Source organism: Ornithorhynchus anatinus, chromosome 6, assembly GCF_004115215.2.
Source record: "Ornithorhynchus anatinus isolate Pmale09 chromosome 6, mOrnAna1.pri.v4, whole genome shotgun sequence".
Classification (NCBI taxonomy): domain Eukaryota; kingdom Metazoa; phylum Chordata; class Mammalia; order Monotremata; family Ornithorhynchidae; genus Ornithorhynchus; species Ornithorhynchus anatinus.
In genome coordinates, this window is record NC_041733.1 from 29245215 (window position 1) to 29317303 (window position 72089).

The window sequence follows — 72089 nt, forward strand, 5'->3', positions numbered from 1 at the left end:
TTCAGCTAAATTGACACTCTCATAGAGTAAAAGCAGCTTGTATAATTGGCTTTGACCAATAATAAATCACTTATATAATGATGAATATACAGTGTACCAGGTCTTTTGATGTATGTGAAATAATGGCTTTCTCTGTTATGAAAGCCACAGATCTATAACTTCAGCTTTTAAGTACTCAAAATTTGTGCAATTAAAGGGCCAATTTCTTCCAATGGAAACTATTCCAACTTTCTAAAGACATTTTTCTGGAGGTTCAAAGTAAATCTGTAAATAAAAATGGAACAAGTCCATTTCACAAAACCACTGAATGCTTTGAATCTGTTATTGTAAACCCACTTTTCTATAAACAGCACATCCGTGCAGAATTCAATACTGTCCTCATGTCTAATCATTTAAAGCCTGCCCTACCTCCCTGATATTTTCCAATGAGGCTTTAACTATTAAGGGAAATGTAAAACTGAGCAATAAGTAGGATTGATTAACAACATGTCTACCAACTCTGTTACATTGTACTCTCCCAAGAGTTTGATACAGTGCTTGACCTAATCAGTACTTCGACACAGGCTAAAGTAACCAGTCAATCACATGTACTGAGTGCAGTGCACTACACTAAGCACTTGGGAGAGTACAGTATAACAATATAAAAGACATTTCCTGCTCACAACAAGCTTACAGTCTAGAGGGAAGGACAGATATTATTATAAATAAATAAAATTATAGATATGTACATAAGTGCTGTGGGGCTGGAAGATGGGGGATGAAAAAAGGGAGCAAGTCAGGATGATGCAAAAGGGAGTGGAAAAAGAGGAAAGGAGGGCTTAGTAAGGGAAGGCCTCTTGGAGGAGATGTGCCTTCAATAAGACTTTGAAGGTGGGGAGAGTGATTGTCTGTTGGATATGAGGTGAAAGGGCAATCCAGGCCAGAGGCAGGACTGGGCAGAGGTGCGAAGTGTGTGGGTGGGGTTGCAGTAGGAAAGTAGCAAGCTGAGATAGGAGGGGCAAGGTGATCCAGGCCTGATGGTAAGGAGTTCCTGATTGATGCACCTCCATGGCTGAGGTCAATTAATGAATGGGAAGGAAAAAGGGATGTTTATTTGATTCATTTGATTCTCAGTAAAAATCTCTATGGGAAAGGAGAGATGAGTTTTTAAAAATTGTGGCCTGAATTACCTAGCTCTTTGACAATGTGGGGCCTGGTGATGAATGAAATGAATCAGATTCTCTGTTAACAGAATCTCCAGATTAGCATTTAGTTAACAGAAAGCATTTTTATTCAAATGGGAAGATGAAAAACAGTGATAAAATAGCTGTATATATGCATTTTTATTCTATTTTAAAGGAGATTAACTAACATATATTTTTAAGGTATTTGTCCAACCTGATTGTATTGTATCTACCCCGGCACTCAGTACAGTGCCTGGAGCATAATAAGCACTTAAATAACATTTTTTTAAAAAGGAGATGGAGGAGGGGACGACAAAAGAGCTAGAAAAACCAGAAGGGGACGGTGTCAGTGAAGCCAAGGATAGACAGTGCTTCCAGGAGAAAGTGTGGGCCACAGTGTCAAAGGCATCTGAAAGGTTTAGGAGGATTAGAATGAAACCATTTCTAATTTTTTCTTCACACAAATTGATACTAACAAGATTGTGGAGCAATGTTTAGAATGAACACTTTGTTTCTTTTCCTAATTAGTACCCCATACAAATATTAGCTTAAGACAGTGTAGGTATACAATAGTTTTTTTTTATTTTTTCTTCTTAATATCTTTATTTGCAGAAATTAGGAGATAAAATGGAAAGCTCACTGGCCACTATTCAACACAGTGTGAGCTAATTAGACTTTAACTCCAAATTTCTTTCTGTAATTCAAGTGTACCATTTGTTCTATTCTTACTCCTGATCTGAAAAAGAGTGTTTGGGGTTTTCATGTCTCCAAAGATTAAATTTAGAATCTATATAAACCTTTGCCCAGTCTGTTTTTATGTTATCTGAAATGGACAATTGCTTAGTTAACCTAATACCCGGTTTAGTGATGAGACCTCAATTTGATTACTGAGTAGGAATTCTTGTACCCATCACTATCCTATTCCTTTTTCCTTATTTTAGTGTCTGTCTCCCCTATTAGCCAGAAAATTCTCTGCATGCAGGAATCTTGCCTTATAATTCTGTTGAACTCTCTCAAGTGTACACAGTAGGCACTCAATAAATACAACTAATCAACTGACAAGTCGATAGAGGCGTTAAGAAAAGCAATGAGTTTGATCACTGTGTTAGGAACACTCTTTAGAGCAACAGTGAGTTTGAGAAAAACCATGGCTAGTTTTGAAATATTGGAATTCTCACTTCTCCTTGCTGGAAGAAAAAGATAATTTTCACTCAACTGCTTCTAGGAGACTACCATGATTCAAACCAGCTAGCCCCAAGGTGAAATCAAAAATCAAAAGTTCGAGTTTTGAAATGAGCAAGTGGGACAAACCTTATAAATGGAATCTCCCATTAATATGGATAAACAGATTCACTCTTCATTACACATGGATTTCAGCTTGATTTTTCTTTGTCCTGACTGGGGATAGTTTGCTCTTGATCCCTTCGGTTCCACCCCTTGACAAACTGGAAAAGAGTAACCTTGGGGTCCTCAGAGTCAGAAAGATGCGCCTGTATTCCTTTCGGAAATTCCGGTTGAGAAGCCCATAGATCACGGCATTCAGACAACTGTTAAAGTAGGCCATAAAGTAGCTCATAACAAACAGCCACTCTGGAATCTGTGGTGCCACTTTCCAAGGATTGATAGCAACGGCAAGACCTATAAAATTTAATGGTCCCCAGCAGACTGCAAACAGGATGAAAACCACAAACATAGTTAGGAAATTTTGAAAATCGGCCACTCTTAGCTTCTGCTTGGAGTCTTGCCTCACCCGGTGTTTGACTTGAACCACCAGAATCCATATCCTCATGTAGCAGAACGTCACCACTGACAGAGGAAGGATAAAATGGATGACCACTACTGTAATGGTATAGGATGAACTAACTGTTTGGGTGAAGGTACAGGAGTAAACCCGAGGATCATACTGAAGAGAGCCCATAAAAAAGTTTGGCACGATGGCTGCCACTGTTAATAGCCACATCAGGCAAAGGAAACGGCATGTGTTCTTGAGGGTGAACAGGCTGTCATATCGGAGGCTGTGACAGATGTAGCAGTATCTGTTGATGGCGATGGCCGTGATATTAAAGATAGATCCAATAACACTTAGACCTGTGAGAAAGCCACTGATTTGGCAGTGAATGTTTCCCAGAGTCCACCCATTGTGGAAAATTGCACTTAAGATTAAAGGGTAGGGATACACTGCAACAACCAGGTCAGCCACAGATAAACTGATCACAAAGATGTTCCCTAAAAAAGTAAAGAGAAAAAGGATTAATCATTACATTTTCATACGGGGGTTCAGCCAAAGTTCAGAGGTGAGGAAAAGCAGCCATCTTACTATCAAAACCCCTTCTTTCAGCTAATGGAAGTTATATGGACAACATCATTCCTAGGTAGAGAGGTTTTTTCTGGCTATGAATCTGGGGAGAATACCACCTATTATAACCAGGTTATCCTCAAATGGAAAACATAATGTATGCTCTTTAAAGGTGTAAAAGTACTCCTGTGAGAATGACAAAGGAAGCGTTAGCATTTATGATCTGAGGGATGACAAAGATATTATGCCTTTAATTGTAATGCTTTGATTTTTCCTCATCAACTTGTAGAATGGCTTGTCTTATTACTGCACACATACAGATACCAAGTTCCACTTGTTTACTTTTATGAGCTGTGTATCAGTGAATTCTCTGTGAACAGAACCATTTTCATTGTTAATTCTACTAATAAAAATAATGGGCTGCCTGTGGCTTTGTGTGTTCCCTTGCTCTGGGACTCAGTCACTCTTAGGCACAGCTGTTCACTACAACCCATCATGCCACCCATTCACCCCTAGTATTACTCCTATTAACAGAACTTCACAGCAGGGAGAGGGAAGGCTTTGGAGAGTAGAGAAAACCCTAAGAAGCTTCTTAAGTAACTACTAAAGAGCCGAAGATCGGTCCATTGCTTCCTGTTTCCTTTAGATAACCATTTAACTCGGAAGAGTTGTTAATCAATCACATTATTAAGGTTTACAAAGTGCAAGCTGTAATTAATACAGGAATATTAATTAAGGCAGGTGATAGGGGCTTAGAATTTAAAGTGGGAAGGACAGCCACACAGAGAAAAATCAGTAAGAACCACAAGATAACATGCATACTATATTTAGCAACTTGAAAGTAAATAAAAATCAAAAAATGTAACAATTCCTTAATAACTATCTATAACAAGTTAGGCAGCTTGCAGTGGGAGATTTACTGCTGATACTAATATTTTTTAGTCAAAGTCCGCACAGAAATAAAGAAAAGCACATGGGGCTAAAGTTATGCAAAGAGGAATTTATTTTCTGTTTCATTCACTATTATATGTTGGAGAGCTTCCTCCCCTCTCTAAATTGCCCCTATCCCACAAATGGGCAGGTCCAAATTCATTCATTCATTCAATTGTATTTATTGAGCGTTACCTGTGTGCAAAGCACTGTACTAAGTTCTTGGGAGACTACAACAGAAACATTCCTGTCCACAATGAGCACACAGTCTAGAGGGGAGAGGGCAGTAATATAAATAGATAAATACATTACAGAAATATATAGATATATGCATATGTGCTGTGGGGATGGGAGGGAGGATGAATAAAGGAGCAAGTAAGGGCAGTTCAGAAGAAAGTGGGAGGAGAGACACTTCCCTCTACTAGGGACTTAAAGTTTGCTATATTCCTGTGACCATTATTTAACTCTTCTTTTTAAGCTTATTCTCCATCCTGCTGCTTTTCTTATTGGAGAGCCACTAATAGATCTAAGCCTCTGCCAACTCCCACTTTCCTCTTCTGCTCCCTGACTCCCTCCTTAGCTGGACGGGCCTGGCTGGGGCTGCAAATTCACGGTCCAGACTTCCTGACCATTGGGACTCTGGGTCCACAGGAAGCTACCTGTGATAATGTGACCATGATGCCTCTCCTTTCACACCCTACCCACCGTTGCTAGAGACATCTGTCTTGTCAAAGTGGGAGCAGGCAGAAGAGACGAGAACCCACCATGCTAAAGTACCTGTGATGAGAATTCAAAGGAGCCCTACACCAATAGAGTAATAACCATGTCACTTAAGCATTATGTGCCTAGCACCATTCAAAGCACTCAGTTAGAGGTAAAATAATCAGATTGGACATAGTGTCTGTGCCATGTGGGACTCAGAATCTAAGAGGAAGAGAGAACAGGTATTTTATCCCTATTTTTACAGACGAGGAAATTGAGGCAAAGAAGTTAAGTGACTTGCCCAAAACCCAAGAACAGCCAAGTGGCAGAGCCAGGATTAGAACCAGGACCTCCTGACTGTCGGTTCTATTCTTCTTTCCACTATGCCATGCTGCCTCCATCAAAAGGAATTAAGGAAATGTGAAATCTGACCAGAATGTAAAAGGGAACTCTAAAAGTTGTAAAATTTTGATTGCATATGTCTGTTAAGTATTTTAATAAGAGGTGCAACTGGAAACTACATCCCCTTGATTCTATTTATTGCAATTAAGTTGTCTTGTTTTTGTCTGTCTGTCTCCCCTGATTAGACTATAGGCCCATCAATGGGCAGGGATTGTCTCTGTTACCGAATTGTACATTCCAAGTGCTTAGTACAGTGCTCTGTACATCGTAAGTGCTCAATAAATACTATTGAATGAAATGAATGAATGAAACACTGCAAAAGGCTAATTCAAATGGAGGATTAAAACAACTTTAGGATTTAAAACAGACCCCCTGCTGCTCAAATTGCTCATCAGACCTCACTTGTTTAACCTACTTTCCCATCATCTTAATGAGGTGATAGAGGCTTACCATGTGAAGGTTGTTTCTCAAAGTTGGAGCAAGTCAACCACCTTCAACCAGAGCCAGGAGAGAAGAGAGATTTGTTTCCTTCCACCCCCCACCACCTTCAGGACTCTGGGAACTTAACTCCTCTCAGGACCACATCTTCTTTACAGTTGCAAAAGATAGCGAGTCCACTTCTTTGCTTCCTGGGAAATGTAATTTCTCCTCTCCTTCTCTGCAAATCCCCTGCTGGATATTTTGAAAATACAAAGCTCTCACCTCAGACTGACTATAATACAGCCCAGACTACCATTCCAACACTGGGGCAACTGTGACTGCCTAGACCAAGAATGGTCAGTAAGACTATTCCCTGCCCAGAAGCAAAGAACCACTGCTTTTTTGGTCATTATTGAACTTTTTACCGAATTTGCATGGCTATTTCTTTCCCAACTTGTCCTTGCTCCCCTTACTCCATTTTAGATTATGAGTCTATTCTGGGCCAGTTAAGATATCCATATCCTTGTACTTTTACCCAAAAGTGAGCAAAGTAAGCACTTAAATACCAGGTAATGATGTTACAGGGTGGGGAGAGATGCAAAAATAGAAAGCTTAGATTACTGAATACCTATGTGTCACCCCAATTTGAGCCAAAGTCAATTAATCAATGGAATTGAGCACTTAGTGTGTGCAGAGTGCTTGTACTAGGCACTTGGGAGAGAATAATGTAGTAAATTTGGTAGACATGTTCCCTCTCCTCTAGGAGTTCATGGTCTAGAGGAGACCACTGAGTAGAAATGTCCCAGAGGCAGGAGGAACTGTCAGATTGCAGAGATGGAGAGAGTTTGGGGTAGTGAGGTATATTTGGGAATCATTTACATAGAAGTGGATGATGAAGCAGCAGAAGTGAATGAGCTCCCCAAGAGAGTGAGTGTAATCAAATCAATCAATGACTTATTTAGTGATTACTGTATGCAGAGCACTGTGTTAAGCACTTGGGAGAGTACAATGCATCAGAGTTGGTAGACATTTTCCCTGCTCACCAGGAACTTACATAGTGGATGGGAAGACAGGCACTAAAATAAATTATGGATGTGTACCTAAGTAATGTGAGTGGGATGAATATCGAGTGCTTAAAGGGTATAGATACAAGTGCATAAGTAATACAGAAGGGGAATTGAGGGCTTAGTCGGGGAAGGCCTCTTGGAGGAGATAGGATTTTAATAAGGCTTTGAAGGAGGGGAGAATGGTGGAATGTCATTCATAAAGGGGGAAGGTGTCACATTCCAGACCACAGGGAGGACGTAGATAAGCGGGCAGCAGGAGAAAGACGAGATCGAGATACAGTGAGTAGTTTGGCATTGTTGGAGTGAAGTGTGCCGATGGGATTGTAGTAGGAAATAAATGAAGATAGAAAAGGATAAGCTGATTGAGTGTAATAATGTGCATCTCCTTATTCTCTATTACTTCCTCCTATCTGTAATTCATTTAACTGTCAGTCTTCCCACCTAGATGGTATATTCTTTGAGGGCAGGGATCATGTCTAACAATTTCATTGTTTTCTTCTAGCCACTTAGCACAGTGCTCTGCCTATACAAGGTGCTCAGTAAACATTATTGATGGATTCATCTATGTGTTTCCAGCTCTGAATGTGCTAAACTACTGAGGGAGCCAGGGGAGGAAGAGAATGTGAACTCAAACAAAATTATCAGAAAGTCCACTGAGCTGAAAACAGTGAGGACTAACTGACCACTGAGAAGATTTCATCCCATCTCATTCTGTTGGGTTTCTGTCTAAATCTGGGTCTTCTGTGTAAGGTATATCACTCTGCCCTCATAAACCCAGTTTCATTGCTAGAAATAGGGTAGTACATTAGCTGCAGGAATAATTGCTTTGCAGAGAAAAATTATATTCTGTGACCTGTGCAGTTCAATCACCTTGCAGAGAAGAATTATATTCTGTGGGTTGTGCAATTCCACTGAAACTAACACCGATGGAAAAAATGAGAGAAAATATCAAATCACTCCTAATGTTTATCAAAGAATGTGGAAAATGTCATTAGGCCTCCAATTTCTCTGGGGAGAACAACAACAGGTTATCCAATTAAAATCTGAAAGAACTTCAGGCTGAAGTAAATTCTGAGATTGCAAGATCCCTGTTGCTAATTATAAAAGTCTGCCAGAAGGCAAGAGGAAAACAGAAGGTTAAGCGTTGTCCCCACCTTATCTTTAGGCACATAATTATCATTACTATACTGAGGATAATAATAATGATAACTGTGTAATTTTTTAAGCCCTTACTATATGCTCAGCACTAAGACCTGGGATAGATCCAAACAGATCCAAAACAAATTGCTTGCTAAGAACTGAGGTTCATCATGGATTCACAGAATACTGTACCACCTTCTCTCCCCTCAGGCTATCATATTTGCAGGGGAGATTGTTGTATCTGTAATTTTCCCCCTACCTGTAATTTTCCTCCCCTCTTATGCCATTACTAAATTGTAAACTCACTGATGGCAGGAATCATGTCTACCTACCCTACTGTACTCTCCCAAGCATTTAATTCAGTGCACTGCATGCAGTAAGTGCCATGGATTGATCAACTGATTTCCTTTCTTGCAGACAGTGATATTTATTTTTGGAAAAGATACTGACAGAAAAAGGTAAAGAGTGATTTAAAAGAGTTACTCCTCTGTTGGGCTCCAGAGACTGTGTCAGTGGGTAAGGGTAACTGTGACAGGCCTAAGGCCTCGACTCCATCTTCTTCGGCTAAGTCGCCAGTTGCTCTTGGGGAGCACAGCACAGCCCTGACAAGTACCTTTCTTCTCTCTCGGAGCCAGCAGATCCTTTGGCCAATACCCGAAGGGCTGCTGATAAAGAGATAAGATAAGGAAGAGGCACTTGCCCCTGGGTAAATGAGCAGAACAAGGCAGAACACAACCACACTAGACCCCAGAAGAATCCGTACTTGGGAACCACCCTTTGTAGTGGTATGATACTTCTGTCGACTGGTCTAGTACTCTCTGCTCTCCAGAATGGGGGACACCAGCTCTGTTGTGGCACTGCTAGGAAGATGGGGCACCTGGTTGGTCATCATTTGTAGGTAAGTAGACCCCGCTTTGACCTGGATGTCCGAAGAAGCTACGGACCGTATTCCCACCATAGCACATTGGATCCAGGTGAGCCTGGGAGCTTGGGCCTGTTGGTAGTAATCCCCTTCCACGATTAGTGCAGTTGGACCTAGGTGACCCTGATGGCTTGAGCCTGTTTGTAGTATTTTACTATTGTGAATCGCACAACTGGACCTATGTGAGGCCGGTGGCTTGGGCCTGATAGTCATATCTTTTACTCTGAAAGCTAGCATTTAGGTAAACTAGGTGAGCCCAGCCACTGGGCCATGTTATAATGAATTCTGTGAATGTACTAAATGATCTGGTGGAGTCCCCTTTTTGGGCCTTGACCTTTTGCTTCTAGCTTTTTGTGATTTTGCTTTGGCTTGTGGAGGAGGGGGATTAAAGAAATCAGGATTCTCATTTTTAAATGCATCTCGGGTCATTCTGTTTAGCCCCCGGGCTCATCCTGGCGGGTGGGAATGGAATCCCAGAACCCACGTCTTATCGACCAGAGACAGTAATGCAGTTGCATTAAGCATACTGTCTAGACTCATGTCTCAACATTCCTAAATCCATGGTAGCCTTTACTCCATCTCTGGACCCATCAACATTCTTCCTAAAAATCTGTCCATGCTAGCTAGAGCATCTTTGGACATCTAGCCTGAGACAACCAGCCCTTTTCCAGACCCTTGGCATGAGGTGAAAGTTGGGCTTACGGCAAAGACCCATTCATTCATTCAATTGTATTTATTGAGTGCTTACTCTGTGCAGAGCACTGTACTACGAACTTGAAATGTACAATTCGGCAACAGATGGAGCCACGTCTCATTTCTATGAACTACTACATGGAAATGAGAGAGGGTCATAGCACATATAACCATAGAATCAGGACCCTGGGAAAGTTGAAGGAGCAAATTGGGGGTGTCAAAAGTTCTGCATCGAAAGGAGAAGAGATGAAGCAGTTCAAGCGGAGCCCATCTGTGTTCAGGCACTGAGAGTGTTGAAAACTGCAGTATGAGTTAACTGAACACCCTCGTTAACTGAACACCCTCTAAGAGCTAAGATCCAGACAAGCTACTATGAATGATGATTCCAATTCAGAGGTTGTTTTTTGAAGCTCTGGAGGCTCTGCACTGAGGAATAATCTGGAAATCTGGACACGAGGGTTTTCATTTTGGATCAACTTTGAGGCGAGTCATAACCTCTGTCCTCAGCAAGCAGTGCTGGAAAGGCCATTAGTGCTAAGAACAGAACCACATTCCTTTTCAGTCTCTTGTGCTGGCTCTTCCTCTAACTCCCACCGCTTAACTGTGGGAGTTCCTCAAAAGTCAGTTCTGCTTTTCGGGCTGACAACTGCCCGGTCCTTCCTGCCAGTAATATGCAGAACTAGGATTGTGTCAGGCTCTCATGCCCATACAGACTCCACCTCTCCAACTCTGACCTCTCTTTTTCTCTGCAGTCTTGCATTTCTGCCTGCCTTCAGAATATCTCTAACTGGATGTCCTGCCAATAATTTAACACATCCAAAACAGAACTTCCCATCTTCCCACCTATATCTCTCTTCTCCATTACTTTCCATTGCTACTGACAACACTCCCATCTACCCTGAATCACATGCCCACAAAACTAGCATTATCCTCAACCCATCTGTCATTCAACCCTCATATTCAGTCAATCAGCAAATCCCATTGGTTCTATCTTCACACATTCAAATTGCTACCATCCTGGCCCATGCTGTCATACCCTGCCTCGACTACTTCATCAACCTCCTCGCTGACCTTCCTGCCTCCAGCCTGTCCCCTCTCCATTCCATCCTTTACTCCGTTGTCCAGATCATTTTTCTAAAATAAAAAAAAATCCTTCTACATATCTTCCAACTCCTCAGAAACCTCCAGTGGTTGCCCATCCATATCCATATCCTCTTCACCATTGCCTTTAATGTATTCAAACAGCTCTTTCCCTCCTGAATATCCTCTTCTACTACAACCCAGCTTGCACATTTAACTCCTCTAACACCAACCTACTTGTTGTGTTTCAATTTATTCTCTCTAGCCATTGACCCCTTGCATATTCCTCCTTCCTGCCTGGAACTCCTTCCCCTTTCAGATTTGACCACTCTCCCCATTTTCAAAGACTTACTAAAATCATATTTCCTACAGGAAGCCTTCCTGACTACTCTCCTCCCCACCATATTTGCCTTCCATTTTGTGTTGCCTACTCACTGTGCCCCCTAAGAACTTTAATAGTCTGTTTACCTCCACAACTCTTTACACGCTGTTGCTTCCTCTACTTCCTTATTTTAAACACCTCTCTCCCTCAGTAGACTGCCAGCTCAGTGAGGGCAGGATCAGGTCTACCAACTCTACTGTACTCTCCCAGGTGTTTAGCATACTGCTCTACTTACAGTAAGTTCTTAAAAAATACCACTGATTGACTAACTGCCCAAACAGGGATTACAACATCTGAGAGAACAAGAGTCTGAATTCATTCTACCTGAGAGGCAGTGTTCTAGGGACAAGAAAAGAAATTTCTGCTTTTTACCCCTTCTTTCCCCCCAATTAAAGTTTTCTCTTGGGCATTTTCCCTGAGGCGGAAATTAAATTGGGAAAACCTCAAAAATCAAATACCATTAGTATCATTATAATTATTGCCTTCATAATATGCTCAATATTTGAAAGTACTGGATACATCAATTTTATCCCCACTTTGCAGATGAGGAAACTCAGGCACAGAAATGAAGTGACTTGCCTGAGATCATGTAGCTGGCCCGTGGCAGAGCTGGGACTAGAATTGGATCTCCTAACTCCCAGTTTTGAGCTCTTTCCATTAGGCCCTGCTGTCCTCTCTGCAGCAAACGCACCTGCCATCTTCCCTCGAGTTTCCCGCTGCTTCAGAACAGAGTGTTATGGGCTGTTTCACCTTAGACAACAAATTTTAAGGGACTCCTGCCTGCAATTTCCCTCTCCCATGCTGGTCATCAGTCGCTAAGTTTCCCATTTGGCTTTAGAGCGGGTAGGTTTCATCCAGTAAGCCAGGCTGTGTGATTTGTAATTTACCCAAGGCAACAGCAATGGCTCATTATGTGAAACAATCAGGAACGCCTGGTAGCAAATAAGCAGAAAGAAAATTTGCCTCTTTGGCAGATCAAAGCAAATAAATCCCCTAATTTCATTAACTTGTTCTGCAACATCAGCAGCCTTTAGAGTAAAATGGGTAAAGTGCTTGCCTAGGTGGTTTGAAAATCCTCTTTCAAGGGCATTTCGTGGGCTGGGCAGCAGAGCTTCCCACACAGAGTTACATGGGAAGCATGTAACATTTATGCTAGATGTGAAAGTGGAGCTTTCTGGCTGAATAAACAAAAACAGCTGCTGTCCCAAACTGATGATCCTAGGTGAAAAGTTTGGTGCCTTTAACAAAGTGATGCAAGTTTCCCAATAATCATTCAATCTTATGCCCTTCCAGATGCATGGACCTGGTGCCCACCTGATTACTTGCTGGATTAAATTATGAATTGGTTATCCCCCCCACAGAATCTTGTTTAATCTCTTGCAGCAGTGCTTTGCTGCCTTTGAAGTCAGAACCAACCCTCATCTCTAAACCTGCACCTCTAAAATTTTAGAAAAATGAAAAGCAGTGCAAAGGGTAAATATGAAGATAGCTGGGTGGCACCTTGATTACAAACAAATCCAGAATGCAGGCCCAAGGCCAATATTTTGCTTACAAAAGCGCTCTGGTGCCTATTAATAAGTAGTGAAACCTGAGGCATGTGAAAGGAGGAAAATTCGACACATAAAGACTAGCCTCCCAACTCTAATTAAAGATTTTCTAATTTTCCACAAATAAAGCTTATAAATTCCTAAAAAGGAAAACACTGCAGTTTATGGGACCTAATAAAGAGTGAGATGGTAACCGGGAGCAAAATTCAGTGGGTTTCTTTCCTTAGTTGTCTTGGTTCATAGCAATTCTTTTCACATATAACCCCAAAATGGTGTGGAGGGGAGCAGAGATAGAAGGAAGACAGGAGTTGGGAGAGGGTAGAGGAGGTAAAGGAGAAGGGAGGAGGAGAAAAGCAATCCAAATCCCAAGTCACACAAAATGGTTGAAGAACTCATTGATAATGAGAGCAAAAATGATTAAGGGACAGGATGAATTTCACCATTCTGATCCATTACAAATAAGACCTTGCAAACTGTATCTGGCCCTGTCTCAAACTGCATTATTTGAAAACTTTTCCCCTTATCTTTTCTTATTCTTGCTGACCCAACATTTTCCTCTCTGAGATCTGCTGTCCTTTTGCCTTTAAATCTGACACAATATTATTTCCTTAGATAACAAACGCATACTTTTGAAAAATGTGTCATGGTCTAGCCCTAAATTTCTACCTTAAATATTCTAATCACTTCAGCCTAGACTGACTCCAATCCTTTAAAGTCTAACTTCTTTCTTGCTTGGTCAGTTTTTCTTCCATAAGGAATGGTATCTAATATAATCTTTAAAAGAAATGAATTTGTTATTTGCTACACATATGGGTTCCCCCTAGGGGTGATTTATTCCTGCCTTGGATGCACCGCTGGCCTTTTTTTTCTGCTGACTTCATCACTTTGTCCCTAAGCCGTCAAAAATTACTCTCTGATCCCGGTCCCTTTGTAATGCACTACGACCTGCTGTGCCCCACACCCACACCCCCTCACTATTTGCAACATGCCCCTCTGCTGCAGAAAGGTTACTTAAAATAGATCACTACAACATCTAGTTTTAGGCTGACAACCTGCAAGAAGAAAGAAGTTCACTGATGGATGGGGCCAGGCCCTTTTTTCCCCCCTCCAAAAATGGTAAGAGTCCTCGATAATGTGGGACTCCCAGATATCAGAACCGGTGGGAAGGAGGAAGAGGCGGGAGGGAGGAAGGCGCTGGACAACTGGTTGGTGGTGAAAGGGGACAGAAATTATCCTTGAATTTTTTTTGCCTTTGGATGTAACTGTACTCTTGATGACCTGGATGGCAGCTCCCTAAGGTCCCTTACAGGTCCCTTTTGCCGCTAGACTTACTGGACTCTCAACTTTGTCGTTTATGTTGTTTTGAATTTATATAATTTCATCTCTCTTTTGTGCCTGTCGCCAAACCCTTCCCTACCTTATTTTCCGATTGTGGGGCTGTGGAGGGCCAGGGTCTGGGTCTAATGCTGACCTGTGTAATTTTCCCAGTGTTTGAAATAAAGCTCTATATACAGTAATCATTTAATAAATATTATTATTCCTATGTGGCTCAAAGAGGCACATGTCTAAGAAAGTCTAGCAGGCTCTGCATGGGGCAGTATCGCCACCAGGGACCCCCACCTTATCCCTCAAAAGCACCATTTATCTTGGGGTATGGGATGGGTCAGGTTCCCCTATGCTCTCACAGAGGATAAGGATGAGTAGACAGGGATTGAGTCTACCAGCTCTAATACACTGCACTCTCCCAAGCACTTAATACAGTGCTCTAAACACTCTATACCATTAACTGAGACTATCATTGATTCCTAATAATAATAATAACTGTGGTATTTGTTAAGCACTTACTATGTGCCAGGCACTATAATAAGCACTGGAGGGAGAATACAAGCAAATTGAGTTGGACGCAGTCACTGTCCCACATGGGGGTCACAGACTTAATCCCTATTTTACAGATGAGGTAACTGAGGCCCAGAGAATAATAATAATAATAATAATAATAATGTTGGTATTTTTTAAGTGCCTATCTGCCGAGCACTGTTCTAAGTGCTGGGGGAGATACAAGGTCATCAGGTGGGGCTCGCAGTCTTAATCCCCATTTTACAGGTAAATGAGGCCCAGAGAAGTTAAGTGACTTGCCCAAAGTCACACAGCTGACAAGTGACAGAGCCAGGATTAGAACTCATGACCTCTGACTCCCAAGCCCATGTTCCTTCCACTAAAAAAAAAGTTGGTATTTGTTAAGCTCTATGTGCAGAGCACTGTTCTAAGCACTGGGGTAGATACAGGGTAATCGGGTCGTCCCACGTGAGGCTCACAGTGAATCCCCATTTTACAGATGAGGGAACTGAGGCACAGAGAAGTTAAGTGACTTGCCCACAGTCACACAGCTGACAAGTGGCAGAGCCAGGATTCAAACCCATGAACTCTGACTCCCAAGCCCAGGCTCTTTCCACTGAGCCACGCTGCTTCACTCTCCCAGGCTCATGCTCTACCTATTAGGCCATGCTGCTTCTCATCACATGGCTGTGAGTAGAGAGCTCAACTCCTTGCTTCTCTTTCAGGCAGTCTAAACCCGAGGTTTATGAGGTCATAAAGAAGAAAGAGTATCATCAGTCTAGAAATTAAAGTTGTTAAATACAGTTAATATATAGAAAGGAGTGATTCGCCAAGTCCACATAACTAAAATTATACAGCTTTCACATTCCCTACTACATAAAGGTGCATTCACTCCTGGTGAGGTCTGGCTGATCCTGGCTCAACCAAACTATTTCTCCTTAATAGAAAATGGATGTGATGCTCACAAAAGGGAGAAAAGACTTCCCACACTACTCGGTCAGGATTTCTGCTGAGTAAATTTGCTTCTTGTAACATGCACTCAATTTATATATGTGCAAGGCAAAGTTTCTCAGGAAAACTACTCAATGGTCTGCTCTCCTTGACTTAAAATATATTAGCCTTGTGTGGGACAGCATCTGTGTCTGATCTGATTATCTATCTACCCTAGCACTTGGCATAGGGCTCTGGCCCACAGTATGAAATTAATAAATTCCATAATTTTAATTAACAGCAAATGGTTTCTCAGCACTGGGGAAAATTTTCTGCTCATTCAGCCCTAGTGTTCCTTATTATAGGGGTTTCCATAGATACCACAGAGGTACCCCAGACAATGAACTCAGCTGGAAGCCCTGCGACATGATTTTCCTTCCAGTTCGGTCACTGGCAACATACTGTGTCGGTGACCTTAACTTACCATGCAAAGAGAGACATCACTGAAGCTGAAATTTACAAAACATCTCTTTTCTGATGAAATTCCAAGTGTTTCAAATATAAGATCTCCTCAGTCCTTTTCAATTTGTTGGTAAATTATGAAATGGTGGACTAAATTCAATTAAAAAGTCTCATGGGCAATTGTTATCCAAATTGCCCCATCGCCTGAAAATGAGATCACAAATGCTTGGATCATTAAGATTAGACTGTGAGCTCCTCGTGAGACATGTGTCCAATCTGTCAATCTTGTATCTACCCCAGTGCTCTGTACAGTGTTTAGTGTTTAGCAAATGCCACAGTTGTTCTTATTGTGAGAATGGATAAACCATCAGGTTCTTTGTTTGCTGTTACTATGCAAACTATCTGGTGAAGATCTGTCATTCTTTGTCTTGGCTTGCCGTATTCCTCAGATCAGAGATTATCATCCCTATTTTGAAGGTAAGAAAATTGTGGAATAGGGACACTGAGTGGCTGGTCCATGGTCACACAGCTGATGGAGGAGGCAGGATCACAACACTGATCACTTGGCTGCTACTCTGGTATTGTAAGCATTAAATTCTCCCTTCCACAAACCTTCTCCAAATTTGAGAATCACCCATCACAGTATTGCCAACACTCCACTAGAAACCCAGGAATCATAAACTATATTTAAGCTTTGGAAGGCCCAAAAGTTACCATGACTAGCAGTATAGTTTTATAAATTTAAATCTAGGGATTCCACCCACAACTCTGCCATCTATTAACATACAGGTGGTCAGGCAAGAGCATTTGGGAAGCATGTAAGTGTGTGTGGCTTGTGTGTGTGTGTGTGTGTGTGTGTGCGCACGTGTGTCAAGGTCCTTTGCTTATCATTAAAGCGACATTTTAAAAATTATTTCACAGGTGTATTTACCTAATGGTCCCTTGTTTCTGGGTACTATGTTTTATAATCATTCAATAATTTTTATTAAGGTAATACTAGGTTTTCTAGTTTCTCAGCAGGACAGGTTTTAATAAGAACCAATGAACTCAACTGGCTATCTGAGGATTAAAGAGTGAATTTAAATTTAAATTTATAAAACTACACTGCTAGTGTAGATTCTTTAGAACCTCAGTTTCCAATAACAACAGAAATGTCACATCTTTGCTCAGGATTCACCAGCATCACCCTCTAGATTGTAAACTCCTTGAAAGCAGGAATCATGTCTACTTAGTACTTACTATACTCTCCTATGTACTTAGTATAGTTCTCTGTGTACAATAAGATATTCGTATTAATGCACATTAATGTCTGTCTACCCCTCTAGACTGTAAGCTCCTTATGGACAAGGAATGTGTCTGCTTATTCTCTTGTATTCTCCCATGTGCTTAGAACATTGCTCTGCACATAGTAAGTGTACAATAAATACCACTGATTGATTGAATCATTGAACTGGCCAGCAAGAGCCAAAGCAATCAGTCAACTGTATTTCAGTGTTTATTGTGTGCTGAGCACTGTATTAAGCACTCGGGAGAGTACATTACAACAGAGTTGGAAGATATGTTCCATGCCCACAAGGAACTTCCAGTATAGAGGAAATCTGGATTTTTAAGATGAAAATACTGGATAAGGGTATCTAGGTGTTGTAACTGCACAACAAAGGTAGATCAGCAGAAAACTGGACTGTCTAGTATAAAACTGGGGCCCCCTGGATGATTTACACCAAATATTTAATAAAATAATATGAGCTTTGACCCTCATATCCAGCATATTTCGGGGGAAAAGTGGGACAGGGAGGTTAGCCATTTTCCATTTGCTAGCTCTACAAAGGCCCCCGTAGTCATGACTGAACTAGATTTTCCAAACAGAATAAAAACTAATTGAAGATTTAATATTACAAACTAGAAATGATGCCAACAGGGATACACAAAAGACGGATTTAAAACTGTAAATACAAAACGGGACTGCCTGACTCCAAAAGCAAATCACCGTGTGCCTGGGGCCTCAGACTTTTGCCCTGGGAAAAATTTTAAAATGGAAATGACCCCTAATGATAATCACCCCAGATATCATCAAATGGGAGTCGGCAGGCAACCAGGGAGCAGGGTAGCAGCTAGCAGGGCCGAAAGCATCTCAGAACCTGAACCTTCCCTCTGGACAATTTCTTAAGAAAAGTTTGTAAGTTCTGCAGTGTCGGGAGGGAGCTCTCCACCTATGGCAAAGGAGGTATACTCTTCCCAGAATATCCCAGTGGCTCTGGGAAGTATAGACCAAACCACCCCTTTGCACTTTGGGACATATAGGGGTTTGGGTTTTTCCACTATTTTCTTCCCTACAGTGGATCAGGGACTGTAAGTCCAACCTTATATCTTGATCTTATATCTGATTATCTTATATCTACCCCACAGTGCCGGGTACATGATACTGCTGAAACACCACAATTATTACTATCGTGAATATTATAATTATTGAGGTTCTCAACCAGACTTGCCTGATGGATTTTTACAGCACACCACTCCAAGTGTGATCTAGCCATCTCACACTGGCTGAATGGTCACCGTGGCTCTCCTGTTCACAGGCAATTGTATTTACTTGGTTCTTTGGGAGGCATCAAGTCTCTGGTTCAGGTTTGGTGCCAACTAAATTGCAGCCTGGTGCACCTGGGGAGGCATCTGTGCTTGGGCTGTATGTTCAAACATACTAGACTGGCTATACCTCAAGGTTTTCATGTGGTAGGTTGTACTAGTTAACTTGTACAAAAATATACAAATCCTCCTTAAATCTGGACTGTCTTGGCTAAGCTGCTCAGACTACTTTGCAATGTTCTTTCTCACTTCAAAGGTTTGGGCTTCATCTAGGTTTGCACTTGTTCAGCCAAGTTCAGTTTAGGTTCCTCCATATTCAGGTACAATACAGACTCCACTGAATGTTGGAAAGTTAACTTCCTACCTTCACCTCCCCAGTTCTCTCACAGTCCCCAAGTAGAAAGGGAAGGTGCATGACCTTAGTGTTAGAAGGGTCTCGCTGGGTTACTAGTCTTTCAAAGCTTATTGAAATGAGCACCAAAAAGGAAGTAGATGACATACCTGGCAACTTCAATTCCTGGAAGATGAAACATCTACATTTTCCAGAATTATTTGGGAATGAGAGTCTATCCAGCATGGCAGAGACCCCTAATGATTAGGGGTACTCTGACTCTCTGGTTTTTCACTCTCTTCCTCTGCCTGCCTTTATGGGAAACTGATTGTCTTAGGGAAATTACCTCCCTCTGTAATTCATTTTAATGCCTGTTTCCCACTGTAGACTGTAAGGTCCTTGAGGGCAGGGATCATTTCTACCAATTCTGCGGTATTCAAGTTTCCCAAGCGCATAGTAGAGTGATCTGCACACAGTAAACCCTCAAAACATACCTTTAATTGATCGAGGAAGACCTAACCCCTCTATTTGTGGACACACCCTCTTAAAATTTTGTTGGTCCATATGAGGAACATTGTAAAGACGTAAAAGTTTGTGAGTTTATAACTTACCCAACCGGCTACTTACCTAACTGTTCCTAAGCCTACTCATCTTCTTCCAGTACCATTTCATCTCCCTCCGTTCTGTTTGTATCTAGGGATGTGTTGTCATTTAGATATGATTTTATTTTCCCCCCTCCCGTTCCTTAAAATTAAACTTCTTCAATGCTTCAGTTCAGCATTATTTAGGAATGTATAGCACTACCCTTAAATCCTTTCAAACCCTTCTTCTGGTGATCTTGACAGATCTACTAGCCCTGAGTGCTGAAATCAGTCTGAGTCAGCTACCAATCAAAGATGAGAATTTTGCTACCCCAGGAAACTCAGAAACTATATATGCAACAACTATTTTCCTGCTAAGTGCTTTTAAGGTAGCCCCATCCCCTGTAGCCCCATCTCCTCTGAAATGTGTAGTCTTGGTCCCCTCTCTCCTCCCATTCCATGAGGTTCCCAGTTTTCCTCTCTGCACCTCCAAACCTTCCCACCTGCCTCTCTGGGTCATCCCATGCTCCCCTCTATTCTTGTAATTTTATCTAGCTTTTCTTCAGCTCTAATGCAATGGACATTGCTGCGACTGCTAAAGTCCTTTAATTGCCTGGTGGTCCTCCCTTCTGGAGTTGCCAAGCTGGGGGACTGAGGTGAGATGGGGAGAGCAGACATCAGAGTAACAGGAGTGCAGGGGTGGCCCACAAGAGAGAGCCTCAGACCTTTTCCTCACAGATCCCCAGCCCCTCCTTTTCTTCCACTGTTGCCTCATTCTCCCCTAGATCCTTCCATTCTGGATCTTGCCAACCCCTCTCTTTGTAGGAACCAACTCATGATTGTAGAATGAGTAGGGACAATATAAGCAGCAGTAGTAGCAGTGAGGTGAACTGTATTGGATCTATAAGAAAAAAGGTACAAAAAGAGATAATACTAATTATGGTATTTGTTAAGTGCTTCCTATGTGCCAAGCACAGTGTTCTAAGCACTGGGGTAGATACAAGGTAGTCAGGTTGGACACCGTCCATGTTCCACAGGAGGCTCACAGTCTTAATCCCCATTTTACAGATGAGGTAAGTGAGACAGAGAAGTGAAGTGACTTACCCAAGATCACACAACAATCAAGTGGTGGAGCCGGGATTAGAACTCACGCCTTCTGACTCTCAAGCCCGGGCTCTTGCCAATAGGCCATGCTGCTTCTCGAATAGAAGCGCTTCTAGAACAGAGGGGACATTTTAAAATGAGGGGAACCAGGGATACAGGTGCCTGCTGGGGAACTTTGAAAATTTGCAAAAGTGAAGACTCAAAACTCAATTAATTACTTGAAATGGAAGTAATTTCTCCCAGGACATTGTGGGAATTTCTACAATTTAACGGGGCTTCCTTAGTCCCCTATTTTCAACAAAAATAATAGGATCGATCTAACCCGATCAGAAATTGGAAAATTTAGTTCCAGGGAACAATGACCATCACTAGGCAAGAGGATCTATTTATATACGGATGGGGAAGAGTGAAGAGGGAAAAGAAGTATCAGAAAGCATTCAAGGCCTCGAAGGAGCATGGCATAATGGATAGAGCATGGACCTGGGAGTCAAGAGGTCATGGATTCTATTCCTGGCTCTGCCACTTGTCTTCTGTGTGACCTTGGGCAAGTCACTTCACTTATCTGGGCCTCAGTTACCTCATCTGTAAAATGGAGATTGAGACTGTGAGGCCCATGCAGGACAAGGACTGCGTCCAATCTGATCTGCTTGTATCCACCCCAGTGTTTAGTACAGTGCCTGGAACATAGTTAAGCATGTAACAAATACCATGATGATGATGATGTTTATTATTATCTGTGTGGAAGACAGTACAGACAGGCCTTGAGAGCCATAGACTGATTTAAGTCCAACAGCATTCCAAGGATTGGAAATAGGAGACAGCAATTAATTTTGTTAATGATTGGACCATCATTGGTTACATTAGACCACTGATTTGTTGGCAACTGACCTGTAGGCATTTGGCTTTTGGCAATTTGTTCAAAGGACACTAGCGCATTGCTTGGGGCACTGAAGTGGTCATTTAGAAGAAGGCTCTCAAGTGTTCTGAAAGAATGAATGTGCCTGTTTTAAAGTTAACTCACTAGGGGTGAATTTAGGTCAGTAGGGAGAATCTGGTCAGTAACAGGTAAGAAATTTGTAACAATTTATAGGATAGGCATCCTCTTCAATGACAAATCTTAATCTTTTGCCTCAATTTTGCAGTGGTCAATGTTCAACCACAAACTCTGAATGTTAAACTCTTCCAATAATAATAATGACTGTGGTATTTGTTAACTGTTTACTATGTGCCAAGCACTGGGCTGGGGTAGATACAAGATATTTGGGTTGGACACAGTCCCTGTTCCACATAGGGCTCACAGTCTTAATACCCATTTTCCAGATGAGGGAACTGAGGCACAGAGAAGTTAAGTGATTTACCCAAGGTCATAATTTGATTTCACGAGACATAGATTGATGAAATCCTGTTTTATACTAAGTATGGCACGTAAACTATAAGTTTGTTGTAGGCAGGGAACGGGTCTACCAACTCAGTTATACCTACTCTCCCAAGCTGTTAGTTCAGTGCTCTGCACACCATAAGTGCTCAAAAAATACTAATCTACTGATTAAAGGTCAGTTAATATATTCAACCAATCAGTGGCCATCGTTCAATCTTTTTTACATTATCTTTCCAAATAAAGCAGTCCTTAAACATTATCTCTCTGTGTATTATGGGATTTGTTAAGCACTTACTGTGTGTCAAGCACTGTTCTAAATGCGAGGGTAGTTACAAGTTAATCAGGTTGGACACAGTCCCTGTCCCACATACAGAGTCTTAGTAGGAGGTACTAGGATTTAATACCCATTTTACAGTTGGCTAATCCATTATGAATTTATTTACACTCAGGCTAAGGGACAACTTTTATCTCATCAATCAAGATTACCAACTGTTACTGTAAGATCCACAACTCGGAGGAGTATTGGAACGTTCTGAATGAATCAGTGTGAGAGAGCAAGTTCTCTCAGCCTGCTTTTGTATTTGGGAGTTTTGTCAGGAATAATCTCTGTTTTGACTTGGAGTCATCTAACTGAATAGAAGGATAAATTATTTCATTATACAGATTCTGCTGCCTGAAAAACTGACATTTGATATGGAAACTTCAAGTCTCTATGCACTGCATTTTCCCCAGTTATTCCTTCTATAGCCTTTCAACATCTCCAATTGTTTCTTATTCATTTTTACAATAGTTTTTATCTCTTTGGAATCATGTCTACAAATTACAAATTATTTAGTACCCTTATACTAGTTTTTTGATAGGGAGGAGTAAGATAAACATAGCTCGTAGAAAGAGCAAGGGCGTGGATGTCAGAGGACCTGGGTTCTAAGCCTGGATCTGCTACTTACCTACTGTGTGTGACCTTAGGCAAGTCGCTTCACTTCTCTGGGCCTCAGTTTGATCATCTGTAAAATGGGAATTTGATACCTGCTCTTCCTCCTACTTAGACTCGAAGCCATCCCAGGAGGAAAAGAATAAATCTTTACCTTCAGCAGTAACGATAGTCACCTGTGCCTGCTGCCAGTCGCTAGCCACTGTCACAGGGAAGCTGTTGATGTCCTTAATGGATCCTGCCTTCAGCCAGTTAGGATAATAATAATAATGTTGGTATTTGTTAAGCACTTACTATGTGCAGAGCACTGTTCTAAGCGCTGGCGTAGATACAGGGTAATCAGGTTGTCCCACGTGATGCTCACAGTCTTAATCCCCATTTTACAGATGAGGTAACTGAGGCACAGAGAAGTTAAGTGACTTGCCCACAGTCACACAACTGACAAGTAGCAGAGCCGGGATACAAACCTGTGACCTCTGACTCCCAAGCCCAGGCTCTTTCCACTGAGCCATACTGCTTCTCTAATAGAAGACAGTAACTCCAAGAGAGGAGAATTTTTACTTACAAGGAGACATCTTGGCATCTTAAATTCTTGTGCCAGAAAGCAGGAAGGACCACTCCCAGTACTGATTCAAGATTGCTCCTCTGGAGTTCTGTGGCGCAGAATCCCAACTCATCGGGGCTGCAGTTCTCACACCCTTTCTTTTACTGTAAGATCTGTCCCCAATCTCTCCCTCTGCCCAACACGCACACCAGTCCATCGATGTATTTACTGAGCACTTACTGTGTGCAGAGCACTGTACTAAGATCTTGGTAGAGTACAATAGAATAAGTAGATATGATCCCTGCGCTTATTCTAGTAGATTCACACCAATTCTACAGTAATTATAATGATCAATATAATTATGGGACTTGTTAGCACCTACTATGCGCCAAGCACTTTTCTAAGTGCTGGGATTGATACAAATCAATCAGGTTGGACACAGACCCTGCCCCACATAGGGCTCATAGTCTTAATCCCCATTTTATGGATGAGGTAACTGAGACCCAGAGAAGTTAAGTAACTTGCCCGAAGTCACACAGCAGACATATGGAGGAGTCGGGATTAGAAGCCAGGTTCTTCTGACTCCCAGGCCCATGCTCTATCCACTAAGCCACGCTGCTTGGGCAGTTTAAAGTATGAGTGGAATTCTGTTAGTAATGGCATACCAAGGTCTATTTGAATTTACCACACAAGGTTTCTACAGGCAAGAAATATAGACTCAAAGTTTAACAGAAAACACTACAGTTCTATCAAGACAAAACTTTATCAAGCCTTTAAAAAAAATTTACCAGTAACAGCTTTACTATTCAGCAGTCTGGAGCAGTGGGAGGCTCCCATTAACCAAAAACCAGGGCTGTCTTGGGTCATTTCTCAGGAAAGGGATCTGAATATGGGTTACATAAAAAGCTATGGAGTGTGAATTCATTTAACAGAATACTCTGCTATGAGTGCTATGTGGCAGGGTCTAGGGAAACTGCATAATGCAATGTTCTACACACACTAAGTGCTCAATAAATCTATGGGGAAGCAGCATGGCCTAGTGGGTAGAACATGGTCTTTGGAGTCAAAAACACCTGGGTTCTAATACCAGTTCCATCATTTGTCTACTCTATGGTCTTGGGCAAGTCACTTGACTTCTCTGGGCCTCAGTTACCTCATATGTAAAATAGGGATTAAGACTGTCAGCCCAATGTGGGTCACAGACTGTGTCTATCCTGATTAGCTTGTATCTTTTAGACACTTGTATTTTTTAGACTGTGAGCCTGTTGTTGGGCAGGGATTGTCTCTATCTGTTGCTGAATTGCACATTCCAAGTGCTTAGTACCGTGCTCTGCACACAGTAAGTGCTCAATAATTCGATTGAATGAATGAATGAATGAATCTACCCCAGATCTGAGCACAATGCTTGACACATAGTAAGCACTTAACAAATGCCATTAAAAAGTATATTATTGATTGATTATACAGTGTTGGCTAGACACCTGCCTACCCCAAAGGGTGAAGACCGAAAATATTCTTCTCGCTGTAAACAACTATTGCCAGGTAGAGGCTTTTCCCCACGGATAAACGACCCTAAGCTTGTAATTGAATGAGCTTTGGTAAAATGCCTATAGCAAAGCATTTACTTCATAGTCACTCTGACAGAATACTATGGCAAAAAGTGTGTGATTTGTAAAAGCTCCAAGTTAACACTCTACCAAAAGTGACCCAAGTGTCCAGGCTCCTTATTTCTTCAACATTCAGAAAGAGCTTGGTCTAGTAGACATATCTTCTCTATCGAGTGGATACACCTTCTAGCTAGAGAACAAATGTAAATCAGTGGTATTTATTGAGTGCTTAGTGTGTTCAGAACACTGTACTATGAGCTTGGGAGAGTACAACTGAGTTGATAGATACGTTCCCTGTCCACGACAAGCTTACAGTTTCAGATGGTGAGCTTCCGTATTTTACAGTCTGTTGCTCTCCCTATCTGTAATTTATTTGTGTCTAACTGCCCTACAAGACTGTAGGCTCCTTGAAGAGAGGGACTGTGTCTTCTAACTCTATGATTCTCTCCCAATTGCTTAGTCAAGTGCTCTGCACACAGTTAGCACTCAATACTGTTGATCGGAAGGAGTAGAGTACTGGAAGTCAAGAGTCCTGTGCTCTGTTCCCAGCTAAGTGAATGACCACATTGACCAAATGAACTGGGCTTTATTTTCTTTATAAATCACTAAATCCTGTCAGTTCAGCCTTCACAACATCACTAAATCTGCCCTTTCCTCTCCATCCAAACCGCTACCACATTAATCCAAGTACTTATCTATCCCGACTTAATTACTGCATTAGTCTCCTTGCTGACCTTCCTGCCTCCCATCTCTCCCCACTCCAGTCCACGCTTCGTTCTGCTGCCTGCATCGTTCCATGTTTCCCCACTACTCAAGGCTCTCTAGTGGTTGCCCATCCACCTCCGCATCAAACTCCTTATCATCAGCTTTAAAGCACTCAATCACCTCACCCCCTGCTACCTCACCACACACTGCTCTCTTACTTCAACTCAGCCCCCACACTTCATTCCTTTAACACCAACCTACTCACTATTCCTCAATCTCATTATCTTGCCGCCAAGCTCTTGCCCACATTCTGCCGCTAGCCTGGAATGCCCTCCCTCTTTATATCCGACAGACAGTTACTCTCCCAAACTTCAAAGCCTTATTCAAGGCACATGTCCTTCAAGATGCCTTCCCTAAGTCCTCGTTTTCTTTTCTCCCACCCCCTTCTGCACTGCCCTGATTTGCTCCCCTTATTCACTCGGCCCCAGGCTCACAGCCCAAATGTTCATAGCCATAATTTATTTATATTGATGTCTGCCCCCCTCTCTAGCATGTAAGCTCGCTGTAGGCAGGGAATGTGACCCTTATACTGTATACTCTACTCTCCCAAATGCTTAGAACAGTGCTATACACACAGTAAACATTCAATAAATGCAGTTGATTGATTGATTCATCTGTAAATAAGTACCTGTATTTCTTTAGGATACTGAAAGTAAAACAGATTCATTTATGTGAAAGCACTTTAGTAGACTAAAAGTTCCATTTAAATTCAGAATATCATTAATGTTGCGGCTTTTACATATATGTACATAGCAAATCGGTCAATAGCATTAGCTGAACATTAGCTGAACAATAGCATAAGCAAATAGCTGAACATTAATTCTACAACAAATCCACTGATTTTTAGGCTAAAAATTGAATCCTGCTGTTATGAAATAACAGATAGTGAAGAAATGGACTTTGAAATCTTTTCTGCATCTTCGATATCCTGACCCTATCCTCAATACCATCTAAGAGGCGGTATTTCTTTCCCTTCCCTATTCTCCCACTCACAGGGCCTGCCTAGAAGACTGGTAGAATCATTGACGTGTTAGATTTCACTCCAGGGAAGATTTATCTATTTTGCTGTGAAAGTAAGTAAACAAAAGGACAAAGAAGTAAAAAAACATCTCTCCAGTTTTATCAGGTTCACAGCTACACACCAAACATGCACTCAAATCTGTACTGCCTGCAGCCTCAGGATCTGTGCTCTGGCAGCTGTGGGAAAGCAGCAGCTCATGCTCTGTGACAAACACACTGGCCAGGAGGTTAAGCTCCAAGAAAAACAAGCAACTCAGGAGCCTCCCTCCCTCCTGCCAGAGGCTGTCTGCAAGAGGCAAGCGATATTTTATAGGTGATTTTTCTGCTGGGAAAATCCTTTTGATGACAATCTGCCCAAAATGTATTTGCCCTCCCTCCCCCCAGTTCAATTTGGTGCTTGCAGGGAGAATGTTTTTTAAGCAGTAATAAAAAAATGTATTAAGCAATTCCTATGTGCTAAATGCTGGGCTAGATAGAGCAATCAGACACAGCCCCTATCCCACATGGGGCACCAAGGGCCCAGTTCGGGAACTCAGACAAGTCCACCTGACTGACAGGTGGCATTTGGGCTTTGCCAGCCACCCAATTGTACCCTCCCACCTAGAATCCTGAGAAGTTGACAACAGAATGATGGGGACCTAAAAGGTCCCCGAAACACAAGGGCAGCAGCCGTCTGTTGGATTTTTAGGGCAGTTGGAAAGAATGAAAAACAAAGTTGCAGTTTAAGCCCCATCATGAGTAAAAACTCTTGAAAATTTATTGCTTGCCAGTTCCTTTTGGTTTCAGTAAAAAGAGCAAAAGAACAAAAACACAACTCTGTCCTTGAGAAGCTCAAAATCTAATAGATAACATAGAAGTGAAATGAACATAGATATAAATACAAACATATAAATACAAGGGGCAGATTTATGAAATTTCACTAAGGATCTGGCACAGTGCCTTGTGCCTATTGGGCACTCAGTAAGGATTGTTGACCAAGTAGTGATAGGGAAATTACTTTCCTGTTCCAATATTATTTCCTATTTGAAAATTAACTTCACATGCCAGACTGTTTCAGCATTGAAGAGCTGATAAAGAAGGATGAAATTTCCCTCACAGTGCCCTCCAGGAAGCCATAAGTAGGAGGGCTGAATAACTGAATAGCCATTTCAAAGCAATCCCTTGTGTTAGTGAAAGCAGTTGTGCAAGATGAGACATGAGAAAGCCCTGGCTCATGACGTCTGTCCCCAAGGGAAGGATCACTCCAACTTAAAATTCAACTGGGCATCCCCTGCCAAGTTTATTTTCCTTCTTCCCACTTTATCCAGTTTCTGTGCTCAAGAAGAATTGGAAAGCAGATTTCATCATCTGGAAATATTCTGGGTTCTATAACAGGTCCATCAAATACTAGCCGTGACAGAATGGGAAAAACCTACTGATTTTAAAAAAAAATCCTGAATACAGTTATTTCTTAACAATCTAGGTGTTGTTTATTGTTTTTTAAATAGACCAGTCTTACTGGACATAACAGTAGGAAAATTTTATTCTTAAAGACTTTGTTTTATCTCAGAATAAAAAAATAAAAGCTTAGAAAATGCTTCTCAAAACACAGGTCTCAAAATTATGTAATAGTAATCAATCATCCATCGGGGAGAATGACAAATTATCTAAACTTGAATATCTAAAAGTGAGTTTTTGCTAAATCCATCACTGACATATCCATGTAGTGCTATTAACCCAACAAGAACCTCAAATATTGAAAAATCTGGAGGCCACCAACAGTTATGTGCATTGAGGGATCCCTTTGCAATAGAAAGGGTTGATCATCTTTCAAAAACAGATTGGCACCCAGAAACTTTATCTGATTTCAATTTGTGGGTACAAGAAGAGTTCCCACCCCACCAGAGACTGGCAGTGGCAATTTGTGAAATCGTGGGTCCCTTGTTCTGTGCCGTAGAGGGGGTGGTGGTGCCTGGCCCATGAGAGTGTGCCTGGTCCCTTTGCTCTTCCCCTCCACAGCACTTGTGTATATATGTATATAGCTATAATTCTTTTTATTTTTATGCCTGTTTGTTGTATACATAGCTATAATTCTAATTCTTTATACTGATGTCTGTTTACTTGTTGTGTTGTGTATTTAGCTATAATTCTATTTATTTATACTGATGCCTCTTTTACTTGTCTTGATGTCTCCCCACTTCTAGACTGTAAATCCGGTGTGGGTGGGGATTGTCTCTCTTTATGCTGAATTGTACTTTCCAAGCGCTTAAAACAGTGCTCTGCACAGAGTCAGCGCTCATTAAACAGACCAAATGAATGAATGAATGAGAAGGGGTGTGGCAGGGAGGCTACTGTCAACTGCTCGTTGCTGTGCTCCTCACTACTTTCCCCTGCCCTGGCTTCAGCCCCCTAGGACTGCAATGGTCTGCCCATGCCACTTGCCCTAACTCTGTTTGCTGCTAAATGGAAACAAGGAACAGAGGAGTCCCGCCCACTGGAACAAAAGAAGATTTGAAATTAAACAGTCTCTTCCATCCTAATGGAAGCTCTCCTTCTCATACTTCATCTTCTATTCAGGTCAAAGATGGTTTGAATCAATGAATGGACTGTCAATAACCTAACTTGACATTGTGTTACTGTATCAACAATTGACAATATTTAACTTTAGAAAGTCTGAAGCCTGTTTACTAACCAAAAACAAACAAAAAACCCAATCATTCATTTTTCCAGTGTATTCATCCTCCAGATCAGGCATTTCTTATAAAATTGATCTTAATTTACTCCTTTAATCCTTATCGCATCTGCTTTGATAATAGGGTGTCTTGACATAGACTATAAATGGAAGGAAGGACTTTTGCCTTTCACTTAAGTCTTCCTAGACCCAGTGGGATTTTATGATTTTAAGACTTATTTTCCTCTTAAGACTTCCAAATAGGTAGGTCCTATTTTGCCTCCTAAGCATCCTGATAACTAGGGTTCCCAAACTCTGAGCTCTTTTTCCCTGCAAGCTTAGGCAGATGCTAGTTCGTGGCCTTTGTGGATGCAGAAAGACAGGACTCCTCTCTCATGTCCTCCAAAGTAACTGAGCTTGTTCGCAATTGCACTAATGACAACCATCACCTGCAGACCTGAACAATTTAATTGGCGTGGCTATGTCTCTCACCTGTCCTGAGTTGCACTTCCTCTAGGAGCTGTATGCATGGTTAGACACGTGGGTGGTAATGACGATGGTATTTGTTAAGCACTTACTAAGTGCCAAGCACTGTTCTAAGAGCCGAATGCTTCAGGTAGTCTTTTGTTGCCTGTGTAAGCTCCCTTGAGACTGTAAGCTTCTTGTGCACCGTTTATTCCCCTCACCCTGAGCCCCTCAGCACTTATGTACATATTTATTATTTACTTATAAAGTCCATCTAACCCTCTAGACTGTAAGCTCACTGTAGTCAGGGAACATGTCTTCTCTGTTATATCGTACTCTCCCGAGTGCCTAGTACAGTGCTCTGCACCAACTGACTGATTTGTGCACCTCTGGGGTGAGGGGAAAAACTAATAAATGTCTTGGAATTTATTTTTATTACAACTACTGCCAAACTGAACTGAGTCCTCAACAGAGTATATTTACTTTCATGCTGGGGAATTTGCAAACTGTCACACCCCATGCAATACTATAAATAGTAATTACCAAGTGATCGTTAAGCCAAGCAAATCCAGTATTTGCATCTTTCCTACAGCAACTAATTATTAGGTATAAAAACAGGGTAATTCATACTGTAATTCAGAACTTGTGATGAGGGCTAGAAAAAGTTCATTGTTTTATTATTTATCACCTCCAAATGATCGCTACATCATTTTTTATAGGTAAGGTAAGCAGAATGTGAGACACACTGAACAATCTCTACACATGGGTTCCATGCACTATGCATATCTACCACTGTACTGCTAAAGTGGGGTGAAGAGGTATTATATCATTATTATTACTATTATTATTATTAAGAGCCCACTAGAAGTTTTCAAGGACATGGGATGGTAATGAAAGGATTATTCAAATCTGCACAGGTAACAGAACAAGAAGAACAGGGCTTAAATTGAAGAATTAAGTATTAGCCATTGGGAAAAATTTCATGAGCAGACTGCAAAACATCAAGTCCTTTGTAAACTCTGGGATAGGAGAGAAAATTGCAACATGGTCTAGTGGATAGAGTATTGGCTTGGGAGTCAGAAGGACCCGGGTTCTAATCCCAGCTCTGTCACTTGTCTCCTGTGTGACACTGGGTGAGTCACTTCACTTCTCTGTGCCTCAGTTACTTCATCTGAAAAATGGGGATTAAGACTGTGAGCCCTGTGTGGGACAGGGCCTGGGACTGTACAATGTCTGGCACATAGTAAGTGCTTAACAAATACCATCATCATCATTATTATTATTTTTTACATTGCTATGTTTGAGATAGGTGCAGTTTGGTCTGGGTACACAAACTGAACAAGATGAGTTTCCCTGGTTTATTCCAAACCTTTGAGTCTCAGTCAACCTTTATGAACATTAAATATTATTTTAGGAATAAGTTTCAGAAATAAAAACTCTGACCTCAAGGGTTTGCCTCTAGTCATGCCCTCAAGAAGACCCCAAATCACAAAGATAGGGCAAGTTTCTCATCCAATGTAATTTCATGTCAATCTCTTCATGTGTCTGCAGGGGAAAATAGCTCAACTGCTAGTCAGCCCGCACCCAGCCTCTACAGGAGGGAAAATGTCACGCTGACAAGAAAACATTCACAGACTGAGGTTGGGATAGTTCAGCCTGCCCCTACTGTACCCTGGGCCAGGACCTCTTTCCAGGATCTAGGCCTCCTTTGCAAAGAGAGGGAGGTGATGACTACCAGAAGAGGTGATGAGAGAATCCTTATGACAACCCACTCTCAGATCGGGTGTATTTTCCCCCTTATTTTCATAATGGACAAAGATGAACATCACAGTTGAAGCAGAGAGAGCTTTAGCAGCATGGCTTCAGTCACGGAGTTGATGATGAAGAAATCTTTGGAGAAGGGTGACAGAGTCAGCCTCGGCTGGTTGGGAGAGGACTCCCTTACACTCCTCTCTCCCCCACCCCGGGGTGGGGAACCGACCAGCCTGTCAGGGAGAGTGGGCTGCAGCCAGGCTCTCTTTCTTGCTCCTTGCTACCCCACAACATCCAAAAGTGGCCTGGAGGATCAGTGAATACTACTGAGAATTTACTACGCGTGGAACACTGTAATAAGTGCTTGGGAGAGTACAATCAAGTAGAGTTGGTTGACATTATTCCTGCCTTCTGGTGAATGAGGAAAATGCTCCCAGAGTGAACTGTATCACGGCCTAGTAGAAACAGCACAGACCTGGGGGCAGAAGATCTGTGTTCTAATCCCAGCTCTGCCACTTGCCTCCTATGTGACCTTCAGCAAGTCACTTTAGAAGTAGTATGGCCTAGTGGATAGAGCACAGGCCTGAGAGTCAGAAGGAGATGGGTTCTAATCCCAGTTCCATCACTTGTCTGCTGTGTGTCTTTGGGCAAATCACTTAACTTCACTGTGCCTCATTACCTCATCTGTAAAATTGGAAAGCAGCATGGCAAAGTGACTGAGCTCTAGGAGCCAGAGGTCCCAGGTTTGAGCCCGAGCTGGGCCGCTAATGTCCCGGCTGACTGTGGGTGAGTCACTTAGTGTCTCTGCACCTCAGTTTCCCCACCTGAAAAATGGGGTACTAATACCTGCCTTCTCTCCCTACCTCACAGGGTTGTTGTGAGGACTGAAATTAACTAATTAATGTGAGAGTTCTTTGGCAATAAAGGCACTAAAGAAAATTAAGGTATTATGATTATTTGGGACAGGGACTGTGTCCAACCTGATTATTTTGTATCTACCCCAGTGCTTAGTACAGTGTCTGGCACATAATAAGTGCTTAATAAATACTAAAAAAAACCCCTAAATTCTCTGTGTCTCAGTTTCCTCAACTGTAAAATGAGGATTCAATACCTGTTCTCCCTCCTACTTAGACTGTGAGCCCCATGTGGGACGGGGACAGTGTGTGACCTGATTAACTTGTCCCTACCCCAGCGTTAGAACAGTGCTTGACACATAGTAAGTGCTTAACGATAGCATTTTTTTAAAAATGCCTCAGTCCTGAGATTTTTACGACTGAAAACCTGCGTAAAGGACTGATTACAGAGCTAGTGGTTTTGTGTAGTAGCACTCACATTCTCTCATCCCTGCCAGTGACGTTCTCAATGGGGCACAGAATGCAATGCACAAGTAGAAGGGTGGAAGTGTAGCACCCATATACCCATATAATATACACTTTTGAAATGACTGCAGCAGGATGCCAAGGCTGTGCTGTAGTGCCACGACCTGGAATATGGTTGCCTCAGTAGTTATTACTGTCTTATCTGCCCATAATTATTATTATTATTAGGACTTCTCTGTGCCTCATTTTTCATGACCCCTGTTGTATCCATCCTAGAAGTGCTCCAATGGTTGTATTTGTTAAGAGTCACTATATGCCAAGCACTGTACTAAGCGCTGGGGAGGATAGAAGATCAGCAAGTCCCACATGGGGCTCACAGTTTAAATAGGAGAGAACAGATACTGATTCCCCACTTTGCAGATGAGGGACCTGAGGCATAGAGAAGTTAAGTGACTTGCCCAAAGTCACACAATAGACAAGTGGATTAGAAGCCAGGTCCTCTGACTTCCAGATCCATGGTCATTCCATTAGACCTGGCTGCTTTTCACACTGTGAGCTTTTTCCCCAGTCATTAGAAGGCAAGAATCCTAACTACCAACTCTACCAGACTGTACTCTCCCGAGCACTTAGTACAGCATTCTGCACATAACACCCTGCTCTAGGTGGTTGTTTGGTCATAAACCTTCACCACTGACTGCATAGCCTCAATGGAGTAGAACCCAAGTCTTGTGATTCCCAGAGCAGTAGATCCAAAGCTACCTTATAGCAAGACTGAGAATATTACATTTGCTATCGAAAATGACAATGCGACTCCCACAGAAAGAGTCTCCAAGTTCCAGTTAACACCTGGGACTCAATTCTATTCTGTACTATCCTACTATACAAACCAGTGCTGAATGTAAAAACAAATTTAAAAAAAACCCAAACTAACTAGAAGAGTAGCTGCCCTTGGTCCGGAGTAAGTTGGGTTTGCTTTCAAGGGGGAGAGGAGGGAGGGTGGTGTGGCATCGGCTGCAGTGGTGAAGGAGCAGGCTCCCGAGTGTGGGGGCTGAAGGATGGCTAGTCAGTCAGCCCGCCTCTGAAGACAAAGCCAGGCAGGTAGCCCAGTGTGGCTCAGTGGAAAGAGCATGGGCTTGGGAGTCAGAGGACAGAGGTTCTAATCCCACCCCCACAACTCATCAGCTGTATGACTTTGGGCAAGTCACTTAACTTCTCTGTGCCTCAGTTACCTCATCTGTAAAATGGGGATTAAGACTGTGAGTCCCACGTGGGACAACCTGATTACCTTGTATCTACCCCAGCGCTCAGAACAGTGCTTGGCACATAGTAAGCGCTTAACAAATACCATTATATCATTATTAGTCCAGGGTCTCAGGGTGGAGTAAAATGTGAGAGACAAGGCTGTTTAGTACAGTGCCCAGCACTTAGTACAGTGCCTGGCACAGAGCAAACACTTATCAAATACCATAATTATTATTATTATTAGGACCAAAGACACAGTAAGCAGCGGGGGCTGGGGCCAGGTGGTGCAGACCTTCCCTTGTCTGGTTCAGCCCTTTCCATTCCCCCCTCAACATCCATTCCAGGACTTCTTATATCACAGCTGAGTTCAGACAGGTTCTAGCTAATTTCCAGCATTAATCAAAACCAAACCCCAAAACTATCATTTCCTAGATTATATTTGTAATAATACTTTTCATTTAATTTTGAGTGAATTAATATATTTTCTGAAAGTGAAATAACACTACACCCAATCATTCATCATCTGTGTCTGTTGCATTGTACCCTCCCAAACGTTTAGTAGTACAGTGCCCTGCACACAGTAAGCGCTCACTAAGTATGATCGAATGAATGAACCTGACTGCTTATTGGATCTAATGCCTGTAATAGAAAATCATTTGAATTTGAGGCTTAGTTGCATTGCTTGATGGAAGAAAGGAAATAAGAAGCTTTATATTTGCTTCTGAGGTGCTAAAATTCAAAGTTCAGTTGAATAGAGCTGTCTACTAAATAGAGACATTACTAGGTTATTTGCTATCTTGTGCTACTTTCCAAACAAGTCAAAAACAGTGATCTTTAGCTGGACCGAAGACCTGAAAATACATTAACTCTGCAGTTTCATCAAATGATAGTTAATCAAGTAATAAAAGGTCGTCTTCAAATCATGTGCACCTGACTGACATCTGTCAGATGCACTGTGGCTGATAGACAAAAAGTTGTGCAGGGAGCAGCTACAACCAGAAGCCACAGGCAAACATTGACGAGATACAGGAAACTTGGAGGAGCTATTTTAGGATTGCTAATTTAGTTTATAGGTACAAGAAAACCCACCCCCAACACCAGAGAATCTTTAAGGCAATAATGCAGTAACCCTGTCTGAAGTTTTATAAAGGTAAAAGAGTACTACAAGAATGGGAATCTTGATTGCTAGAGGAATTCCTTTTAGTTTTTCTTCCAACTAAATTGCATTTAGAAGGAAAGCATTCAAATTCATGATCGTTAAGTCTCCACATCAGCTCAAACTATCTATAAACTGTTTCCTTGGTGTGCTGACCGGAAAATAGCTAAATTAGGCAAAGTAAAGAAAGAGAGGGACAGAAGTATCCAAATCACACTAGTTCTTTAATTTCAAACAGAACTCACTTAAATAGCTCTTCTGGTACATCTAGAAAAGTTTGAGAGTTCTCTCTCTACCAAACTATATCACCAGGCATTAGAGAAATATGTATCTGTGGCAAACTCCCCTGGTGACTACGATTGATTAAGCTCGTTGTGGGTGGGAATGTGACTGTTTATTGCTATGTTGTACTTTCCCAAGCGTTTAGTACGGTTCTTTGCACACTGTAAGCTCTCAATAAATGCGATTGAATGAATGAATAAATTGAAGGTGATGCATCAGGAGGAATCCGGGAATAAATGGCACAGGTAGCTATGAAAAGGGAACTCGATCCTGAAAAGTTCTGTGGAAGTGGAAGGGATTTCTTCAACAGTGATGGAGCTCCACCAAGCAGTCTGGGAAAAGGCGTCGGAGGCGGCAGGTTGGGGTGTCGGGGGAGCTAATGGGGAGCTGGAAAGTCCTGCAGGGTGATAGGGAGAGGGAGCCCCCAGACCGATCCGAGGACCCGCCGTCCGATTTGGGGGGGACCGGCGAGGAAAGGGAGGAGAGGAGGGCGCCTCTTCAGCTCTGGGATGTTGGGGGTTTTTTTCAGCCTGCTGAAAGGGAGGCTGTAGGATGAAGCCCCCCAGTCCCTTGGAGCGGCACAAAGCAGGGTGGAGATCCCGGGAGCCCGGGACACCTGGGGTTCGCCTCCCAACAAACAGCGTGGTTTAGTAGCAAAAGCTCGGGCTTGGGAGTCAGAGGGGGTGGGTTCCAATCCCGGCTCCGCCACTTGGCAGCTGTGTGACTTTAGGCGAGTCACTTTATTCATTCATTCAATAGTATTTATTGAGCGCTTACTATGTGCAGTGCACTGTACTTAGCGCTTGGGATGGACAATTCGGCAACAGATAGAGACCATCCCCGCCCAATGACGGGCTCACAGTCTAAACGGAGGAGACAGACGGCAAAGCAAAACAGAAGAAAACAAGAACAAGACATCATCAAGATAAATAGAATCAAGGAGATATACACCTCATTAACAAAATAAACAGGGTAATAAATAATATGTACAAATGAGCACAGTGGGGAGGGGGAGCAGAGGGAAAGGGTGGGAAGGGTCACTTCAATTCTCTGGGCCTCAGTTTCCTCATCTGTCAAATGGGGATGAAGACTGGGAGCCCCAGGTGGGACAACCTGATTGCCTTGCATCTACCCCAGCGCTTGGGACGTAGTGAGCGCTTAACAAATGCCATCATTATCATTATGATTATTACTCCCGGCCCCGCCGCTTGCCTAAGTGTGACCCTGGCCGAGTCACTTCACTTCCCCATCCCTCCGGCATCACGATGGGCAAAAACAGGATTCCTGACCCGTCCCGTCCTCCTTTCCTCCCGCGACGGAACCGGTCCCGCGTCCGCCCCTCCATCCTCTCGTCCCCACCCCGGGGCTGAGCAGAGCGCTTGGCACATAGTGAGCGCCTGCCAGCCGGGGCCAAGTCTGCAAATGACGGTGACCTGGGGAGGGGGGGCCCGCGCTTCGAGGGGGTGGGAGGGGGTCGTCCGTTGGCCGGGGGGGCGGCTCCTTACCGGCGTTGCGGAGCTTTCTGTTCCTCAGCACGGAGAGGATGACCAGCGTGTTGCCCAGGAGGTCGCCCACGATGGTGACGATGAGGGCGGCGGCCAGGGCCGTGGTCTCCCCCGGGGGGCGGCCGGAGGAGGAGGGGGACGGAGGCGGACAGCCCGGGCAGGTCCCGTTCCCGGCTCCCGGCATGGGCACGGACGTGGGCACGGGATGGGCACCGGCACTGCGGGCGGCCGGTCCTGCCCAGCCCCGCTTCCTTCGCCGGGCATCCGCGCTCCCCGTCCTTCGTCGGCCGCTGCTCCCTGGGCAAACCCATGTCGGGCCAGCGGCCATCGGGACCGGACCGCCCCTCCGGGAGCCCCTCGGAGCCCCCCGGGGCACGGGGGCAGGGGAGGGGCGGGTGGGAGGCCGAGGGGGCGGGGGACACAAGGTGACATGAGACAGGCCGAGGGGGCGGGGGGAGGAGGGAGGGGACACGACGGGGTCCGAGGGGGCGCGGAGACAGGTGACATTAGGGAGATCGAGGGGACATGAAAGAGGCCCAAGGAGCGCAGGGAGGAGGGAGGGGACATGAAGGAGTTCGAGGGGGCGGGTGGAGGAGGGAGGGGACATGAAGGAATCCCAGGGAGCGCAGGGAGGAGGGAGGGGGCATGAGGGAGGCCCAAGGAGCACAGGGAGGAGGGACGGGCATGAGGGAGGTCCAAGTAGTGCAGGGAGGAGGGAGGGGACATGAGGGAGGCCCAAGGAGCTCAGGGAGGAGGGAGGGGCATGAGGGAGGCCCAAGGAGCACAAGGAGGAGGGAGGGGACATGAGGGAGGCCCAAGGAGCACAAGGAGGAGGGAGGGGACATGAAGGAATCCCAGGGAGCGCAGGGAGGAGGGAGGGGGCATGAGGGAGGCCCAAGGAGCACAGGGAGGAGGGACGGGCATGAGGGAGGTCCAAGCAGTGCAGGGAGGAGGGAGGGGACATGAAGGAGGCCCAAGGAGCTCAGGGAGGAGGGAGGGGCATGAGGGAGGCCCAAGGAGCACAAGGAGGAGGGAGGGGACATGAGGGAGGCCCAAGGAGCTCAGGGAGGAGGGAGGGGCATGAGGGAGGCCCGAGGAGCACAAGGAGGAGGGAGGGGACATGAGGGAGGCCCAAGCAGTGCAGGGAGGAGGGAGGGGACATGAAGGAGTCCCACGGAGGGGACATGAGGGAGGTCCAAGGAGCACAAGGAGGAGGGAGGGGACATGAGGGAGGTCCAAGGAGCACAAGGAGGAGGGAGGGGACATGAGGGAGGCCCAAGCAGTGCAGGGAGGAGGGAGGGGACATGAAGGAGTCCCACAGGGGACATGAGGGAGGTCCAAGGAGCACAAGGAGGAGGGAGGGGACATGAGGGAGGTCCAAGGAGCACAAGGAGGAGGGAGGGGACATGAGGGAGGCCCAAGCAGTGCAGGGAGGAGGGAGGGGACATGAAGGAGTCCCACGGAGGGGACATGAGGGAGGTCCAAGGAGCACAGGGAGGAGGGAGGGAACATGAGAGACTCTGAGGGGGCGCGGGGACAGGTGACATTAGGGAGTTCAGGGGGCGGGTGGAGACGGGAGGGGACATGAAGGAGTCCGAGGGGGCGGGAGGACAGAAGATAATAATCATAATGTTGCTATTTGTTAAGCGCTTACTATGTGCAGAGCACTGTTCTAAGCGCTGGGGTAGATATAGGGTAATCAGGTTGTCCCACGTGAGGCTCACAGTCTTAATCCTCATTTTACAGATGAGGGAATTGAGGCCCAGAGAAGTGAAGTGACTTGCCCACAGTCACACAGCTGACAAGTGGCAGAGCTGGGATGACATGAGACAGGCCGAGGGGGCGCAGGGAGGAGGGAGGGGACATGAAGGAGTCCGATGGGGCGGGTGGAGGAGGGAGGGGACATTAGGGAGTCCGAGGGGGTGCTTGAGGAGGGAGGGGACATGAAGGAGTCCCAGGGGGACAGACGGGACTGTGAGGCCGTCATTGGACAGGGACTGTCTCCACCTGTTGCCGCATTGTCATTCCAAGCGCTTAGTACAGTGCTCTGCACATAGGAAGCGCTCAATAAATACGATTGAATGAATGAATGACCTGAAGGAGTCCGAGCGGGCGGGTGGAGACGGGAGGGGTCAAGAGGGAGTCCGAGGAGGCGGGGGGACAGAAGATTCATTAATGTTGGTATTTGTTAAAGCGCTTACTATGTGTTGAGCACTCTTAGGGCCGAGGTAGATAGAAGGTAATTCATTCATTCAATAGTATTTATTGAGTGCTTCCTATGTGCAGAGCACTGTACTAAGCGCTTGGAATGTACAAATCGGTAGCAGATACAGTCCCTGCCCTTTGACGGGTTCAAATTGTCCCACGTGGGGCTCACCATTTTTTAATCCCCATTTTTACAGAGGAGGGAACTGAGTCCCAGGAAAGGGAAATGACTTGCCCAAGGTCACCCAGCTGACAGGTGGCTGAGCCGGAATGAGGACCCACCACCTCTGAATCCCCAGCAGCCCGGGCTCTTGTCTCTGAGCCACGCTGCTTGAGACGGTGGGAGGGGGCGGGTGGAAACAGAAGGTGGCATGGGGGGTGGCATGGGGGGGTGGCATGGGGGGGTGGCATGGGGGGTGGCATGGGGGGTGGCATGGGGGGTGGCATGGGGGGTGGCATGGGGGCGCGGGGAGGAGAGAAGGGACAGGACACGACGGAGCCCCGAGCGGGAGCCTCAGGTGGGAAGATGAGGGGGTGGATGGGGCGAAGGGGAGCGCGCTTTGCCCCTCCGTGCCCGCTCGGTGCCCCCTCCAACCCCCCCCCAGCTCTGCCCCTCCGCGCCCGCTCCATGCCCCCTTCTCGCCCGCTCCATGCCCCCTTCGTGCCTGCTCCGAGCTCCCTCCGTGCCCCCTCCATTCTGCCTCTCCGTGCCCCCTCCGAGCCCCCTCCGTGCCCGCCCCGTGCCCCCAGGTTTGGTTCCCCGCTTGGGCTCGATGGGGGATTATCCCTGGCCGACCCAGACCCTGGCACCGGCTCCGCCCAGCCGGGACCCGGGGTGGGGAGGGAAGGGGGGAAAGAAAGGGGAAGGAAAGAAAGGGGAGGGGAAGGGGAGGGGAAGGGAAAGGAAAGGGGAAGGGGGAGGGCAAGGAAAGGAAAAGGAAAGGAAAGAATCCCGCTAAATCCGAGTGCTGTGCCCGGGGCCTCCCCGGGGGCCCCCGACGCCTGCCACCCTCGGAAGGCCAAGGGAGGCCCTGGGGACTAATAATAATAATAATGGCATTTGTTAAGGGCTTACTATGTGCCGAGCACTGTTCTAAGCGCTGGGGGAGATACACGGTCAACAGGTTGTCCCACGTGGGGCTCACAATCTTCATCCCCATTTTCCAGATGAGGAAACTGAGGCCTAGAGAATAATAATAATAATGACGGTATTTGTTAAGCGTTTACTGTGTGCCTAGCACTGTTCTAAGGGCTGGGGGAGATACAAGCTCATCAGGTTGGCCCACGTGGGGCTCACAGTCTTCATCTCCATTTTCCAGATGAGGCAACTGAGGCCCAGAGAATAATAATAATAATAATGGTATTTGTTGAGCGCTTACTATGTGGCGAGCACTTTTCTAAGCGCTGGGGGAGATACAAGGTAATCAGGTTGTCCCATGTGGGGCTCACAGTCTTCATCCCCATTTTACAGATGAGGTCACTGAGGCACAGAGAAGAGAAGGGGCTTACCAAAGGTCACACAGCAGACAAGTGGCAGAGCCCTGTTTAGAACCTACGACCTCTGATTCCCGAGCCTGGGGTCTTTCCACTAAGCCACGTAAGTGAAGCGATTTGCCCAAAGTGACACAGCATACAAGTGGCGGAGTCGGGATTAGAACCCACGACCTCTGACTCCCAAACCCCGTCTCTTCCCACTGCTTCTCAACCCGGGGGTCGGGGGTCTCCCCTCGCCTCTGCACAGCGTCCCAGCAACAATCGAGAGGGCACCCCCTCGTTTCCCCTCCTTCCCCTTCCCTTCCACTACCATAATAATAATAATCACCATGGCATTTGTTAGGCGCTTACGATGTTCATTCAGTCGTATTTATTGAGCGCTTACTGTGTGCGGAGCATAGTACTAAGTGCTTGGAAAATACAATTCTGCAACAGAGACAACCCCTGCCCAACAGAGGGCTCACGGTCTAGAAGGGGGGGACAGCAAAACAAGTCAATAGGCATCACTAACATCAATATAAAAAAATAGAATTATAGATATATATATATATATAATTAACAAAATAGAAAGATATGTACATAGCGCTCAGAACAGTGCTTGGCGCATAGTAAGCACTTAAATGCCATTATCATTTATTTATATACACAAGTGCCAGACACTGTTCTAAGCGCTGGGGTAGGTGCAAGGTAATCAAGTTGTCCCACCTGAGGCTCACAATTTTAATCCCCATTTTACAGATGAGGTAACTGAGGCACAGAGAAATTAAGTGGCTTGCCCAAGGTGACACAGCAGACAAGTGGCAGGGCGGTATCAGAACCCACGTCCTTTGACTCCCAAGCCAGGGCTCATTCCACTAAACCATGTTGGCTTGTTCACTGGTAGTATTTGAGGACTGAATTTCTCTGTGCCTTAATTACCTCATCTGCAAAATGGGGATGAAGACTGTGAGCCCCACGTGGGACAACCTGATTATCTTCTATCTACCCCAGGGTTTAGGACAGTACTTGGCACATAGTAAGCACTTAACAATACCATTATTATCATTAATGTTGGAAAGAAACAATTCCTCTCTTCGCCTCCTCGGGGGACTTGGGGATTACCAGAAATTCAAGAACAAGGCAAGAGGATTGACATGTGCAGTTGGACAAAGCTCAAAATCTCCCAGTCTCCTAGAGGCAGATTAATTTATTCATTCATTCCTTCAGTTGTATTCACTCATAATAATAATAATGGTATTTAAGCACTATGTGCCAAGCACTGTTCAAAGCGCTGGGGAAGATACAAAGTAAACAGGCTGTTCCACATGGGGCTCACAGTCTTAATCCCCCTTTTACAGATGAGTTAACTGAGGCACAGAGAAGTGGCTGGCCCAAAGTCACAAGTAGCGGGGCCGGATGAGAACCCACGTCCTCTGACTCCCAAGCCTGGGCTCTTTCCACTGTGTGCAAAGCACTGTACTAATCGCTTGGGAGAGTACACTAAAAACATCAGACATATTCCCTGCCCACGACGAGCTCAGCTGCCACTTTAGCATCATATGGACAAGTCAGCAGGCCTCATAACGGTTACCCAGTTTCATTTGACTCTTTTTTTCTGAATCAGTGCAGGAACTGACCGTAATTTATGTGTGTAACCAAAGCCAATGTAATGTACTTTCTCCAACGATGCACCTGCTGAACAATGCCCCTCGAACATAAAGAATCAGTATCACCGAAATTATTAATTACTGATTTAAAAGGTGGGGGGCTGGGGGAGGAGATTGGGAGGAGGGACGAGGTGGGGGGTCAAAAGGAAAGACTGGCCCAGGGCGCCACCTTGTGCGTCACTATCCAACCAACACGGTACATTAAGAACCCCCATCTTCTCCCCAGAGTTTGAAGTCAGGGGGGCATCTCAGTGTCACTGGAAAATTTCACTATTTTCCAAGTTACCAGACAGCATAAGGAAATGTGCTCTCGTCTGTAATTCGGTAGTAATTTGTACTGTTACCTTTTAAAAGATGATAGCAAACACGTCAGCATGGCACCAGAAGAGCAATCTCTAAGTTCCAGAAATAGCTCATATCCTAGGAGAAAATTCACACAGGAGCACCCAGAGGCACTGTAAAGAATTATCGTGTGTGTGCACGTGTGTTTGTGTGTGCGCACATACCCACCCACATACCTCTCTGGGGCCTTAAAAATAACTTTTCACATCATAGATTTCAACCAAAAAAATCCTCTCACCGTTAGTACGGAACGGTGACGTGTCCTCAGAGGCGCTGAGAAGGGGTTCCCACTAAGCCTCCAGAATTTCATTATGCAAGCAGTAAAGAGAAGTTATGCTAACAATATTTGCTATTCATCTCTTCTGTGAAGTTGGCAGCCAAATACACGATGTGATCATATTTTACTGGAACAGTACCTGAAACTGAAATTGTTGATGAGCCCACTGCCTTCCACTAAAAAGTAAAGATTGTAAAGTGAAATTGTTGCATAAGGGTTAGTGCTATTTCAATATTTTCTTCCCATACTTTTGAACATTTTGATTGTCCCTTAATATATGCATCACTGTCACTGATTACTACAGACTCACAATACTTTTAGAGATAGAAAACCTGAGGCACCCAGTTAAGAAGCATAATCCAATTCACACAGCAAGCGATTGTCAAAACAGAGATTTGAACTTTATCACTCTGACTTTCATTCTTTGCTTAAATCATCTCAGTGATTTATGAAGAAAGGGCTGAGTCAATGGAACACAGACTTGATTTTCATTCTGCATAAAACAAAGTTTAATTTTCCAGAACAGAAATTCTATGCTCGATAGGAAAAAAAACATACTTTGCATGTCAAAACCGGAAAGAGATGTTGTGAGTTTTTGAGATTTCTGCTCAATTGTCTAGAAAGGTGCCCCTTTGCCTCCCATCTAAAATCAGTTTCACAGTAGTGAATGTCAAAGTAAGATGACTTCATATTTTGGGCCAAGCCTGGCTAAAGGTCACCAGGAGGCAGATGAAAATGCATGAAACAGAGGGGAGAAGGGGTGGGGAAAGGGAGACAAAAAAAAAAAAAAAAAGAAAGACTACATCAATTCTCTGATCACATTTGACTCATCTAAGCAGGCAAACATCCTGGGATAACTAGTTGAAGTCAGATGGTGGAAAAGAGAATGTAATTTTTAAAAAGTGAACATTAAGGAAAAAACCAAAACACAGCATCCAATAAAGATGCCTCAAAACAGAATAAACTTGAAATCCAAAAATTAAAGTTAATTTCTATAAGTTCCATAATTCATTTCCCAGGCCAGTTTGATTAATATTTTTCCCCTTTCTGGTATTAAAGGTGTAATTATAGGCAGGTAGCTGCTAACTTTAATAGCCAGAAAAAAATGGATAGAAATTAAAGCATTTATATAGGTATACTATAATAGGGACAAACCAGCGTGTCTCCTGTTAGGATGTCAGACCCCTCTAATCTGATAGAATTATTTGAAAGAGCTTTTTAAAAATAGTGGATAAAGGAGTCTTGGTGAATCGGGATTATTTAAACTTCCACTAGCCTTTTGATTAAGTTCCTCACAATAGGCTTTTAGGAAACCCTGGTAACACAGGGACAAGAGAAAAATTCTTGACATGAATGTAAAACACAATAAGTAATAGGAAGCAAATAATAGGAATAAATGGCCAGACCTTAACATGGAAAGAGGTGAACTGTGGGTGGACAGGACTGGTGCTGTTCCCTGTAGAGCCTGAAACATAAGGGAGAGAAACTGATTGTAGAAGGTGAAAAGTGAACAAAAATATTAAGGACAAAGTGAGAAAGGCTGAGGAACTCTAGGAGAAACTCACCAAAAATGCCCATTAGAAAGAAGAAATGTTTAACTACCTATTTCCTCACAGAGCTTTAACTCCTCAGGAAAAAAATGGGAACATCAGTAAAGATAGATCACGAAGAGCACTTCCTTGCTCGGGACCTACTAGCCTGCCTGGCATAACAATAGTCTTTGCAAGAGCAGCTGAAACGATTTGATGCACCTAGTGGGTGATGCCTAATGAGGAGGGATTCAAAGGACTCCACATGTTTCATTTGGCAAGGGGAATAACCAGCTGAAATGGGCTGCTGCTGATAATAAAAATAATGAATGCAGAATAGCAAAGGGCATTCCTATCCCACAATGCAAAGGACAAGTTTTTAAAATGGAGTTCTTTTTAAGTGGAATTAAAGGTAAATGTTCTGTTTACTTGTAGACATCAGTGTAATTACTTAAAAGGTATTTATAAGAGAATCAAACCCTAGAAACACTGTGTGACTTGTTGGGGTTCCACTGTAGTCAAAGAAGCCGTGGCAGGAAAAAAATTTGAAACTAAACTCCTCTGAAACAAATTGGGCATTTGGGGAAGAGGGTTAACTCTTTCAGACTAGTGAGGGTTTGCTTAGTATGACATTGTAGCACTGGGTAAGCACTCCTTCAGTGCAATATAATCCCTCAACTGTCAATAAGAGTAAAGGTTCCTGCCCAAGGGTGTAACTATGAGAAAGTAAACGAGACTGGAGTAGTGGGTTTACTGTTTGTGGTAGCCACTGTATATCCTAATAGTGATGACCAAAATGTAGCATATAAAAATGGTATTTATCAAATACTATGTGCAGAACACTGTACTGAGCGCTCAGGATAGTATAGTACAACAGAATTAGCAGACATGTTCCCTGCCCGTAATGAGATTACAGACTAGAGGAGATAGACATTAATACAAATAATTTATAATATACACTTTAATAGTAATGATGGTACTGGTTAAGTGCTTACTATGTGTCAAGCACTGTTTTAAGTGCTGAGGTAGATACAAGTTAATCAGGTTGAACACAGTTCCTAACCCAATTGGGATTCACACTCTAAGCGGAAGGCCAACAGATGAGGAAACTAAAAGCCAGAGAAGTTAAGTAATTTGCCCAAGGTCTCAGGGCAGGTAAGTGGCAGAGCCAGGCTTAAGAACCCAAGTCCTCTCCACACCATTTGTGGATATTTGTATATATTATTTATTATTCTATTTTATTAATGATGTGTATATATCTATGATTCTATTTATCTATTTTGATGGTATTGATGCCTACCTGTTTCATTTTGCTATCTTCCGCTTTTAGAATGTCAGCCCATTGTTGGGCAGGGATTGCCTCAGTTGCCTAATTGTACATTCCAAGCACTTAGTACAGTGCTCTGCACACAGTAAGTGCTCAAAAATGATTGAATGAATAGTGAATGAATCAGTGAAAGTCCTCTGCCTCCCAGGCCCATTCTCTTTCCATTAGGCCGTGCTGATCTTACCAAATCTTTCTAAAATGCTTTCTGGGACCTCAAGTGACACTAAGAGGGAGGATTATTTCCACTTTCCAGGTCAGAAAATAAAGAGGTTAAACAGTTGACCCAAGGTCATTCGGTGGTTACTGAAAGAGGAACGTATTGTTATAAGTTAAATCAGTGAAAGGTTTTAACTAAGATCGCAAACTAAGAGAAGGCTAGGAAAGTGAAACAAAAGGTAACAAGACAGGATACAGATCAGTGAGTTATGAAACGGGAATATCATGATCACAGGGATAAAGACTAATTGTTATCAAAAAGACCTTTTCCAAAGCTCAGTTCTTTCCTGACAGAGGTACCCAAGGTAGATTCAATAACACAATTTTACACCCTCCTTAGAGTGCTCGACACATTTTTTAAATCACTTACTGAGAAAGAAGAATCCATTCCCGATTTTCAGCTTCTGAATCCATTTTCTCCTCTTTGAGAATAAACTATGATCCTCTGGCAGGTGTTTCATGAGCAGTACAATCAGTGAGTATTACTTTGTAATTACAGCAGCTGTGATGGGGTGCCCATTTCAAAGAAGAAAGAGCAATTAGTTCTTCCAGCAAAACTTTTAAATCTCCAGAAAAATGAAGAAAATATCTAATTCTGAGGTTTCTGCTCTTTTCACTGCACTGTAAGGTAAGTCTATAGCTGTTAATTTCCAAGTTTTTTCATTTTGTTTCTTTTCAGTGGTATCACAAACTCCTACCCTGGAAGCAGATTTGTTCACTAAACGTTTTGGGAGAGGAGGGAGAAGCTAGAACAAAAGACCAAAGGAAATGCAACATGATATGAAAATGTAAAATGTAGCCCTAGTGAAAAAAAGCCTAGGTTTGAGAGTCAGAGGACCTGAGTTCTAATTCTGCCTCTGTCACTTGTCTATGTGACCTTGGGCAAGTCACTTCACTTCTCTGTGCCTCACTGATCTCATCTGTAAAATGAGGATTAGGACTGTGAGCCCTATGTGGGTCAGGGACTGTGACCAATCTGATTAGCTTGTGTCTACCCCAGTGCTTAGTTCAGTGCCTGGTACATAGCTAGTGCTTAACAAATACCATTAAAAATGTGAAAAAGATCATAGGGAATAAAAAGAAAAAATAAGATTTGGAAAATAACTTCTTTGAGGATTGGTAAAGTCACTGGAGAAGAGATAGCTAAGGGAGGAATTTAATGAAATATCTTCAGGTGTATAAATGGATACAAGAGAAGATAGTGGACAGTTTTTGCAAAAATAGTACCAGAAGGAGTTTACAGTCAGAGAGTTTTAGTGAAGATAATTTATTAAGCAAGAGAGTCATGAGATTCTTGAACCCATTATCAAGCAAGTTTATGAAGTCTCCTCCTCTCCTTAAGGGGGCTAGATAATCTTTCAGGGTTTGTTGGATCAATTTTGCCTGGCCAAAGGAGGGACTAGCACACAGACATTGAAGTCTATGAGACTCTTATTTCCCTGCATTCAATTCTCTTTCCTTGGTACATTTATAGCAAAAGGTGACCCTAAAAATAGTAGTTCTTTAAGATCCAAGTTCCCCTGCCTTTAGTTTCATTTCCCCCTCCAAAAAATGCTGTCATTTGTCTTGGAAAACAGGTTTCTGCATAAACTAAAGAATTTATGTTTGTATCTATCCCAGTGCTTAGCTCAAACTTTGGTACATAACTCTGCAGTGATTGACAACGATTTAGGCAAGCTAGTTCTTCTCTTGCCCTCAGAATTAGAGGGAAAATTCAGTTTTTCTTCACTAGAATTTAAAATAGCAGTTTTGTTATTTTTGCATTATTTGGGTCATCTTGTAGTTCTGTATTCAGAGGCTCTAATGTCCATACAAATCCTCCACTTCTCTAGCCCAGAAATACTGTTAGTAGTATGGGGTGGGAAACTATTTCTTGACCTAATCCAGGTGAAGCAGAGTTTTTACAAGCCCTGTTTTTCTGCATCATAGCTGCTAAAATCTGTGGCGAGGACATTGCCAGGAAAAATGTTAATAGGACTCCTTCAGAAGGAAGACTACCACCACCAGGAAAGAAGAATACTTCCCTTTGTACCATGTATCCCATTGAAAAGCATGCCTTTGCAGGGAACTATTTTCACTCACACTTCTTTATCTACAGGCTCAGGCTGACAGTGAAAGTATGCCTGTCCTGCCAAGTCACCTCCTCAGGCAGTGATCATGACAGATGCTGCAACCTAAACAGGGTTAGGGGCTTTATTAGTACTTGGACTCAGATCACAGAAGGAAACTGAGATTCTACAAAAATTGATGGTCACGAAATTATAGATTTTGCACTAAATATGAACAGAAGCAATGTTCCTTACTGTGCTAAGACACCAGGGGTTACTGGAGATGGTGCAGGAAGATTAAAAAAGTAGACACTTCCTCAGTTGTTGTGCACATCCTACAGAATAAAGAAAAGTGAATCATAGGCCAAACTATGATTTAACCATCTCTCTGGATTCATGCCTCCTACACGTACACAGAATTATTGAACTGCAAACACAGTGATTATTCCTGTCTAACAACTCCACGCTTTCTGAGTATATTTCTTAATTTATTTTGCCTGTTTCTAGTTTTTCTGATCCACAAATGCCTAACTTACCTATATTTTATGATGAACTGAACAATATTTTTATCGTGAAAGAGGGTTTTCTTGAATGACATCTAGGAAAGAACTCAAGAACTGAGACTGGAGTCTGGTCCCAATGATACCACTCAATCACTGAGTTTATGAGCTCTGTCTAGAAGTTTTATCATTAGTTTTGCAGCATGTAGAGTAGTACAGGTATACTCCAAGATAAGCTTATATTATAGCCCTCAAACTATGGATGCATCATATCATGATTTAACTCTTTTTCATTGTCATTCATGTAACCAGTTAGGTTGCATTCCAAAACCAGGCCCAGTATGACAACTAAGCCCTACAAGCTGGGCCATCTTAAGATCCATGTGGGCCTAGATTAATGAATTTTGGAGGATCCACCAAGTGGATCCACATTCCATCGTAAGGAATGTGGAGTTAACCCCTGGTTACTAGGGACTTGGGACAGGAGATGACACTGAGACCACAACAGAGAGAATTTGGAAAGAGAGACAGAGACAGCTTATAGAGGATGTAAAAATTTTAGGGTTCTTTGCGCTAATAATAATAATTATGGTATTTGTTAAGCACTTACTATGTGCCAGACACAGAACTAAGCACTGGGGTGGATACTAGCAAATCAGGTGGAAAAGGGACTCTGTCCCACATGGGGCTCACAGTCTCAATCCCCATTTTACAGATGAGGGAACCGAGGTCCAGAGAAGGGAAGTGACTTGCTCAAGGCCACACAGCAGACAAGTGGCAGAATCGGGATTAGAACCCATGACCTTCTGACTCCCAGGCCTGTGCTCTATCTGCTACACCATGCAGGACAGCACAAGAGTCTCTTGGAAGTAGGTGTGTTGCCTAGTGCATTAACAGCTGTATATTTTTTTGAACTATTGAGATTTCCATCCCTGCTGAATGGTATAAGCCTTTGAAGAGAGTTCATTACTTTAGTTTTAATTTCAAACGAAACTCTAGGATGGAATTGCCACCCAGTTTTGAATCCTACTAACTAGAAAATCATTGATCCCATGCCTTTAGTCATTCTTGGAACTAATGGGAGGGTGTATAACTGTATTGCATACTTGAAGAAGCCGCCAATGAAGATGTAATTTAGCTATGAGTGCAGGGAACTTCTTTTATCATTAAAAAAAAAGGAGTCTAATCTCTGCCCATTCTTCTGTGCAGATTCTATTGTGACCATGATGAAATGAGAATGAGGCATTAGAGATTATCTGGGTTTTACTGGGATCTCTTCAAATAGTCTTTTAACACCTAACCAGGTGTAAGACCATACATTATGAGCCTCTGCTGTAGCAGGCAATCACATTAGGGAAAATTTGAAAGTTCGCAGATGCAGCTTGCTTCCATCTAATATTCCTGCCATGCAGTCATGTGGGAAGATGGCAGTCACTTCAAAGAAAGTCTCAGGTACCACTGAGAGGCTCATGGTTGATTTTCTTTCCACCTTAAGTCCTAGAAAAGGGGTAGTCATCCAGTAAATCAACCAAGGGGTTGGCTTGAAGTATAGCACCAGCATGTGCTGAACTAGAAATAAACGGCCTGCTTACAACTCTTTTGGGATAAGTAGGGTCATAACATTTTGTTTTGCCTTTTTGAATATTACCTCCCACCAAAACTTGGATGACTAGATGCCCCACTTTCTATCCAAGCAAAAAATCCCAGTTAATTAACCCAGAATAGGCTTGTTCGCTAGGATGTGGTAGAAATAGACTGCTGCCATAGAAAAGGAGAAGGAGAATGACGAGGAAGATGCGTAGGCTCCTTTTCTTCCTTCTCCATCCTTATCCTGTTCCTGATTCTTCCCAGGAGGCAGATCCAGTTGAAGCAGGAGAGAAGGCAGAAGACAACAATGGTAAAGAAACCAGTCACTATCTCTCTTTGTCTTTCCTCTTTCCAACCCTACCCTATCCCCACTCTTCTTTAGTTCATTTTTGTGTCTCCCTATCCACCTTGGGGTACCAAAAGTCTGGCTACTTTTGGTAAGTCACCCCCAGGAGGTGGTCAGGTAACTGGTAGAGATAGACTGGTAGCTCGTTGGCTCTGAAGCGAATCCTACCTCCTTTCTTTTTTTCCACAAGTAGTGTAAGTTCCAGCCGGGACATAGAGAAGCCATATTACAATATTCTTAATACTGTCTGTTCCATTTTGGGTTGGAATATGAGGTGGACTCAAGGGTGGAAGTTAGCTAGAATGGGGCACCAGTCAAATGGTAAATGCTAGTATGGCTGATCTAGTGTGAATTATTGCAAATCGGGACACTTGTCTTTTGGTTTTTTGGTTTTTTTCTGGCATCGAGCTCCATAGCGTCATGGGGCCTGTGTAGTTGTGTGTGCCAAAGAGTGGATTTGGCTTCGATGTGGTATCAACCAAGCTGCAGCATGAAGCCCAAACTGCAGGTGTTCCAGGCAGCCAGTTGACTACCAACAAGCAGTGCCGTCTGCTCCAGACAGTGAGAGAGCGCTGTTATGACTCTTGAAGGGCAGAGCACGGAGGCCACTTCAATGTAGGAATGGGGGAAAGTAAGCCCTGTTCCTGCCAACCAGACTTTGTCCAGAGGGGCACGAGGAGGAGAGACAAGGCATTTAAAACCATGGCAGTAGCCAGAGCTACTCTGGCTCACTTCACTGGTACCCAGGCCTATATATAAAGTCAGGTGTGTTGGAAAGATAACTAAATTGTTTAGCAGCATTGGTCTTGCCTGGCCTGAAGTCACCATTATATTGTAAGATTATAAATCAGTGGTCATATACTGAGCACTTAATATGTGCAAACCACTTTACTGAGTGCTTGGGAGAGTACAATTAAACTGTTATTTTGCTTTTGGTGTTAATACTGCTTAATGAATAGCTTTTAGCGCCAGAGTGTTTTTTTCTACTTGTAGCACGGTTCCTGATTTTCTTCCTTTTAAAAAAAGCTTGATTTCATTTAGTTTGTTAATATTGAGGCCCAATTAATATTTGTCTAGCATGCAAAAGTTATGATTGTTCTCCCCAGTATCCCCCATACTTTATCTGTTATGGTTTGTGGCCAAGTTATCTTCCCTCTGCGTTTAAACTATTTCAGGTGTCTTGACATATCTGTTTCCCTTTGTCTGATCTGGAGTTCTCCAAAATAATTAGAACTCCCAAAAATCCTGGAGAAAAAGCAATTGATTCTGTACCTGATAAGAGTGCAGGTTAGTCACACTCCAAATTGGATACTAAAAAAGGTTTCAGTGGGAAAATTGTTGTCAAGGAGAGGAAGGGGACATCAATAAAGTTGAGCTAACTAGTAATTTCATTTTCCTCTTGCATAATCTGACTGCTAATCAATGCTTAATGAGCAATATCAATTTTTCAAGTTTCTTATCCTGGTCAGATGAAGTTCTCCCACTATTAATTTACATTATATCTCATATTTCTTTCTTATATCATTTGTCACAGAGGAGAGTCAAGGAGTGGGGAACAGTCAGGCTGGGTCCTGGGGTGCCATGCAAATGTAGCCCACAAGTGGCATGCTGAGAGTTATGCCAGACTGTGGCTCTCTTCAGTTTGCTATTCAGTGAACTGTGAATTCCTGGCCTTCTATTATACTTCTTGTTCTGAGGCCTCCTTTTCGTAGTGGATATTCTTGTCTCCCTCCCTCCATCCTTCCCTCCTTCCCTGCCTACCTGGCTTACCTTTGGTGGTACTTTGGGCAGCCTTGTAAGACCAAGTTTACTTTCAAATGGTTTATGAACTGTTGGAGAGAAAAATCTTCTTGGACGGACAGTTGGTAGTTCAGATTTCTATTTCACCACTGTTTAAACTGAAGGGAAGGAATAGGGGAGACAGATTTTTGGCTGATAATAGAAGGAGAAATAGCAGGGCCGAAAATGAGCAAAAGGCTGAACGGCAAGAAAAATTTCTTACCACTGAGGTCTGTTAGACTGTGGAATAATCACTGAAAAGAAGCCCCATCACTTAAACTATTTAAGACTAGACAAATCACTGAACAATCCCACACTGGCCCCAGGGGAATAGACTAAATTGCCTCATAGGTCTTTCCCCACTCTAATTTATATGATGCCACAATGACTAGCAGGACTGAAAACCCCGAGGCCCATTGTAATAACCCAACACCCTATTAGAACAAAGCTTTAGTGCACAATGAACCACCATTTGGGACAGGTGCTGTTGAAGTCTTTATGACATTTTGTAACATTTATGCACCGTGCAGGGAAAGCTGTGATCTGAGAAGCAGCAGTGGCTGTCTGTGGATAAAAAGGATGCCTCAGAAGCTTGCTGAAAGAGCCTGCCAGCAATCTGCTCTGAGCTCCAGGACCCAGAAGATTTCCTATTCTAATGTCTTCCTTTCCTAAACAAATCTTTCCTAGCCAACTAACACTTTCTAATCATAATATCCCTCAGCCCAGCAGTCTAGCTTTTCACAATCTCATTTATCTTCCTTGCTGGGCCATGTTTATTTCCCAAGGAAAAGTGTTTTAGTAATTTTTACTTTCATTTGCATGCCCTATGTAGCATAATGGAATAATTAAGTCATTATATTTGGAAAGTCTTTGATACAATTGCCAAACCTCTGGTTCTGCAATCACTGAGAAGGGTGACAGGAGGGACAGTTTCCTCTGGGGGTGTTTCCTTATCTGAGGAGCAGGGACTCCTCATTCACAGCTCTTCTCCCCTTCTGGTCTGGGGGTTAGGACTAGACTTTTGCTTCAGGGCCAAACCCAGGGCTTCAGTGTGAGTTCATGTCAAGCTTATGACCAGCAGGGAACAGTATTCTAAGCAGGGCACTGTACTGAATTGCCTGGGTTAACCTTATCGGATTGGGCTTCAGGCATAGCGGGATTAATTGATGACATCTATAAAGGGTTTCCTCTAAGTCAAGGCTTAGACACCCTCCAACACACACACACACACACACACACACCCTGAACAAAATTATTTGAGACAGTGAATGTTTCTTTTCCATCCCAACCACCTTCATTAGAGGTTTGACCCTCTCGTCCAACTGAAACAGACCCCTGGATGTAAAAGGAGCACTCTTGTGCCAGGGCTACCCCAAAGGCCCCTTAAGCCCTAGAAACTATACGCCGTTCAATCCCTACCCCTGAGGAGGGCCCCCTTTAGATCCTCCTTTCAGCAAACCCTTACCTGCAATGTAGTCCAAGAACATAGGGTTTTTTGCACTGGAAATAGTCTGAAACCAGACTGGAAACAAACTGGCTTCTGAGGGTAGAGAGCAGCATACTGAGTGATGCTCCTTCTGAAATCTCTTCTGACCTATCGAATTAGTGAAAAGTGGAAAGTGAATGTTTTCGTGGAAAGTGCACAGACCTAAAAGTCAGAATTCACAGATTCTAGTCTGTCTCTATTATTTGCCTGCTGTGTGCCCTTGTACAAATCACTTTAGTGACCTATGCCTCAGTTTCTTCATCTACAAAATGGGTGTAAAATACCTATTCTCCCTCCCTCTTTGACCCCCAGCTGGGACAGAGACTACTCTGATCTCTAGACTGTGAACCCTCTGTTTCTAGAATGTGAACCTGTTGTGGACAGGAATTGTCTCTATTTGTACTTTCAAGTGCTTAGTACAATGCTCTGCATACAGTAAGTGCTCAGTAAATATGTTTGAATGATCTGACTATCTTGGATGTATCCCAGAGCTTTGCAAAGGGCTTGACCTACAATAAGGGCTCTTACAATACTTATAATAAACACCAACATTATTTACTACTGGTGCCCTCTGGCCTCTAGATCAGAAGTAAATACATACTATGAAACTCTGACAAGCAGGGTGGATGCACCAGGGAACACAGTTTAATGATGTGAGTTTAGGCTAATAAAAGGCAACCACCAGTCCAATGACTAGGTAATGATGTGTGCTGATGAAACAATCATTTAATTAATCATTGTAACATCCTTTTAAAACAGAAGTTAAATAATGATACTGTAAAGTGCTTCATAGTAGTACTATTATTATAAACAATGATTTGATGCCTGAATTCAGTTAAAAAGTACAATAGAGCTAGGAAGGAACATCAAGTCACTTAGACCAACCCTCTGCTTTAATAATAATAATTACTATTATAATTAATTGTGGTATTCAAGGCTTAGTACTGTATTAAGGGGTGGGGTAGATAGATAATTTTGCACTGTTACAATCAGTGTTCCTTTAGGAGGCTTATATGGAGAGTAAATCTTTATGCCAGTTAGAAGAATGTAGAAAGGTGACTCAAGAGTGTTCAAGGGCAAAGGTAAATGGGAGAAAAGAATGAATTTAAGTGAGATCCCAAGCCCACCCTTTGCTGGAAAAGTCGCCCAGGGCACCACCCCCTGGGTAAAATTGACTACCGCTGAAGTCAGATTTCTGTTCGTTAGACCATCACAACTTGAAACAAACCAGAGAGCCAAGGCATAAATTTTCTTCTTCCAATGTAAGAACCAAGTCACCCAAGTTGGAATTGACCTGTGGCCTGTTCCTGCAACTGATCTTCAGAAAGTAGTAAAATCTGGGATGTTTTGCCTGGGGGTGGTTAACTATTCTGTTTTTTTCCCTTTTTTCTCTGCTTGAGCACATGCTAACATGCTTAATTGCAAGTGTAGATTTAATGGATGGAATCAAATTCTCCACATCTGAATTGGCTTGCTCTTCACTTCAGTTTGAATTAACTCCTTCCCCTAAATTACCTTTGAGTCTTTATTCCAAACACACCGATGAGCTCTTTTAGCACTGAGAGCATCTGCTAAAACTAGCAGATAAGCCACTGTTCATTCACAGCTCCACCCCAACTCACCAACTGTGAGATATAAGGTAATCAGGTGGTCCTACATGAGGCTCACAGTCTTAATCCCCATATTACAGATGAGGTAACTGAGGCACAGAGAAGATAAGAGATTTGCCCCACGTCACACAGCTAAGTGGTGGAGCTGGGATTAAAACCCACAACCTCTGACTCCCAAGCCCAGGGTCTTTCCACTGAGCCATGCTTAAACTGTCCAAATGGCACTTAGAACTATCTGCACTGACCCAGAACCTCATCACTTCTTGTGCTCTGCAAATAGGAGGGACTTCTTTTTTGCGGGGCGAGGGCAGTGCTGCAGGGTTTAAGGAGGAGGAAGAGAAAGAGGGCAAAGGGCTGCAGAGGTAGGTATGCAGTGTGAGTGGCAGACCCTAGGAGATCTGAGATTTGGGTTGCAAAAACTTGCAATTCAGAACTATCTAGCCAGCCCTTATTGTTATGGGATTTCTTAAGTGTTACTAAATGTGGAACGCTAAATTGTCCCAAGGTTGAGACACGGATTTACTAAAAACACCATGACAAGCTCATTTTTTCTTTTACTATTAAATGGTATTTGTTAAGCACTTACTATGTGTCGGGCACTGTACTAAGCCTTACGGACAGGGATCATGTCTATCAACTCAGTTATATTGTACTCTCCCAAGTGCTTAGTACAGTGATTGGCACACAGTAAGCGCTCAATAAACGATTGATCACAACCGAAAAGAATTACTGACATCTTCACTGCACTGAATACTCTCCCTTCTTTTTTAGATTTTCAGTAGTCAACAAGCGAACTAGAACTGAGTGCCTGATTGGGTTTTCAGATGCCTAGTATACTCGCAGTCAGGGTTACTGATTAAGTATCTATAGCTGTGTTCTAATCTTGTGCTCTCCTAATCTGGGATGTGATTTAATCGATGGGTAAAAATTGGTATTCCCTTTCCTGTGTGCAAGGTCCTCAATCTTGGGTTTGAATACTATTACAATAGCTACACTAATTTGTTTTATTTTACATACTTGCAGGAAAAATCTGCAGTTCAGTATGCAAATTTATGTAAAGTAAGATACATATTTGTATTCTGAGCCAAGAAGTCTCTATCCAGCATCCATTTCTAAAACCAGGAAACTGGCATTTGTGACAGTTTTTAGAAGTTCTTGTATACCAAAAAGTTTTGAAATCCCTTTTTCTGGAGACATTTTAATAATAAAACCCAAGAATGCACCTGAAGATATAGTAGTTATATTTCTGGCAAATGAGGCTGTATCATAGGATACTTTTTTTCCCCTTAGACCTTTATGTAATAAAGTGGATCTGTTACAGAATCTTTGGAAAAATATTTTCCTAGTGTGCCCTATAGTGTTACATTACTAAGCATCATTAAACTATTGTCTACTGTATGTAAAAGCATGTAAAAGCATAACATCAAAATATTAACTGAAAAACAGCTTGGTCTAGTGGGTAGGGCATGGGCCTGGGAGTCAGAAGGAGCTGGGTTCTAATCCTGGCTCTGCCACTTGTCTGCTGTGTGACCTTGCACAAGTCACTTCACTCCTCTGTGCCTCAGTTACCTCATCTCTAAAATGGGGACCAAGACTGTGAGCCCCATGTGGGACAGGAACTGGGTACAACCTGATTGCTTTGTATCCATCCCAGTGCTTAGTACAGTGCCTGGCACATAATAAATGCTTAACAAATATCACCATTATTATTATGATTATTACTATTATTAACTGTGGAGTTGTATGAGTATCAATCATTGTTGAAGGCTACAAAATGAAAGCTTGTTCTGCTGTGATTTCAATTTTAGTGAAGAATTTGTCCAATTTAGACTTAACATCAGCTGACTTCTTTTCATAAAGTATCTTTTAGAAGGCTAACTCCTTCTCAAGAGCTCTCCACACCTTTGAACTTCTCTATCAAGGTCTTCTTCAATCATTTTGAATTGATGCAAGATTTCTTAATCCTAAAATCTTGGCTGGTGATGGAGAGACCATCACTTCTTTATCTGTTTTAACATCTTGCAATGATGCCTTTGATTTAGAATTCTATTTATTTATATTGATGCTATTGATGCCTGTCTACTTGTTTTGTTGTCTGTCTCCCCCCTTCTCCACTGTGACCCTGTTGTTGGGCAGGGATTGTCTCTTGTTACCGAACTGTACTTTCCAAGTGCTTAGTACAGTGCTCTGCACACAGAAAGCGCTCAATAAATACAATTGGAATGAATGAATGATCAAGGTGTCAAGCAATAGTGACTATATTCCTGGATTGTAGTTATTGTGAGTGGGCTGAAAATTAAGATACAGTATCTCAACAGCTGTATCTCTGTACTGTATATAAGTTGTGGTCAGCTCCTGCTCAGAACAACCTCCCCCACTTTCATTGTAAGAGTTGAGTCCCCACGCCCACCTTCCAAGGGGGAGCTTGGAAGGAAAAATGAGTACAAGCTGGGGAAGAGTGGGTTAAGAGAGCTAAAATGTAAGGTGGGAAAAGCTGGCGAGTTGTCTTGAAGTCAGTGGAAGAAGTTTTTGTTTGAGAAGGAGATAGGCTACCACTGGATGTTTTCAAAAATAAGCACTTTGGTATTTGTTAAATGCTTACTATGTGCCAAGCATGTTCCTAAGCACGAGGGTTGATGCAGTGCAATTTGACCAGACACAGTGCTTATCCTACATGGGGCTCACAGTCTAAGGGGAAGGAAGAACAGGTATTTTATCCTCATTTTACAGATGAGGAAAGTGAAACACAGGGGAGTAAAGGGACTTGTGCAAGGTCACATAGTCATGTGGTGGAGAAAGCAAAGAGCTGGGTGACATAAGCTGAGTGATAGAAACCCCCTCTCAACTGTTAGCTCACTGTGGATAGGAATCATGTCTACCAACTCTTACGTTGTAGTCTCCCAAGTGCTTAGTACCGTGCTCTGCGCATAGTACACACTCAATAAATACCATTGATTGATTGATCACCCTGGCATTTCCATATCACTGCTGTGGGCCAGCCTTTATTGTCCAACCTTTTCATCGATCAATTATGTTTATTAAGTACTTACTGTGTGCAGAACACTGTACTAAGTACTACCCATTGGGTAGGGATTGTCTCTATCTGTTGCTGAATTGTACTTTCCAAGTGCTTAGTACAGTGTCTTGCACACAGTAAGCGCTCAATAAATACGATTGAATGAACGAATGAATGAGAGTATAACATGTCATCACTATGTGCTTAATGAATATATGTACACAGTAAGCGCTCAATAAATATGATTGAATGAATTACCCTCTATTTGCTGTTAGAATTCGGTGCTTATTCCCATTTCTAGCCTCTGTTACCGCATCTGAATCTGTCATGGAAATACGTGTCCCCCCATGCTGACTCGGGAAGTTTGTGTTAGCGCCTCAGTATCTCTGGGCCTGTGAGGCAGTTGAGGCGTGCTAGAAAGCAGTCCACAATGTCAGTTCCATCTGGTCGGTTCTGTGAAGTGTCTGTCTCATCCAGTACCAAATCATATGCCTTTATGATAATATGTTTTGGGGATCTGCAGGGAATGGGCATTCTGTATGAACAGATCACTGATTGTCACATCAGCTGGACATCTCTGGACCCAGTAGGTTCTTCTGGATTAAAATAGTTGAGGGCCCCAGAGGACTTGTAATAATGCCAAGAATCAGACTTCAGCCAAAAAATCTTTATCCCAAATAAAGCTTTCTCGAATGCAAAGAAGAATGCAGCTGCCCCAGATTTTTACTCTGGGATTTATTCTAGATCTTCTTTCTCTTCCTCTTTCCTGCACTGCTTTATGGCACTGATAATCCCAAATCCTCGTTTAAGACATTTCATTTCAGTCTTTTCTCCCCAAAGCCTTAGCAGGTCTTGGTGGGAAGAAAGTTTAAGTGACTATTTTAAGTAAGGACTTGAGCATAGGAGGACATTTTAATTGTCCACTGTGCTGTGATCTTGGGAGGTCACTGGCGGTCCTTCTTAATCCCATACAAAGAGAAGCACATGGCATTGCATGCTTTATGTTGGGCTCACGGTGTAATGTAATTGATGACCCAGACACCAACTTGCAGAGGAATGCCCAAGTTCTGGTGATCCTAAAGCATTTCAGTAGGGGAAACCCCTGAAGCACCCACTGATGCTAGAGATTTTGTATTCCCCCTCGGGGTGAAATCTGGCACAATGTCTGGGCCAGAGAACTAGGTAGAACAGGGCTTGGAGCTGAAAATAAAAATCCGGTTCTATATCAGTTCCAGTTAGAGGGCAGGAAAACTGAAAACTGGGATGGTCACTATGGATAGTGTCCCCTACTTTGATCCCACTTGCATCAGAGAGTTGATCTGCTTTCCAGTTACATCTTCTGTTACCTTTCCCACAAGTACTCTCCAGATGCCTTTTTCCTAATTCTCATCACATTCACATGAGGTAGTGTCGGTCTCCGAGTCCTTTAAGATGTCTTGGAATTTGATTAGTAGCCATAGGACTGTAACGATTATCTATTCAGTATTCAGTGCTAGGGATCGGTCAGATTTACAGGAAAAAGGGCCTGAGAAAAATTCAGGATATCACCAGACACTCCTGAACAATTCAGAACTCATGCTCTCTCACTGTTGACCTCTTACTCCCACCCTTCTTCCTAGAACTCCCTCCTCCAAAATAAATGACAAATCACTCTTCTCCCCATCTTCAAATCCCTTCCAAAATTTTTCAGGAGGCCTTCCCCGATTAATTTCTTATTTCCTGCCTTCTTTTCCTCCCCTGCTACCACTCCAGCACTTCCATGTCACCTAAGCATTTGGGTATTCCCTCCCCCAAAACTCCCCTGAGCATTTACGTACATAACTTAAAACTCTGTTGCTTCCCCTGCCTTAAATTTATTTCAGTGCCTTTCTTCCCTTCTAGACTGTAAACTCTCTGAGAGCAGAGATCATGTGCATTAACTCTGTATTCTCCCAACTGCTTAGTATGGTGCTCTGCAAAGAATAAGCACTCAGTAAATGTTATTGATTGAGAGTTAAAACACAGAAGTTCAATTTAATGTATAGGAAATGAAAGGGGGAAACTAAACTAGATCCAAATTGTAACATGCCCCCGCCAAAAAAAAAAAAGTGGTGGGACTCACAGGAACCACTGGACAATAAGATTGTGAGCTTGGGGGTGGGTCTGTGGTCTGGGGGATGATTTATTGTGGAGGTTACTAATAATTAGATCTGCTCCATACCGGTACTGAAAACACACTCACTTGCAGAGAGGAGTCAGGGGAGGACCTGATGGGGTCTCTGGGTAACGCTTAAGTGTGGTTCTTAAAGTGACTCCATTCACTCTCCATCTGCCTCATTCTCTCCATCCCACACCTGCATGGCCCACTGCACTCCACTCTCACCTTTGGCAGTAAGGTGGGAAAATATTGGACCCTTCAGAAAGTGATTTTGATACAATAATCTCAGCATCCAGTGTTCGTTGGCTCTAACTCTCCAGCCCCGTAAAATTTTCTGGCCGCTCAGCAACCTGGTGGCTGATTTGTGACTCTCTTAGCGCAAGCCTCACAAGCAATTGGGAATAAGCTTGGCATTTCAAAGCACTGCAGCTAATACAACACAGCAAGGGGGAAAGGGTTGACAACTGGAAAAGAACAAGCCAAGGTTGTTTGGGGTTTTTTCTACTGAGGCAATAGCCATTGAGTAATATGATTCAGTTCAAGTGACATTGAATTTCTATTAATTGGAGGGGTTTTTTCCTCTCCTTTACTAGAAAAGAGGGTTGGGCAAACAGGTGGATATTAAGAGTGTTGTGTTTCATGCAATTTGCAGCTTTTTCTTTCCAGTCACAAGAGTTATGCTTTACACCCATGAAAGATATTGGTTGGCAAGGCTATAGGTGCTGCCCCTAAAGTTAGCTTTCTATAAAAAAAGTTCAATCAAAAAGAACATGTGAGAAGTGGAAAAAGTAAAGGAACAGCATAATAATGAGGTTGATGACTCTGCAGTTCCAAAAGAATGAGAAATGTAAAGCATTATGTTCTGTGCCTGACCTTAAAGTGAACTGAACATTCACTTTAAACTAGAAATGCCGACAGGAGTTACTGTAAACTTGGACTTGAATTTTGTGTAAGATATTCTGGAATTTCATGGAAGCATCGTTTTGTACATTTTTCTTCCTAAGGCTTTTTTGGAAGAAAAGGGACCCTCTCCTGTGTCTTTCCTCTCCTCTTGCTTCCCTTCCTGTTTTAGCCTGTCCAAACTCTCTTGATGCCAAGTAGCAGGGAGGTGAGAGGTCAAATCTGGGAGTGGAAAAGTCCTAAATGTTGCTTATCAGATAAATATGCTGACATCAGGAGATGGTGGACTTGAAGTTGGAATAGTCCTACAAGATCCCCAAATTGTTGGTCATATCTGAATGGCACAACTGCCACTAAAGTTAGGTTGCTACTCAACATCGAGTTGACACTATACACATTCGGACAAAAAATTACATTTTACAAGGAAAATTTATCTTCAAAATAGACACTTGCCTGTGAGTCACCAAAGTCTTGCAGACATTTTATAAAATGAACATGATATGGGGCTGTATGAATGGGAGTATGCCATCTTACTCCTCTAACCATTAGTCAGATTAGAGTACTGTGTTCAGTTTGATCCAAGGGAAATGCGAAAAAACTAGAAAGGGAGCAAATAATGTGATCTGAAGAGAGGATAGTATTAAAATGTGAAGAATTGCATTTACAGGTGGTAGAAGTTGGGGCCGGAGGGAAGTTGACTTGAAGATGTTACCTCCTGGATTTTCATTTCTGTGCCATCCCAATCTCCTCTCAGCCCTTAATTGGATTTTCAACACATTATTGCTAACATTTTAAAAACCTTACTAAGAGAAGTCACCCTGCCTGATTTCTTCTCCATTTTCACCCACTGATGTAGTATATTCAGCCTCTCCTCCTTATCTCCATTAGTCACGGCCAGTCTCCTTGGGTCTTCAGTTTGACAGGTGATGCTATGGAACAATAACATTACTCTTGTGGCAGTCAAGCTGCTGCACAAACTTTAAACCTTGAAACCATTACTTATAAAAAATGAAATGAATTCACATCCTTCTGTTAGGCCCCATGGTGGGAGGAACTGAAGGAGTCTGTAATCGCCATATTACTGTGTTTGTTTTACCTCACAGAGGGAAAATGAGGGCAGTTTTCCAGTGATCTAAAGCAATTGGATGGAGATTATACAGCTTCCCTAAGTGTGTGAAAGCTCACAGTTATGAGTCATTTGAGATATGAAGTTGACAAATTATATGCAGCTCAAGCTGAGTTTGCTTTATTTTGACTTACATAATAGTTTGGGGAATCAAAGCGGGAAACAGGTGAGTATTTTATATATACTTAAATGGAAACTCCAAGCAAAATTGTATTTGTTTAGTGATTATGTGGGAGAAATAGTCTACAGAAATGAACATGACACTTCATGAGTTTTACAATATATTGAAGACCTTTGCTAAATGAGGATGAGAAATTTTTGTTCCTATAGTTTCGCACATCCCTAGTTTATAGGGCAATATAATTGGTTAGTGTGACTCAAAAAAACCAAAAAGACTCAGAAGACAATCAAAAGATTTTCAAACACAAAACTCACAAGAACTGCTGTTCCCCTCCACCATGTTTTCCAAGAAGAAGCAACGGAACCTCAACTCTACACCTGTTAGAATGATTGTTATGGTACTAAAGGAATCCTTCTGTCTCACTTGCTTTTTATGGGCCTTACTTTAGGACAAGTCAGAGTTTGGGTTATCAATCATTCAGTGGTATTTATTGACAGCTTACTGTGTGCAGGGCACTGTACCAAGCACTTGGGAGAGTACAACACAATAATATAACCAACACATTCCCTCCCCACAACTGACTTACAGCCTAAAAGGTTAAATCTAGATCCCCAAAGAAAGCCAACATCACAAATTAATATTGGCTGTTGGACACTAACAGCAGTATTTGCTTTCTATGATGGAGAAACTCGTGTTCTCATCACAAGTTTGCTTCCCCTCCCCTCAGCACTGTGCTTATTTGCATATATTATTTATCATATTTATTTTGTTAATGAGGTGTATATCTCCATGATTCTATTTATCTTGATGGTTTTGTTTTGTTCTGTTTTGCTTTGCTGTCTCCCCCGTTTAGACTTTGAGCCCGTTATTGGGCAGGGATTGTCTCTATCTGTTGCCGAATTGTACGTTCCAAGCTCTCAGTAGAGTGCTCTGCACATAGTAAGTGCTCAATAAATACTACTGAATGAATGAAATCAATTTTTGCACTCAAAATGAACTAATTTATGACTTCTGGTAATTGAGAATACAGGGGACTTGATAAGTTTTATGTTGTCAGCTGCGTAATGAAACACTTACTGCCTTCAGCCACAACACAAATGAATAACAGACACAAGATAATAACGAGGTATGAACTTTTTCAAGCTGGTTTGACCTGGTGTAAATTCAAACACTACCATTCTTCTGAACTGCCTTCCAAAAAAAAAAATGCCTTTTCCTCTTGGGCTATCCAGATCAAAACGCTCCTTCATCTCAAGAGAGTGAAAAAATATGCTTTTCTCAACTGATTCTAAATCATAGTGGGGAGAAGAGCTCTTCCACTGAGCATTAATACAGTGCATTGCACTCAGGAGGAGTTCAATAAATACCATTATCACTACTTTGCCCCTGCTTCTCTACTGTGTAACTAGACCGACATACCTTCAGTTCTGAACACCCACAATACATGAAACCCAGTGGTATTTCATGCATTAATTGCTAACATGCCTAGGATCTGAAAGCCCCACTCCCAGTGTTATGTCCAATAACCACAAGGGAAACAATACAAACTAGTGATACCTGAGGTGTTACTGCCAAGGCCCCCAACATCTAGCCGCTATAACTGTCACTCCCTCCCCCTACCAGAAGCTTCCCCCAAGCCCAAAAAGATCAAGCATGCTTTCCCCTCCTCTTGGGCCAGGTCCCCAGTCCTAGTTCCTTCTCTTCTTGAAAAGCAGCATGGTCCAGTGGCTAGAGCAGAGGCTTGAGAGTCAGAAGGACCTGGGTTCTAATCCTGGCTCCGCCACTTGTCTACTGTGTGACCTTGGGCAAGTCTCTTCGTTTCTGCAGGTCTTAGTTGCCTCATCTGTAAAATGGGAATTAAGACAGTGAGACTTATGTGGGACATGGACTGTGCCCAACCTGATTATCTTGTATCTACTCAAGCACGTAGTGCAGTGCCTGGCACATAGTAAGTGCTTAACAAACACCATAAAAAAAAATCATGATCACATTCCACTGAGCATAGCCTCCCACTTCCCACTTATAGCTCCACCTCACCTTCCCAACCCCAGCCATGAGACTGGACACAGGGATAGCCTATGGTGGGATGGGCTAACACACATTCTGTGTGCATGATTGTCAATACTGTCATGCTGTTCCTTCCCCTCCCATTTTACTTCCCTTTCTTGTCTGGAGATAGGGCTGAGCCTGGGAGATGGAACAGGAAAAGGTAATGGTGTTAACCATGCTTATAGCAATAACTTTGCTATGAACAGAGCTTTAAAAAAAACCCCAAATCAATCTACGGTATTTATTGAGTGCTTACTGTGTGCAGGGCACTGTACTAAATGCATGGCTCAGTGGAAAGAGCACGGGCTTTGGAGTGCGAGGTCATGGGTTCGAATCCCGGATCGGCCACTTGTCAGCTGTGTGACTTTGGGCAAGTCACTTAACTTCTCGGTGCCTCAGTTACCTCATCTGTAAAATGGGGATTAAAGACTGTGAGCCCCACGTAGGACAACCTGATTCCCCTGTGTCTACCCCAGCGCTTAGAACAGTGCTCAGCACATAGTAAGTGCTTAACAAATACCAACATTATTATTATTAAATGCTTGGGAGAGTACAGTGCAACAGAGTTGGTAGACATGTGCCCTGCCAACAACAATCTTATAGTCTAGAGGACTGTAACAAAACACCACAGGGTGAGCTGAGGAGATATGAGAAGGGATTGAGCTTGGAATATAGGGGTGGGGAGGGAAGATCATCTTCTTCAAATGTGTTTCCAAACCGCAGCGACTCCATGGACACACCCTCTCAGAAAGTTCCATCTTCGGTCCTACGGTCATTTTGTTATGTGCATCCACAGAGTTTTCTTGGCAAAGATACAGAAGTGGTTTACCGTCACCTTCTTCAATGAGAGGGAAAGTAGGAAAACCACTAAGAACACAGGAAGGGAACAAAGTGTGCAGCTGAGTAATGGGGAAGAATTTATAATGTGATTTTTACTTACCTTTAGGGCCCCATTATTATGTCAGGGTGGTCCTGGAATGGAACCTACCCAGTTGCATATATGTCTATGGGAAAATGAAGCAATAATTTGTATATCTACATTTTCAAGGAGCACCTCTCAGCTGTATTTTAGGACAAGCCTATAATAACGGTTGGATGTACAGATCATAGTTGTTCCGCAGGAAATACATATCAAGGCTTGGATCTTTGCTTGGGGACTTCAGTATGATGGTTTAAAGTTGGCTAAAATGTAGCTTTGTAAAAGCAAGCTGTATTAGCTAAAAATCTCCTCACCTGTCATGTAAGAATGCCCTTCTAAGAATAAATTTAATTTTTTAAAAAGTGTAAGATGGATGTATTGTTATCCAGACCCTTTACCTTAATGGAATAAGTGTTCCTCACATATATTTTGCAGTTCCATGGGGATAGATAAGATGAACTGATGAAATGAGGAAACATCTGAGTCATCCATTAAATATTCCTCTGATTGGGTCCACTCTAGGGAAGGTCAATGAAATTAATTGGTGCTTTAACCCTTGACTCATTATGTCTATTGAAATTTTCTCAAATATCCATGGCAACAGGGCATGCTAATTGTTTCATGATGATTCTCCAGAGACAGGAAATGAACCAAAGACACTATTTTCATTTAGAACATGAAGGAGAATTCCAGTGTCCTAACCAGTAGTGATCACTGACTAATAAAGCGGCTCCAAGGTTTACATTTCACTTGATGTACAACAGAGGTGGGAAAGTAAGCTGAATTCATCTGGAGCCCAGTGCCAGGGTGAATTTCAAGAGGAATTATTTTAAAATGGGCACTTTTTTGTTCTTTCACCATAGTCTCTCAGGGTGGGGTTTGGCACGTCTCATCAAAGAATTGGTTGTTTTTTAATTTTTTTATGGCATTTATTAAGTGCTCACTATATGTCAAGCCCTGTTCTAAGTCCTGGGCAGATACAAGTTTATCAAGTTGGACACAGTCCCTGCCCTACATGGGGCTCACAGTCTATGTAGGGGGAATAGGATTTAATCTCCATTTTACAGTTGAGGAAACAGGCACAGAGAAATGAAGTGACTTTCCCAAGGTCACGCAGCAAGCAATATGAAGAACTGGGATTAGAACCCAGGTCCTCTGACTCCCAGGCCCATGTTCCTTCCACTAAGCCACACTGCTTCTCAATTGTTAGATTTGGAATTGTTGGATGTGGAACTGTGGTGCAGGGAATTCTTAGTCACTCAGGGACAGGGTCTTGGGCTTCCAAGCAGTGCCAAGAAAGAGGCTGGGAACAGGGACAAGCACCACAGCCCCTCTGTGACGGAGGCCCACGTGGGCCGAGGAGCTTCCTCATCATCGGCCAAAAGGGCCGGAGCAGCGGGAGTGATGGGGCGGTTTCCACCCGGTCCCCCCAGACTCAGGGTGAGCCTCCACAGCTATCTTGTCCTCCCAGAGCTATGCTGAGCTTGCTGCAGAGGCAGACGGCGCTGCTGGTGGCTGATGTCCTGGCATAAGGCCACTCAGGCCTTGTGTGGTGGCCAGCTGGGACCAAAGTGACTGCTCTAGTCCTTGCTTATTGCTGGCAGGGAGGTGCCCCCCGGTGTGGAGACTCCTCCTCAGCAGGCTGCCGAGGGAGCCAGAGTAGCTCTCAACTCTCTCCCCGCCTCCATCCCTGTGATTGGGACATTGCTGTCTGCACACAGTAAGTACCAGTAAATACAACTGATTCCTTGAGGCCTGAGGAGGTTATCCAGACCCTTCCCTTTGCACTGGGAGGGCCCCCTTGCCTGCCAACCCTACTGCAAAATGCCTGCTCACAGCTGCCTGTGACAAACACGGAAGAAAATTTTTTTTATCAGTCAAGGTATTTATTGAGTGCTTTCTTCTTGAAGATATTGATGAAGGTGCATATTTGAAATCCAGTGGCATTTTCTCTGTGTTACATATGTTGAGGAAGAGCTCGTGTAGGGCTTTAAGCAGGATGGTCTTCTTCCTGGCTTGCACATCCCGGGAAGAATGCCACTGGATCCAGATGATTGTCATTTCTCATGGTTCTCCCTGCGACAAGGACTTCCTCAAAAGTTGGGACAAGGGCCAGGTGTCTGTAAGCTGGAAAGTGAACTATGTTTTCAACAGTAGAAGATACATTAAGGAAAACAGTAGAGTATTGTTGAACCCCTGGTTTGTGTTGAGGCTGGAGCTGGGCTCAGTCTTCAGAGGCTTTATTTGTTTATGTACATTAATGTCTGTCTCCTCCTCTAGACTGTGAGCTCACTATGGGGAGGGAATGTGTCTGTTTGTTGCTGAGTTGTACTCTCCCAAGTACTTACTACAATGCTTTGCACACAGCAAGCACTCAATTGATTGCATCCAAGAGGCTCTATAATAGCATTAACAGGGTCATTTAACTTTTAAATAATGCGTGGAAGTTCTAGGTTTCACAGCTGTATGCAGAGCCTTAGATCTTTTCCTCTTTGGCATCCTACCACATGTCACTTGTGTTCCTTAAGCTGATCAGTATGTCACAACACACACCAAACAGGTTTTTATTTTTTTATGGTATTTAGGCATTTACTAAATGCCACGAGAAGCAGCGTGGGTCAGTGGAAAGAGCTTGGGCTTAGGAGTCAGAGGTCATGGGTTCAAATGCCCACTCTGCCACTTGTCAGTTATGTGACTGTGGGAAAGTCACTTCACTTCTCTGTGCCTCAGTTCCCTCATCTGTAAAATGGGGATTAAGCCTGTGAGCCTCACATGGAAGAACCTGATTACCCTGTATCTACCCCAGTGCTTAGAATAGTGCTCTGCACATAGTAAGTGCTTAAATACCAACATTGTTATTATTATTATTATTTACTATGTGCCAGGCACTGTATTAAGCACTGGAATAGATATAAGTTAATCAAGTTGGACACTGTCTTAATCCCTGTTTTACAGATGAGGTAACTGAGGCCCAGAGAAGTTAAGTGACTTCCCCAAAGCCACATAGCAGAAAAGTGCTGAATCTGAGATTAGAACCCAGAGCCTTCTGACACCCAGGCCTGTGCTCCTATCCACTAAGCCACACTGCTGTTCCTGTAAGCTTCACTTATTTGCTTCCATCATTAGGTGCTACAGAATGTGTTCTTGTTGTAATAGTTTGGCTGGAAGCATCATGGCCTACTGGAAGGAATCTAGGCCTGGGAGTCAGAGGACCTGGGTTTCAAACCCGGCTTTGCCACATACCTGCTGGGTGACCTTGGGCAAGTCACTTAACTTCTCTGAGGTTCAGTTCCCTCATCTGTGAAATGAAGTTTCAACACCTGTGTCTTCCTCCTATTTAGACTGTAAGCCCCACATGGGGCCTGATTATCTTGAACTTCCCCCAGCTGTTTAATACAGTCCTTGGTATATAGTAAGTGCTTAACAAATCACATTATTATTATTATTATTGTTATTATAGGGTTTTTTTTACTTCTGAGTCTTTTCAATTGAACCATTTTTGTTGTCTTTGCCTGGCTATGCACAATGACTTGACAGCCTCCTTGTAAATAATATTCAAGAGAAAGTCCCATTTTTTATTTATATTGCCTATAGTAGTTGACGTTTCCTAGTCTAACTGGGCTATTATAATATTGTTGTGGACCTCCTTGTGGATGTCTTCATTCTCCAGGAGTTCAACATTTAATTGTTTGATGGACTATAGGCCACTTTTGCTGTGTGAAGTTTGGAGAGTACCAGACAGCCCATCCTAAATTTTGCTTCATGGATGGCTGCTGAGATCTATACATCCTTGAGGTGCCACTATTTAGCTCATAAATACACTTAGGAAGTTTTCATTTAGCAGGTGGCAGATTGCATTGTTGACCAGGAGATAGTATTTGATTTATTGTCTCAACTAAAAGGAGAAGCAGTGTGGCTCAGAGGTTAAAGCACGGACCTGGGAGTCAGAGGACCTGGATTCTAGTCCCTTCTCTACCAGTTGTCTGCTGTGTAACCTGGGGGAAGTCACTTCTCTTTTCCTCAGTTACCTCATCGGTAAAATGGGTATTAAGACTACGAGCCCTTATGTGGAACATGGACTGTGTCCAATCTGATTAGCTTCTCTCTTCCCCAGGGGTTAGTACTGTGTCCAGCACAAAGTAAGCACTTAACATTCCTCAGCTGTTATATTTGCCAATCTCATGCGGTCCGATGGCTTTCTTCCAAGAGTGGGCATCACTATCAACTCTAACATTAAAATCACCCGTAATAATTATCCTATCCAGTGCTGGCACTTCTATAATGAGTCGATCTAATTTTTTGTAGAAAAGCTCTTTTTTCATCACTCAAGGGAAAGTCAATGAAATTAATTGAAACTTAATTCTCAATTCTGCATCCACTTGATGCATAGCACATTGTTCTGAGTAGTAAGAATGTATTCTAAATCATTTTTCCCATACCAAGGCCTATACTGGATTCAGTAATTAAACTATCACCTTGAAAGTGTCGAATAATTAGATATAATCTACCTGTTTTGCTAGCCTGTTATATTTTTAGGCCCGGAACTCTATTGCCAGCAGACCTTTTTCAAACATTATTTTGTAAGGGTTTCCGTCCCACTTAAGGTATTTCTATTTCATATTATTTTTGCAAATGATGTAGTACTTTAAATAACTTAAGAAAAAAATGCATCTCTTGTTACTTTCCAAATTTCTGACTCAACGATGCTTCAGAAGAGCCCTCGTGGGTGTTCTGTGAAGTATCTCAAATTCAATAGCATTTGCACATTTCACTAATGTCCATCTTTTCCCCTCTCCCAGCGAGGACGTTATCAAATAGGTTAGGTCAACTGAGAGTCTTGTAACAGCTCCCTAGGCATGTCTCCAAACAGAATGTTCTGTCATTCATCATTATACTTTATTTACAATATGGTTCATGTTTCATCCAAGTGACAGTTCTCATATGCAAACCAATTCCAATTAATATTTTCAAATTAGTTTTCACACTACAGTGTAACAAAAGCTTAACATCCTCATTTATTACATTCATTGCATTTCCTCCCTTCTCTAATTTTTTAATTTGATCATAGTAGTGATCCATTTTTTTTTTCTGGAGTGTTCTTTGTTTGATGCCTCAGGCATTTATGAACAATACATTTTTTTGCCTGGATTCCCCAAGGACACAGGACAGATGCATTAAATGGTGATTCCTGAGACATCTTTTATTTTCTTTTTCTCTTTTTGAAGGGGATATCAGTTCTGACATATTTGTGAGGTTCCTACTTACCTTGATCCTTGGGTAGCAAAAATAAATGGAAGTGGCAAGCAAAGATTTTAAGCTTAATTTCCTTAAAATCTCAAGACGCCTGACAGTTTGCTTTTTGATTTGTGTTCCATATATTCCATTTTTCCAACCCTTCCATTTATAACCTTTTTATCAACAGTTATAGTTTCAAGACCTTCATTACTTCCTAATTGCCCATGCCAATTTTCCTTATTTTTCATATTAAAAACCAATTTATAAAAGCATTTCAGAAGCTCAGCCATTTAAACATCGTCATTAATTTAATCTCCCTCCTCTTCTATTAGCATTGTAGGAAGGTGGGCAGAGCACTAGCTGGCTGGGATAATCAGACTGCTAACTCTTTTGAATAGGATGACCAGCCGTGACTCTGTGGGAAGAGATTGGGTCAACACGAGGTCAGATTAGATATATTGAGAAAGATCTGGACTAAGGGAGGTACTCAGTGCAATTAAAATTCTCAGGCACAGGGTTTTAGCTGTGCTACCGTTAAATGATCCGTGGATCTTTAGTCATGCTTGTTTTAGCAGAAGGTTTTGCAAAGGGATTATTGGACAAGGATGAGAATTTGCTAGCAGATGAGACATTGATTATCGTTAGAAACCCAAGCCTTTAACATATGCTACAGGAATTCTCTAAAATTCTGCACCTCCAGCATCCATCCCGGCATTCTTGCTTCTAATCTGTCAAGATCAGCAGTTCCAGCCAGATTGTAGTGATTTATTTTGGAGGAAGTGGGAGTTACCATTTAGGGTCCTGTCGATCTCAGGTATTCAGTCGATTGTATGGAGCAGACTTCATGGTTAAGAAACTGCACTTTTTACTTTGGCTCATTTTTTAGTCTCTCCCCCCTACCCTCCAACCTTTTTCTTCTGACTCTGTTTTTAAAAGGCATTTTCTCATATACACGATTGGCCACTCTTTGGGTGAACTCACTTCCAGATGGCTCACTTCCTTCAATC

At 42.9% G+C, this 72089-nt stretch overlaps 1 protein-coding gene across 1 annotated transcript; it reads right to left on the minus strand.

The window, feature by feature from the left end:
* Positions 1-1439: 1439 nt before the first annotated feature.
* On the minus strand, positions 1440-37371 carry GPR50 (G protein-coupled receptor 50). The gene is made up of 2 exons (XM_001512887.3): positions 37188-37371; positions 1440-3389 (listed from the first exon to the last, which is right to left on the minus strand). The coding sequence occupies exons 1-2, from the start codon at positions 37369-37371 to the stop codon at positions 2524-2526; spliced, it is 1050 nt and encodes a 349-aa protein (XP_001512937.2). The 3' UTR covers positions 1440-2523.
* Between the last annotated feature and the right edge of the window lie 34718 nt (positions 37372-72089).

Coding starts and splice junctions, on each gene's coding strand:
- GPR50 (XM_001512887.3), bottom strand. CDS start 37,371: ATGCCGGGAGCCGGGAACGGGACCTGCCCGGGCTGTCCGCCTCCGTCC. Junction 3,390..37,187: donor CAGAAAGCTCCGCAACGCCG/GTAAGGAGCCGC, acceptor TTACTTTTTTAG/GGAACATCTTTGTGATCAGT.